The sequence below is a fragment of the Zingiber officinale genome, chromosome 8A (genome assembly GCF_018446385.1).
Source record: "Zingiber officinale cultivar Zhangliang chromosome 8A, Zo_v1.1, whole genome shotgun sequence".
NCBI classification, from domain to species: domain Eukaryota; kingdom Viridiplantae; phylum Streptophyta; class Magnoliopsida; order Zingiberales; family Zingiberaceae; genus Zingiber; species Zingiber officinale.
The window spans coordinates 20718159-20790247 of record NC_056000.1 but is presented as its reverse complement, the minus strand read 5'-3'; the positions used below and the strand labels follow the sequence as shown (position 1 = coordinate 20790247).

The 72089-nt window shown below is 38.0% G+C and overlaps 1 protein-coding gene across 1 annotated transcript; it reads left to right on the top strand.

Annotated features, from left to right (window-relative positions):
- The first annotated feature begins 28355 nt into the window (after positions 1-28355).
- On the top strand, positions 28356-69030 carry LOC122010593. Its single transcript, XM_042567111.1, has 21 exons — positions 28356-28595; positions 28678-28851; positions 30596-30691; positions 33001-33070; positions 39392-39525; positions 40066-40206; positions 40283-40440; positions 40534-40702; positions 40774-40866; positions 41092-41169; positions 41292-41351; positions 41449-41606; positions 47763-47964; positions 50863-50982; positions 53281-53366; positions 53447-53557; positions 65886-65957; positions 66905-66993; positions 68165-68313; positions 68649-68789; positions 68884-69030. The coding sequence occupies exons 1-21, from the start codon at positions 28476-28478 to the stop codon at positions 69028-69030; spliced, it is 2568 nt and encodes an 855-aa protein (XP_042423045.1). The 5' UTR covers positions 28356-28475.
- Positions 69031-72089: the final 3059 nt, after the last annotated feature.

Below are 72089 nucleotides of genomic sequence, written 5' to 3'. Positions count from 1 at the left end.
TACAAATAAGACTCTTCATAATAATACCAGTTGTAATAATTTGGCACAAAACCATTTCTACATATATGTACTTCTATAGTATCTTCATCACAGAAGACTCTATTGCTACATTTAAAATGATTACATGGACATCGCAACTTAATATTATTCATATATTCTGGATGACTCTTAGCAAAGTTAACAAACTGTTCAACTTCAACAATAAAATTATATCTAATAAATATATTTTCTAATTGATTGTACATCAAAACTTTATTCATATACATTGTTACCTAATGAAAATATAATTTCATACAATTTGTTATAAAGTATATGAGTTGTTAAAACTATTAAATTGAGAATTAAAAGTATAATTTATTTTCCTATATATTGAACTTGCAATATGTATCCATCTAAATCACAAAATAATAAACTATACTATCTTTTATATTTCAACCAAAGATAATGAGGTAAAAAATTATCTTAAATGTAAATATATCAACACTAAAAATAACAAAATGGATATACAATGTTATCGATCAAAATACTAACTTAACATACATCCAAATTCATTCATGTTAAAAACATGCAGGTACCGTTTAATAAATTGTACCTAAAAATGTGTTGTTCAGCCAGAAAAGAATGACAAATGCAGCATACTATAAAAAAATAACTAAAATTAATTACAAATAATGATAAGCTAGGACAAAATTAGGGCAGGACCAAGCTAGCAACTATAAGCTCACGGCCAGCTAAGACGCGACCAGCTAAGCAACCGATCGAAAGCTGGCGATCAGCCAAATTGCTACCCGTGAGCTGGCAGCCGACCAAGCCACCGCCCGCATTCTAGCAGCCGACCACGCTGCCAGCCATGACCAACAGTTGTCGACCGACAACCTGCAGTCAGCCAAGTTGCCAGAACGTGATAGGAAAATCTGACAGCCGCATTCTGACGGCTAGCAAAGCCGCCAACAACGTGTTGGCAACCGACATAGCCGTTGTCGATGTCGGGAAAAGGGAGACTGTTGGTGCAATATCCCTATGTCAAGGATGACCTGGTTGACTAAGCTTGAGTTGGCTCAAGCTTGAGTTTTGATGTTTGGATTCCGATTTTTGACAATACATGGAGATTGTAAATGCAATTGTCCGATTGGGAAGATTATTAATACAATTCCCCTCTAGTCAATGACTGACCAATCTGATGTGAAGAAGAGTCAAGTAATTCAATGTTGACCAGATACTTGACTGGGAAAGTCCTAACTGGACGTTAGACAAGGGAAAATCTCGGTGAGTGAAGTTAGGGGAAAGACCTAGTGAGTGAAGCCAGGTGAAAGACCTAGTGAGTAAAGGTAGGTAAGTGAAAGTCCTGGTGAGTGAAGTCGGGCAGTGGGAAAATCCTAGTGAGTGAAGCCAGGTGAAAACCCTAGGGAGTGAAGCTAGGTGAAAGTCCTGATGAGTGAAGCTAAGCAGATGAAAAGCCCCTAGTGAGTGGAGCTATGCAGAAGGAAAGACTTGATAAGTGAAGTCAGACACGTGAAAATTTAGGTGGGTCAAGGTTGATCGGACACATGGTATTGGGAGGCCCGAGTAGGTCAAAGAATTGACCGGATACATAGCATAAGGAAATCCAGATGGGTCAAGGTTGATCGGACATTTAGTGGAAGTCCAAGTGGGTCATGGAGGACTGGACACATCGCACGAGACGGTAAGTCCAAGTGGGTCAAGGTTGATCGGACACTTGGCACGAGAAGAAAAGTTCAAGTAGGTCAAAGGGTTGACCGGACACTTGGCGAAAAAGTCTCGACAGGTCAAGGTTGACCGGATGCTAAACTTAGAGTTCCAACAGGTCACGGTTGATCGGATGTTAGAATTGGGGATCCTAGACTTGAGTTAAGTAAGTCAAAGGGAAGTCAATCGATCAATTGAACTGTGGTTCAATCGATCAGTTGATCGATTGAAGGTGTACTGCGAAGAAGGTTGGCTCAATCGATTGACCGATCAATTGCGAAGTGAAATCGTGAGCACAGAATACTCCCCAATCGATCGACCGATTGATTGGGCTCCCCAATCGATCGAACGATTCATTGGGCTCCCCAATCGATCGGGGAAAGTTTTCTCGCGTAGACACGAGAACACAGAAGAAGGCTGAATCGATCAGCCGATTGATTCAGCCTCCCTAATCAATCAGCCGATTGATTGGGATATGACTGTTGCACAAGATATAGGTTTTTGGATGGCTGGGATCGTGCTAATCTGACGTGGCAAACGATTGAGAGTAAGCCTAATCGATTGGGAGCCCTAGAAGCGCAAGGTATAAAGTTGTGGCAAGACTTCGTCTTCGTAACTCTTCTTCCTGATCTTACTGCGATTATCTCCGACACTCACCGTCAGACTTTGAGCTTGGAAGAGAAGTGTTGTTACACTTTCCAAAGGGTCCAGAGGCGATCTACATCAACAAGATCAAGCAAGAGAAGGTTTTTATTTATATACTTATGTATTTTCTTCTTGTTTTAGTGTATCTTGTTGTGTGAGTCATGTACGAGGTTTTTCCACCTCCGGTGGTTACCGATAAGGAGTGTTTTCTTAGTGGAGAGTGCTCGCGTGTGTAGATCCTTGGATTAGTCACCTCATCTTGAGGTGGATACCAAGTAAATTCTAGTGTTAGCATTGCTTCAGTTACATTCCACTGCATATCATCATCAAGGAGCAAGTAACGAAGCGCAACGAGGTATTCCCCCCCCCCCCCCCCCTCTAGCTATAAATTGACCCTAACAAGTGGTATCAGAGCTAGGTCGCTCTTCACCAGAATCATCGCCAGAAGGGCCAACGAGCTAGAGGGAGAAGAAGTTGAAGCAAATTCAAAAGTCGAAGACTTCATCAAAAGGGTCAACTTCAAATGGAATTCCAAAATGGACTTGGATTCGACACTAGGGTGCCTCCATCATTCATATCAATAAGCTTCGATTCTTTGAAATCAAGAATCAAAAATTTTCTCATGATGGAGATAGAGCAATGATTTGCTCTAATAGAGGGCTTCCAAGCTCCAATAAATTCGAAAGGTAAAATTCTCAAGAAGAGTAAATGGAGTCAAGAGCAAATCCAAAGATGTGAGACCAACGATAAAGTGATCAAACTATTGGTCAATCTATTGCCAAGCAACATCTTGGAGCAAGTTGGAGAATTTGAAGACGTCAAAGACTTATGGAGTAAGTTGGCTAAAATTCATGAGGTTTCCTCCACTGTACCAAATCAAGAGAAATCCAAAGAGGACAACTCATTGGATCAAGAAGGAGAGGAGTCTGAGGTTGAGAGATGCTCAACATCGGAAGAAGAAGAACAAGAAGCTTCATCCTCTACAAAATGCAAAGAAAAAGGCAAGAAAGAAGCGTACTCCTTATTTCATGTAAATGAGGATGATGATGATGAATCCTCCACCTCTAGGATTGTGGGGGAGTGTAGATCATTGACACTGGAGCAAGAAGAGGTCTCTACTTCCGGGTCAAGTGAAGAAGAAGAGGATGAGGCAATCTTCACAAGTCAAGTGAAATCAATTGGAGGACCGAGTGACATCCCTACACATGAAGGTACAATTAGTTCAATTAAAAATAAAATAATATTAGATGCTTTGAGTGTAGGGAACATGAACACTACAAGAGTAACTGAATTGGCCAAGAAGAAGGATCAAAAGACACCAAAGGCAAGGAGAAGCCCAAGAGGACCGACCTCATGACAAAGAAAAGCAAGGAACACATTATGTGTTTCTTGTGCCATAAAAAAGGACATTATCGGAGCCAATGTCCAAAGGGGAAGAAATCGGTCAAGCTCAAATTAAGGGGGAGCTCTCAAAAGCAAATCCAAGGTATCATTTGAGATAATTCCTTTAAATCAAGGTAAAAAATATGCTAGTTCTAATTTATATCATTTTAATGCTATTTACCATAGAAATAGGAGGCATGCTAGTGTTAAAGGAAAATATGTGGCCTATCATGCTAAGACTACCACACTTAAGGCTAGGAAGGTACACAAATTAGGCAATAACTCTAAAGATTTTAATTATAGGTCTAAAAATAGAAATGCTCATAGAAATCAAGAAAAAAAAATTCAAAATATAGGGATTTAAGGTTGCAAAACTAAGTCTTGAGGTCAATACTTGATAAATTAGAAAAGACCCTAAGGAAAATGAAAAATATTATTAAGGGTCAAAATGAGCATAACCTAGGGATAATTAGACAAAAATCATCTAATGGTAGGAGGGGTTTGGGATACAAACATAAAACCAAGAAGGATGAATCTGTTGGATCATGATGAATTGATAGAGGGGGGGTGAATATCGAAAAACGTTCGAAAAGAGTAAACGCAGCGGAAAGACTAAAGATAAGCCAAAGAAGACACAACGATTGACTTGGTTCGGAGCCTTTGGTGACTCCTACTCCAAGGCCCGCACACGAGGGTGCGTTCGGTGGGCAATTCACTAGCAATTCGAAAGTTTGAATATAGATTGAGTACAAGAATGTTAAGTAAATAATACCGACAATAAAAGAAAAACACCAAGAAGCAGCGCGTGGTCGGAGTATCTCAGCAGCGTCGCAAGAGCACAAGTGAGCAGATTGTTTGTTCTGAGTTGTGTTTTAAGCTCCAGCCTTGGCCCTTCTTTTATATGATGCTCGGGATGGCCCGGATCCCTTTCGGGCGCCCTGGTGTGACGTAGCAGGTCCAACCAATGAGCTCCACGTGTCGACGTCGCAATCAGGATGAAATTTACCTCCGGGCGCCCTGACCACCTTTCTCAAGGGAACATCTTTCCTACAAGACAAGGTTAGTCTGAGGTAAATAAATAATGTATATCCTGCAAAACAAAGTATTAGCACAGTTTATAAGTTCAATATAAAAAGTATGACTTAGATTCTGTCTTTCCGAGACCGGAATCTAGTCATGATCTCGACTTCGATATCCGAAATGGATCTAAGCCGGATCGACGCCTAATGTTCCCTTCCCGGGAACGCGTCCTCACAGTCACTCCCTTCCAGTGACTTACCTTGACTCACCTGCTAGACGTCCGGTCAGCCCTTCGACCCGTCTGGATTTCTCGCCAGCTATCCGGTCAGCCCATTGACCTAGTTGGACTTCATGCCAAATGTCTGGTCAGCCCTTCGACTCATTTGGACTTCTTGCCAAGCATCTAGTCAGCCTGTCGACCCGCTTGGACTTCGTGCCAGACATTCGGTCAGCCCGTCGACCTGTCTGGACTTAGCCTGTACACTCGATCAGAGTGTTAGATAGCGACAAACCTAACTTAACCTGATTTGTCATTCATCAAAACCTGAGTTAGATCGTTAGTGCTAACCGCACCAACAGAATCCTCTTACCATAGGGTTCCATATAATTATGGAACTAACCCTAGGTCTAGGGATCAAGTCAAAAGTAAAAGGGAAGTTATCCCTAGAAGTATTTTTACTAAGACCAATGTGATTAAGACTTCTAATGAGTCAAAGAAAGTCACTAAGAAGGTCACAAGGAAAGCTATCCCTAGAGTTGACCTAGAGGAAATGACCAAGGCTTCTAAGAAGCCTAGAAAGGTCATTAGGAAGGTATCTAGAGAAGTTATCCCTACTGAATACCTTGAACATCTAAGGAGCACCAACATGTGTTGGGTTCCTAGGAGCATATTCTCTACACCCTAGATGGGTTTAGAGAGTGTCAACTCTAAATTGGTAGGGTGGTTAACCCAACCTTGATAAAGTTGGCACTTGATGGTATTTTCAAGATTTTTGTTAACCTTTGAAAATAATATATATATATATATATATATATATATATATATATATATATATATATATATATATATAATTTACTTTTTGGAAGAGCAAAATATGCCAAAATTTGAGAAATTGGACTTAATTTTAATTGGCACAACTAAGGAAAGACAAAAGAAATGCTAAGTTGGATTTTGACATTTTCTTGAGAAAATATGGGAAATCTAGGATTAGATTTTGATTTAGCTAAGGTTTAAGGAAGCTTAGATAGATAATCTAGGTATATCATTTATGCTAAAAATTGTCATGTTTTGTTTGACCATCATATGCCATGACATCATATTTTACATTCATGTTATTTATGAAAAATGTAAAAATACCATGTAATGTCATACATCATGTAGCTATAGTATGTTTTCTTTTGAAAATAATTTATTTTGATATATGTCATAAATCATCATGTATTATTTTTTATTTCTTACAATAAAGGACAATGATATTTACTAACAAGTGACATCGTAGGTGGATATTCATAGTTCAAAATGTATAGATAGATATGCATGATCCCTAGTTTAGGGCAAAACCAAAGTCTACATCTCACAAAAACTATAAGGCGACTTTTATGTGTTTTAGTACACATTAGATACAAGTGAGATATTAGGATGATGAACAAGACTCAAGATGTTGATTTAGTGCATTTATTTAAGTTTTGGTTTCATCAAAACACATAATTATGTGTACTCCAATCATTGAGAAAGCTAATGTACAAGTCAAGTGCATTAAGCTAAAAAAATATAGTTGGAAATTGATTTTGAAAATTATTTTAAATATACTTTGAAAAACCTTGGTGAAGACTATCTTTTGATAGTAATCATTATTGAAAAATTAAACACAAACTTTGAAGAAACATTGAAGTTTTTACAAGTTTCCAATTTTGTATCAATCTTTGAAAATAAGATGTATTTTCTTAGAAAACTATTTTTTTCATAATAGTATATACCCTAAATAATGTCTATAATATTTTTCATGTTTTTTATAATTTTATAGAATTTTTACGGTATTTCTGAATTTCGCTAAAATTGAATTTCAGAAAATCAGAGTCCCAATTGATCAGTCGATCGATTGGAGAGCCTCAATCGATCAACCGATCGATTGAGATGTGTTTCCCGTGAACAATAGCTCACGGAATCGATCAGCCGATTAATCCATTCACGCCTAGATTGATCAAGCAATCGATTCAGAGGCAGTTTCTGCGAACAGAACATCTCTGAATCGATCAATGGATCGATTGAGCAAGTGTTAATCGATTGAGTCTCAACCCAATCGATTGAAAAGGCTGATTTTGGCTGGGAAAGTATGATTTCAGCACTTTAAGCTATTTTTAGCCCCTTTAACCATTCTTAACCCCTTAAAATACATTTGTATACATTTAGGCGGAGTTTTCATAATATAAAACAATGATGGATTGGTTAAGAAAGACTAAGTTGAAGTTTAGGATGAGGTTTAATTTCAATATTGGATTTTTAAACCTCAAAACTTCTAATTTTAGGTTTCCTAAAGGTTTAGGGATTCCAAGTCATTGTTCGTGTAATGATAGAAGTTTGAAGCATACTTTTAGGGGAGCTACTCTTTAAAAATATGGAAATATTTTTCCGACACCATTGAAGGTGGTAAATCCTTCGTTTAGAAAAATGCTCACCCTTTGGATAATGAAGACATAATTTAGATCCTACATTCTCCCCCAAACTTTTCTTGAGGGACAAAGGCCTAACTTAAACCTTACATTTCTCCCCTATTGGCACACATTAAAAACTCTCCCCCTGAAGAGTTATTCAACGTTGTTCACAACCTCACATGTTGTTCACAACACCACAATGAAGGTCCCATATCCTTCATTGTCTTCAATGCTCACTCTTGAGCATTAACCAACTTCACACTTACAATGAAGGTCTCATACTCTTCATTATATTCAATTGTCATCCTTGAGTATACTCTTTTTCTATAAGGAAGATATCCAATCTTCCATTGTTCCCCAATGGTAAGATTAGCCTAACTTAAAGATATTGTCAAACATTAAAAAGGGGAGATTGTTGGTGCAATATCCATATGTCAAGGTTAACCTGGTTAACTAAGCTTGAGTCTTGATGTTTGGGTTTCGATGTTTGACAATACATGGAGATTACAGATGCAATCATCTAATTGGGGAGATTGTTGATACAATTCTCCTCTAGTCAAGGACTGACAAGTCTGATGTGAAGAAGAGTCAAGTAGTAGGTTAAGGTTGACCGAATACTTGATTGGGAAAGTCCTAACGGGAGGTTAGGCAAGGAAAAATCCTAGTGAGTGAAGTCAGGCGAAAGACTTAGTGAGTGAAGCTAGACAGTTGGAAAATTTTGGTGAGTGAAGTCAAGTGAAAGACCTAGTGAGTGAAGCTAGGCAGGTGAAAGTCCCGGTAAGTGAAGCGGGGCAGTGGGATAATCCTGGTGAGTGAAGCCAGGTGAAAATCCTAGTAAGTGAAGGTAGGTGGAAGTCTTGGTGAGTGAAGTCAGGCAGATGGAAAGTCCTGGTGAGTGAAGCCAGACAGATAGAAAGCCCCAGTGAGTGAAGCTAGGCAGAAGGAAAGACCTGGTGAGTAAAGTCAGACACGTGGAGATTCAGGTGGGTCAAGGTTAACCGGACACCTGGTATTACGAAACCCAAGTAGGTAAAAGAATTACAGGATACTTCGCATAAGGAAATCTAGTGGGTCATGGAGGACCGGACACTTGACACGAGACTATAAGTCCAAGTGGGTGAAGATTAATCGGACACTTGACACGAGGAGAAAAAGTCCAAGTGGGTTAAAGGGTTGACCGGACACTTGGCGAACAAGTCCCGACAGGTCAAGGTTGATCGGATGTTAGGCATGAGGAGTTCCAATTACAGGTAACGGTTGACTGATGTTGGAATTGGAGATCCTAGACTTGAGTTAAACAAGTCAAAGGGAAGTCAATTGATCAACCGATCGATTGAACTATGGTTCAATCGATCAACCAATTGATTGAATGTGTGCTACGAAGAAAGCTGGCCCAATCGATCGACCGATCGATTGGGCTCCCCAATCGATTGGGGCAAGTTTTCTCGCGTAGACGCGAGAGCACAGAAGAAGGCTGAATTGATCAGCCGATCGATTCAGCCTCCCCAATCGATCAGTCAGTCGATTAGGACATGATTGTTGCACAGGATGCAGATTTTGGGTGGCTGGGATCATGCTAATATGACGTGGCAATCGATTGGGAGTAAGTCCAATCGATTGGGTGCTCTAGAAGCGCATGGTATAAAGTTGTGGCGAGCCTTCGTCTTCGCAACTCTTCTTCCCGATCTTACTGTGATTCTCTATGACACTCACCGCCGGACTTCGAGCTTGGAAGAAAAGTGGTGTTGCACTTTCCAATGGATCCAGAGGTGATCTACATCAACAAGAGCAAGCAAGAGAAGGTTTTTATTTATACACTTGTGTATTTTCTTCTTGTTTGAGTGTTTCTTGTTGTGTGAGTCTTGTACGAGGTTTCTCCACCTCCTGTAGTTACTGAGAATGAGTGTTTTCTTAATGGAGAGTCCTCGCGTGTGTGGATTCTTGGATTAGTCACCTCAACTTGAGGTGGATACTCAGTAAATCCTAGTGTTAGCATTGCTTCAGTTACATTCCGCTGCATATCATTATCAAGGAGCAAGTAACGAAGCACGATGAGCTATTCACCCCCTCCCCCCCCTTTTGCTACAAATCGACCCTATCAGAGACATGGCAAGGCAAAGAGAATTTATAAGAGAATCGTTAGAGTAGCTGGAGATTGGGGAAGAAGAGAAGCAGCGTGTGTAAAAAAAATTGGAACTGTGTCCTAGGTTTTCACTCAGACTTACCCACAAAATGTGTTTCTGTCTGTATTTCGATGGAGGTTATCAATAGAATTGAGTTCCGTCGGTACTCACGTTTTATAGTTATCGATGAAATCACATTATGTCGATAAACGTATTTGATATTCCTGATGGAATAGGGTTCCGTCAGGAATTACCGATGTATTTGTGATTTTGTCGTTAACCCTTTCGAAACTAGGGTTTTCAGGGGCTACAATCCTTGGCTTCCCGGTGGAAACTATAATCCATTGGTGATCCCTGACGGAAATTTATTCTGTCAGGGATTTCCGTTAGTAATCATTGACGAAAATCAAATTCTGTCAGCAATTTCATCACTAATCTGGAATATTTTTCTAGTGGAAACTGATGAGCTAGGAGTTGAACTTTGGATTAGTCATGTAAAAAAATGGATATCAAATAAAATCTAAGTGTAGTATATATGATGTCCGAATTTATTTAAGTTTCCGCTATGAATTTAATGATGAGGACAACAAATTTTCTCATAGTGCATAGCTTTTAATGAGGGTTTTCTTGAGTTGATTCTATATTCATGGATTTGATGACGATGATCATTATAGAGACTTTTCCTATATTTTGAGTATTTTCACACTAAGTAGGGATTGTGAGTCATATATTATATAGGATGCATTTTTATCAAATGGATATATTGAGGTTTATTAATGGTACTTAGTATTTGATAAATCACATGTCATTCATTTTATGTATGATAAATTTTTTATTAGACAAATTATGAGTTGTTTACCCTTATAATTATAATGTGTATAACTTATTCTCTGATAAATAGGAAAGAGAATATTTATAAGAGTATAAAGGAGGAAACACGAAAATGATAAAAGAGATTTTTTTAAAAAAAAATATATGATAAAAAATTAATGAGATTAAATGCAAAAAATGATAACTTTGACAATTTATTGCTCTTTTAATTTTTGTTATTATATATACTACATTATGAACTTCTATTTTATATATACTTTGAATTTTTTTTGTTCATATTTTATATTTTTAATCTATAACTTATTTGTTTAGATTTATATATAGTAGTGGTAGAGTGTCTTCGGAAATATACATTTACTTAGTTCAATTAGTTGTCGTGTATATTTTTACTCTAATAATATGGTAGTGCACACGCGATGAGTGAAATTAATTTCATATATAGTGGGCTAGCTCGATCGTGTAAGGCGTGATATTATGTTTGTCCATTTTCATGTTGAAATATATTGTTTGTGGTTGCATGCCCATCGCCACAAGCCATATTGATTCATGCATAGTGATCTCGCTTCCGCAATTCTTCTTCAGTGATCAACGTGACATTGAGTGCGAAGAAGAGAGATAAGTACCCATGCTGCAATCAAGTTGGTATTTTCGGTCTCATAATAAAAGATTGATAGAAAAATTACGGGAGATATTTTGTACTAACACCGTGGTAATTCCAATCAATTATCCATATAGACAGTAAAGATGAAATCATCATCTCGCACTTAAAAAAAATAGTCATTTAGGGATGAAACTTTGAGACAACAAATTTTCATCCTAAATTTATGATGAATTTTGTAACAAAAATATGAATTATCACTACTTAGTAACAAAATTATGAACGAAAAAAATTCATTGCAAAACAGTCACAAAGATTTTTTCGTTGCCAAGTTTGTTGTAATTTTACAAACAAAATAAATATTTATTATAAAATCAATGATGAAATAATTATTTGTCATAGATTTTACAAACAATATTGAATTCATTGCAGAGTATTAGTCCCAATATTCTAACATACTTTTCTAATATTAAATATTTGTATTTTTGTATATTTTATATGAGGTGATTTTTAATGCAAAACCAAATTCATTTAGGGATCTATACTTTTACTACTCACCAATTGATTGGTGGCTCAATCAATTAAATCAATCAATTGGTACAATATAACACTGAACATAATCGATTGACTTGATTGATTGAAAGTAACTAATCAATTTGTTAGTCGTATCAATCAATTGGTAAAGTAAAAATAGCCATTGAATTCAATGATAATCAATTTGTGAAGTTTACCAATTGATTGGTAGGTGAAAATCAGCCCGAACAATAGCCCTATAAAGAGGATTTCGAGAAGGATTCTCGGCGCTACTTCTTAAGGCTTTGGGAGATAAGTGTTGTTGTATTTCTTACCGCCAAGAGACAATTCAAATTAAGTAAGCAAAGTAAGGTTCATTATTTGTAAAGTCATTTTCAATTATTTTGTAATATTATTTGCATTTTATTGTTGTGTTCTTATAAGAATAACTTCTACAAAGCTTCTTTACCTCCAAAAAGATTTTGAGAAGGAGATTTTCATAGTGAAGCTGCGAGTGGGGAGTGAATATTTGGATTAGTCACCTAAAGGAGGTGGATACAAAGTAAAATCTAAGTGTAGTGCATGTGACGTCCAAGTTTGAATCAAGATCTTCCGCTGCGAGTTTATACAATGACGACAATGGGCACACGAGAAGCGATCAAAGCTATTCACCCCCTCTAGTTCATACCGATTCTAACAATTTTGACCCTCGTGTTTAGAGCAAAAGGCGAAGAGTGAGAAGAAATGATAAGAGTCTTATTGATCTCAATTTAAACTCATTCTCAAATTTTAACTACATTGGTCAACCAAATATATTATATAAGCAGAGATACTTAATTGGTCAATAATAACAAACAACCTATGCATATATTTTATTGAATTGTCTAAAAGTAATGTAATGTTTCGAGTAAGTATATATATATATATAATTTTTTTTCATAGGATTTTTCCAAACATAAATTCTGAAATGTCGACAAAAGAAATTGATTGTTTTTGTGATGGAGAATTTGCACCATGGTTAAAAACATACGTAAGCAGATAATCAAAATTTGATTTACACATATATTGATTTTTAAACATATTATTTATTATATTTGACATTTGGTTTATGATAATCAAGCTTATGTTGAGCAAGAAATGCTAATCTTTCAATCATGAGGTCTAAAATTAATGATATGCACTTGACCAACATATTTTATAAACGAATATAATTTTCATATTCAATACTATATAATAAGAAAGACTACAATAAAATAGTGAGATTTGTATTTAATCATCTAATGATGAAGATACAATCAATGATTTTTATGGTTTGTTGGATAAAATTATAGAGGTAGATGTCTTAGATAAGAAATACAAGTTATTTTATTTATGTGTCACTGGTTTGCCCCTATCAAAGGGATGAAGGTACATTCATAATATAATTTGATTAAAATAAATTATAAGAAATTGTATAAGAGATATTAATCATTTGTATTGACACAATAAGTGATTCAGGTATTCTATGCTTCATATCCTAGCTTGAAACGTGAAAACAATTGATTGGTAGATTGTTTGTAAAATGAAATACAGAAAAATAATTGAAGAACGTAGAGAAGACATTGTATACCAATAAGAAAAAGTTGCAAATATATTTATGACCAAGAAATATAATATTCCAATATTACGAGATCCCAGCAGAATAATGATAAATATAGATACAAGTGAAATTCAAGAAATTTTAACTATGATAATGTTTCATACAATTTTAAGGTCATCCTTTTCGTCCCCAGGGCGTAGCACAGATGAGGAGTGCATAGTTTTGTGGCTGAAAGGTCCAGGGGTCGATCCTCGGGGTGTCACTGTCTGGGGTTAACGTCTCCGCTATGCACTTTCCACCTGTGTACCTATATTTACTTCCCTCCATATCCGTGGGACCAACTCTAGGGGGGGTCGTTGATGTGACGGTTCCATATTTTTTTAAGGTCATCCTTTTCTACTTATAACTTCTATATACTAGGTGTAACAATTAATACATGCTTTTTTCTTACTTATACTGGATTATAAAGAGAGGCCAGAGGGAGTTTAATATACTTTAATGTAATAACACTCTCTCTAGAATTGATATAAAAATTTTCCTTCGAAATTCCTTCATAGATTTTTTTTGTTTATTCTAAAATTCATCGTACAATCAACTAATAAACAAGGATATATTCAATATTTTAAATCAGTATAAAAAATTCGGATATAAGATATTAAAATAATAATACTCCTAAAGTATATAAGCCAAATATAAAGTCATCGATATGTCAATAGAATTAAAAAAATATCATATTATAACACTTTGAAACATAATAATACAAAGTTGATAGTTTATTTTACTAAACGAGATTAATAATTTTTTATCTCTTTCAAATATTTGTTATTGAATTATATTCAATATGTTCTATTTTTTAAATGAAAAAAAATCTCAGCTAACATTTTTTTTTCATAAAAAGCACTTTATTCTATATATATATATATATATATTGTATTTCTTTAAAATTTTGTATTAATATATATTAAATATGCTTTTAAAATAAAAATTTCGTCTTAGAATTTTGAATTCCATTGAAAATAATTATACAGAATTTTGGATTTTCAAACATAGCCCAAGGCTCAATTTTTAATTCCACATGCATTCATGAAAATCTCTTTTGGCATTAATGTTTTTGACAAACATATTCCTTTCTCACAATCCAAGAATTTACCACCATGGCAATCCATGATTCTGCTGTAAGAAGCTTAGTGTGAAGTCATTAGTAACTGACAAAGTCGATCAGAGATATACACAATGATGTTCAATTGTGGCTACGATATTGGAGGAGCACGGTGATGAAGTTAATTGGATCTCACAACGATGCTAAATCACATTGAGATCAAAGGAACACACATGACACATTGAATCTGACAAGGATGAAATGAAGTGTACCTCTATAGTACCAACTCAACTACACCGCTAGACTTGATCCAGATCAAAGGTCACCATGTGCTGTTGTGATTGTGCTATAGTGATTAGAAATTGAGATTGAAGATTACGATTACACCATTTAACTGTTAGCTAGAGCCCTAGATTCAATTATTTGATGATTATTGATCCGGTTGTAAGAACAGGGACCCCCCGTCCGGTGGGATCAACGTCACGTGAAAGTCAAAATGATAGGTGGCCGGCCGGAGAAGGATGGGTTCGACCGGCCGGGCGGCCGGGTGGTGTCCAGTTGATGGTTAAAAGCGCCCTGTCGAAAGTCAGGGTTCCGGCGCTCAGCGGACAAGATCGTAGGACCGATTGGGTTGCACGCTCGGCCAAAGCCATCAGGTAGCATACTGCTAATAGTCTCCACATAGCAAGTGATTGAGAATCTCCCTAAGTAAACCACCGTATACGTCCGGCCGGATGTTGCGTAAGCTGGCCGGCCGGACGCTCACCAGGGAGTAAGGGCAAAAGGACAAGTGACATCTTTTTCTGACAATGGGTATATTCACATGTAAGCCATACTCCAAATCTTATGACAGGGGGTTCCGCTGTCCCGTCGAGGGCATGCTTGGACTGTAGCAGTATGGGTCAGGTAAGCTCACTGACAAGCCCTTACTAGGGTATGGGCCGCGGACACGTGTACACCTCGGTATGTGTACACTCGCTTCTCCGCTGCCTTATATAAAGGCCCTCATCCTTCGCCAGAGGTACGCGTTCTAATATTTCGAGAGCCACTTTTTCACTGCTTGCTTGCCTGACTTGAGCGTCGGAGGGTCGTCGCCGGGAACCCCTTCCCGGCCCGACTTTTGTCCAGGCTCGCCGGCGATTCGTGCGACCAGACGGAGACCTACGTCATCGACTAGGAGAGCGCCACGTGCCCAGCGTCCGTTGGTTCAACGATTCGGACAGGATCAATTTGGCGCCGTCTGTGGGAAACGCTCCTACATCCGAGCGGAAGCAATGGACGAAGCTGGACGACAACACACGGTGACGCTTTCCACGGAAGAACTCGACGCTCTGATCGAGTTGAGGGCCGCCAAGCTCGTGGAGCAAAAACAGAAAGCACCAGCCGAGCGGCCTGAGCAGCAAGCAACGTCAGCATCTGGTGGCCGAGCGGAGGCGCCACAGGCCACCGTTGCTTTCCATCGGGCCTTATTCCGCACCCCCGAAGCCACATCCATTAATCGAGATCGAGGATCATCTTCGGATAAAATGCCGAGACGAGATGACAGAAAAGGGAAAGCCCCCCGAGGGGACACATCGCCCGAGCGGATTAATCGCCAATTTTCAGAGACTATTCTAAGGGACCCTTTGCCCAAGCACTATGTGCCTCCGACGATCGGCGAGTACAATGGAACCACTGACCCAGATGATCATTTAGGTAAATTCGATAACACCGCAACTCAGCATCAATACACAGATGGGGTGAAGTGTCGAGTTTTCCTCACCACCCTTTCCGGATCGGCTCAACGATGGTTTCGGAGGCTGCCGGACGGATCCATCACAAGCTTCAAGGACTTCCGAACGGCCTTCCTCCATCATTTTGCAAGCAGTCGGAGCTACCAAAAAACCAGCGTTAGTCTATTTGCCATCAAACAGGAAGCCCGCGAATCGCTCCGAGCTTACATCCAGCGGTTCAACAAAGTGGCCATGGACATTCCAACGGCCACCTCGGAGACCATGATGAATGCCTTCACACAAGGCCTCGTGGATGGGGATTTCTTCCAGTCACTCATTCGAAAGCCGGCCCGAGACTACGACCACATGCTGCACCGGGCCAACGAATACATCAACGTGGAAGAAGCACAAGCGGCCCGGAAAAAAGAAGCTCCAGTCGAGCGGGCTCCTCATGCTGAACGGAAGCCGCACGCTGCTCGTCAGCCACCCAGAGGACCAAGGGCCGAAGTAATCCGCTCCCCCCATGCTAGGTCCCACGTGCAAGAGGTAGCTGCCGCGCGACCCAGGCCAAAGAAGAGATAGACCCCGATGTTCTGCTCCTTCCACCGGACGGACACACATAACACCAGGGATTGCCGTAGTCTTCCACTAATCGCCCACCCCGTTCCCAGAGGTGGCGGTCGTCGGTCGCCATCAGCCGACAGACGACAGAAGCCTAGTGAAGCCGATCGGACGGTAGCCGACAGACGACAACAACAGAATCCCGAGCGGCATCGCTCTCCGAGGCGGGAGAATCTTCGGATGTCTAGGGAACGTCCCCGACCGTCCGCTCGGGAAGAAGAAAATAGAAGCAATACTTCCCGAGGCGAGATCAACATCATAGCTGGTGGGCCGACCGGAGGAGATTCCAATCGAGCAAGAAAGGCGAGCGTCCGACAGCTCCAGATCCATGCAGTCGGATGCAGCCAAGAGCGGGCGAGTGGACCCGAAATCAGTTTTGGGCCCGGGGACTTGGAAGGAGTTGAAGTGCCCCACGACGACGCTCTGCTCATCAAAGCGGTAATAGCCAACTATACTATTCACGGCATTTTTATTGACACAGGAAGTTCGGTCAACATCATATTCAAAAAGGCGTTCGATCAACTACAAATTGACCGAGCCGAGCTGTTGCCCATGACAACCCCCCTCTACGGGTTCACGGGCAATGAAGTCCTGCCGGTCGGACAAATACGGCTGGCTATCTCACTGGGAGAAGAGCCGCTCAGGAGGACGCGAACAGCAAACTTCGTGGTGGTGGACTCTCCCTCATCATACAACGTCATTTTGGGACGACCGACACTCAGCGAGTTTCGGGCAGCCGTTTCCACTTTCCACCAGAAGATCAAGTTCCCCGTCGAAGACAAAGTGGGAGAAGTATGGGGAGATCAACTGGCAGCTCGGCGATGCTACGTCGAGATGGTCCGAGCAGAAGCAAATTCCGCTCGGAAGTCGCCACGGATCGAGGTGAATGCTATAACTGAAAAGCCTCTCTCTTTAGTTTATGAAGAAAAAGAGGAAGTGCAGATACACCCGACCCGATCGGAGGCCACGACATTCATCGCGTCCGATTTGGAAGCGACTCAGAAGGAGGAAGTGATCCAATGCCTCCGAAGGAACCATGATGTCTTCGTCTGGTCAACCCATGAGCTGTCCGGAATTTCACCAAGTATAGCGCAACATGAGCTCCACGTCCGACCGGGCGCTCGGCCAGTAAAGCAAAGAAAAAGGGACTTCAGCGCCGAGCAGAATTCCATCATCCGAGCGGAGGTGGAGAAACTCTTGGAGGCCGGCCATATACACGAGGTCCAGTTCCCGAGCTGGCTGGCGAATGTGGTGCTAGTTTCCAAGCCCGGCAACAAGTGGAGAGTGTGCATCGATTTCCGGGACCTTAACAAGGCGTGCCCAAAGGACTTTTACCCCTTGCCCCGAATCGATCAACTGGTGGATTCTACGGCCGGCTGCGAGTTGATATGCATACTCGACGCCTATCAGGGATATCATCAAGTACCGCTCGCCCGGGAAGATCAAGAAAAAGTTAGCTTCGTGACGGCCGACGACACCTACTGCTATAATGTGATGTCGTTCGGATTAAAGAACGCGGGAGCCACTTATCAACGCTTGATGAACAAAGTGTTCAAGGAGCAGATCGGGCGGAATCTGGAAGTTTATGTGGACGACATTCTTATCAAGTCCGTCCGAGCGGCCGATCTCTTCAAAGACATGGAGGAAACCTTCCGAACGCTGCGGAAATATGGAGTCAAGCTAAATCCCCAGAAGTGCCTATTCGGAGCAAAAGTAGGGCGTTTCTTAGGTTACATAGTGACCGAGCGGGGTATCGAAGCAAATCCCAGCAAGGTGAAAGCTCTACAAGACATGTCGCCTTCAAGAAATACGAGAGAAGTGCAGTGTTTGACCAGTCGGATAACTGCTTTGTCCAGGTTCATCTCCAAAACTGTCGACTGGAGCCTTCCTTTTTTTAAGATCTTGCGTAAAGCCACTAAGTTCCACTGGGACGAAGAATGCGATCGGGCGTTCGAAGATTTGAAGACATATCTTAACTCTCTCCCGGTATTAGCCAAGCCGACTGCGGGTGAGCCACTTTGTATCTACTTGTCTTCAACCGAGCAAGCAATCGGCTCGGCACTGGTGAGGGTGAGCGGAGAAGAGCCTGTGTATTTTCTTAGTCATATTTTAAAAGATGCTGAATCTTGCTACACTGGGCTCGAGAAGCTGGCCTTCGCTCTGGTCCTCGCCGCTCGGTGCCTTCGTCCATACTTCCTGGCGCACACCATCATTGTCAAAACCAATAGCCCGCTCGGGCGTGTATTAATGAATCCAGAAGCATCCGGGCGGCTCATCAAATGGACGACGGAGTTAAGTGAATTTGACATCCAATACCAGCCCCGCTCGGCAATCAAAGCGCAATCCTTGGCAGACTTTGTGACTGAGGTGCAGAATTCAGAGCCGGAAGCTATGTGGAAAATATTTGTGGACGGATCGTCCACTCGGCTCGGAAGCGAGATTGGAATACTGTTGCTCTCCCCTCAGGAAGAAAAGATGCACTTATCCGTCCGGCTGGATTATAAAGCTACAAACAACGAAGCCGAGTATGAGGCCCTCATAGCCGGATTGCAGGCAGTACGACATGTGGGAGCCGGTCGGGTAACACTCCATTCAGATTCGTAGTTGGCCGCTCAGCAGCTCTCTGGCACCTTTAAAATCAACGACGCTCGGTTCAAGCTTTATGCTGAAGCCTTTGAGAAGCTCAAAGCCAATTTTAGAGAAGTTATTGTTCGGAAGATACCCCGATCGGAGAACCAAGCGGCCGATGAGTTGGCCAAACTCGCAAGCTCAATAACGTCGGTCGCCATTCAGCAGCCGATTGAACAAGTATTGTTGGTGGCGCACGTCGACCGTATGGAGGGCCTCACGATTCCGAGCGACTGGAGGACACCCATCATGGAGTTTCTCTGCTCGGGTGCTACGTCGCCCGATCGGGATGAGTCCCAGCTACTAAAGAGGAGAGCCGGTCGGTTCACACTCATTGGAGATCAACTATACAAGAAGGCATTCTCCCGCCCGCTTCTGAAATGCGTGAGTTCAGAAGATGCAGCATACATCCTCCAAGAAGTGCATCAAGGGTCGTGCGGGGGACATTCGGGCGGACGATCACTAGCTAAAAAGATACTGCTGGCCGGATACTTCTGGCCAACTTTACAAGCAGACGCCGCTCGGACTGTCGCGACATGCCTTTCTTGTCAAAGGTATCATAATTTCTCCCACCGACCGGCAGAAGAAATGAAGGCCGCTACTGTGTCTTGTCCGTTCGACCAATGGGGAATGGATTTTGTGGGTCCGTTTCCTATGGCGACCGGACAGCGAAAATTTTTACTGGTGGCGGTTGATTATTTTTCTAAGTGGGTGGAGGCCGAGCCGCTAGCCAAGATCACCGAGCAGATGGTCAAGAAATTTATTTGGCAGAACATCATCTATCGGTTCGGCATTCCCCGTCGACTTATCTCCGATAATGGGCGGCAATTCACAGGGAAGTTGCTCGAAGATTGGTGCAAAAGCTATGACATCGAACAACATTTCACGTCAGTGGCATATCCCCAAAGCAATGGTCAAGCCGAAGTAGCCAATCGAGAAATTCTTCGTATTTTGCGCGCTCGGCTCGACCATATAGGAGGAAGTTGGGTGGATGAGGTGTCCGGCGTCTTATGGGTCATCCGAACGACCCTTAAGGAAGGAACTGGTGTCACGCCCTTCCATTTGGTGTATGGCGGCGAAGCAGTTATCCCTGTCAAAGTTGGAGTTGAGTCCGCTCGGATCCAAAATTATGATGAGGACAACGCCGAGCGGAGGAACATAGAGCTGGATTTGGTTGAAGAAGAAAGAGCCAAGGCGTCCGTCCGGCTGATGGCATATCGTCAAAGAATGAGGCAGAACTACAACCGGCGCGTAATTCCTAGATCGTTCCAGGTTGGCGATCTTATCTGGAAGAAAGTGAAGTCGGTCGGCGACGTCGGCAAGCTAGACGCTCCTTGGGCGGGCCCCTTCAAAATCATCGAAAAGCTCCGCTCGGGTGCTTATTATTTGGAGGATGAAGGCGGGCACCAGCTGGATCGACCATGGAGCGCGAATCATCTCCATCCTTATTGGACTGGGTGAAAGGTGCACTGATGTAACTCATCTTTGTATATATTCTGGTCGCCCATGCCCTTGTAATGCAGGAAGCAAAATTAATTCAAAGGATGACTAATGGGTTTGCCTTTAAGGCCTTTAAAGATCCGACGTTAAAGTTAGCCTTAGTGGGCTGTTTTAAAGTTAGCCTTTAAGGCCGTCGAGCTCCGACGTTAAATATCGAGAGACGAGCCGGCGTCTATAAACGTCCGAGCGGAAGACCGTCGAGCTCCGACGTTAAATATCGAGAGACGAGCCGGCGTCTATAAACGTCCGAGCGTAAGACCGTCGAGCTCCGACGTTAAATATCGAGAGACGAGCCGGCGTCTATAAATCATCCGAGCGGAAGACCGTCGAGCTCCGACGTTAAATATCGAGAGACGAGCCGGCGTCTATAAACTTCCGAGCGGAAGACCGTCGAGCTCCGACGTTAAATATCGAGAGACGAGCCGGCGTCTATAAACGTCCGAGCGGAAGACCGTCGAGCTCCGACGTTAAATATCGAGAGACGAGCCGGCGTCTATAAACTTCCGAGCGGAAGACCGTCGAGCTCCGACGTTAAATATCGAGAGACGAGCCGACGTCTATAAACGTCCGAGCGGAAGACCGTCGAGCTCCGACGTTAAATATCGAGAGACGAGGGCATCGTCAGCCGAAGCGGAAGACCGTCGAGCTCCGGCGTTAAATATCGAGACGAGCGGCGTCTATAAACGCCCGAGCGGAAGACCGTTGAGCTCCGACGTTAAATATCGAGAGACGAGCCGTCGTATAAACGCTCCGAGCGGAAGACCGCCGAGCTCCAACGTTAAATATGAGAGGCGAGCGGTGTCTATAAACGCGTCCGAAGCGGAAGACCGCCGAGCTCGACGCGTTAAATATCGAGACGAGCCGGCGTCTCTATACGCGTCCGAGCGGAAGACCGTCGAGCTCCGGCGTTAAAGATCGAGGCGAGCCGGCGTCTATAAACGCCCGAAGCGGAAGACCGCCGAGCTCCGACGTTAAAGATCGAGACGAGCCGACGTCTATCGTCGCCGAAGCGGAAGACCGTCGAGCTCCGACGTTAAATATCGAGAGACGAGCCGGCATCTATAAACGTCCGAGCGGAAGACCGTCGAGCTCCGACGTTAAAGATCGAGAGACGAGTCGGCGTCTATAAACGTCCGAGCGGAAGACCGTCGAGCTCCGACGTTAAATATCGAGAGACGAACCGGCGTCTAAAACGTCCAAGCAGAAGACCGTCGAGCTCCGACGTTAAATATCGAGAGACGAGCCGGCGTCTATAAACCCTCCGAGCAGAAGATGCTAATAAAAAGGATGCAATTGCCCCAGAAACTCACCTTCAATATCGTTAGATCGTCTCTACGCTCCGCTCGACCCAACACCCAAAAGTCCTACATCGGTATTTAGCGAACGATCTCTGCTATCCAAGCGGAATATTAAGTAGTCGAAATATTACATATTAAGCCGAGCGGAAGATCAAGGCCAAATACTTATTAACCTTTCGAATACCAGAGGGGTGATAATAGGCGAGCGGGCAACACACATATTCACCAGCGAAAGGACAGAGTACATAAAAGAAAAACATTGCATTAAAATTAAAACTTTAGGCCGAGCGACCTAATTATAGAAAAGATCATTTTTTGCCTAGCGGCCCAACTACATCTACCGACGTCTACTCAATGTAGTCATAAAGGGTCTTGGGGATGTTATCCAGAAGCGCCACTTGATCGCCGGCCGGAATAGTAGTGGACTCTGGAATAAGGCCCTTAGACTTCAGATATGTCATGGTGGCGGTCATAGCCAAGTCGAAGGCTATGTACATCCGCTCACAAATTTTCTCCGAGAATTCGGGCGAGCGGATGTAGCCCTGTCTCAAGGCAGCAACTCGACTCGGCTCGGCATCTTGATATTCTTTAAAAGCCGCCTGGGAGCCAGTAAGGGCCTCATTCAAATTCTGAAGCTTTTCCGCGTCGGCCGAGCAGCCCGCCTTCTCTCTGTCGAGCTGCTCCATCAGCTCTTTTACCTTCAGCTCCAGGCCCCGAGCCTCCACGTTCTTCTTCTCCAGATCGGAGATGATCGTATTTTTTCGAGTGGTGGCCAGGGTTAATTTTGTGTCGAGCGACTTGACTTGTCGCTCGGACTCGGCCAGGGCATGGGCCTGATCGGTCGTCTTCTTCTGCTCGGCCGCCAGCAGATTTTGAGCTTTCTTCAGCTCCTTTTGCAGCTCGGAATATGAAGGGCCCTGAGGGCCGGACGGACCAACTGCTGCCTTCAGTTGTCGCAGCTCTTTATCCACCAAGGCCAAGCGGTTGGAAATCACAATTTCTTCCACCCATCTCTGACGAGAGAAATTAGAGGCTGTTAGTGGCCGATCAGAAGGAATGAATACAAAACTTGGTAGATTACAAACTTACCCCCGTGACCTGCTGCATATGGCTGTTAGCCAAATTCCGGATGGGAATCATGGCGACGCGTACCCGAGCGTCGGGCCACATCTCAGCGAGAGGTCCCTTCAAGGTGATAGTATGCTCGGGCGCAGTCGGTTGGTCGACCTCTGGCAGCAGCTCTTCAGTCGGGAGATGAAGAGTGACCCGAATCGTGCGGTCATGACCGGGGGTCGTCCAACCGGCGGTCGGAAGAGGATCATAAGCCGGCGCAGAAAACTGAGAATGAATGGTTGAGCGCTGGACTGAGTGACGAGCGGGTGGAAGGGTGTGGACCGGAGTAGCCTCAATAGGGGTCGTTGGCTCGTCCCATTCAGAGGGAGTCCGATAGGACGAAACGGTTTCGACCTCTGGCGCCTTGCCCCGAGCAGTCGCAGTAACCCGCTCGGATGGTTGGACCGCGGAGGTAGCTGACCGCAGGGGACTCTCCACTCGGCGCCTCTTTTGTAGAGGTTGCTCCTCTTCCCGAGCGGAACCTTCCTCGGGGGCAGTTTGTTCTCCAGTGGGGGTGGCTTCGCTGGCCACGTTTTGTTGAGAAGCCGGAGCGGTTGACTCAGCCTGAGTCCCGCTCTCTCCTTCATGGGATCCGACCGGATGGATACCCAGCGCTTCCATTTCTTTGGCCGTCACGGCTTCTAGCGCTGCCGCCTTTCTCTTCAAAACGCCGGCCATCACCGAATCCATGACGATGTTCGCTGAAAAGGAAAGAAAAGAAATCAGTAAGCAATCAAAGCAAATGCCCAAGTAAAATTCTTACCGAAACCGGTCGGAAGAGGAGTCCGTATGGGACTCAGGCCGAAGATGTACATCACTCCTTCGTGAAGAAGCTTATTGATGTCAAGGCGCAGACCGGCCAGCATATTCGCAGCATAGAGGTAGTCCGGTCGGGTCTTGAATTTCTTCAGCTCGGGAGTAGGGGGTAGGTTGACCTGCCACTTGGTCGGAAAGTTGGCCTGATCGGGCATACGGATGTAGAAAAAATAATCCTTCCAATGTTTATTGGAAGAAGGTAGTTTGTTGAAGAAGACTAAGCCGGGCCTAGCTTGGAACATGAAGGTGCCCAGCTCGGCTTGCTTGGGATAATAGAAATAAAAAAAGACTTCCGGTCGGAGGGGGATGTTGTGAATCTTGAACAAAACAACAACACCACAGAGGAGACGAAAGGTGTTGGGTACCAGACTGTCGAGCGGAACACCGAAAAAATTGCAAACATCTATGATGAAGTCGCGAAAGACACAGAAAGCTCCGCGCAGCGGCCTGTGCGGCCGGGCGGAAGGACCAGCTAAAAGAAGTTCAAAATCTTCGGGGATTTCAAAATTATCGGTTAGAGTGTCAAAGTCACGCTGATCGAATCGTGACTGCATGGTAGTGTACCAAGGGCCAAGGGACTAGTCTTCGGGATGAGAAGAGCTAGCCATGGGCCGATCGGAAGGAATCGAAGAGGCAAAAACGCGGGAGAAAAACAACAGCAAGCGAAAAGAGGTTTCAAGGATGGAAACTGGGGAGAGAAATATGGATTAAACACCGGAAGCAAGAAAGAAAAGAGATAGAACCTTACTGCAAGGAAAAAGGATCAAGGGAGAGGCGCCGGAGAGCGTCGGAAAGCAGGAATGGAATCGCCGGAGCGCCGAAACACCAGAGACAGAGGTAGAAATCGTGAAAGCAAGTGAGGGGAATAAGAGAGAGCGAAGATTTTATATGGCGGGGGTCGGGCGGCCTCCGCCGTTGGATCCAGGTCACAGGAATCAAAGTGCACATCGCGCCGTCCATTTTGAACCGCCTCGATCCCATCAAAGCACCACACCGCCGCCGCCGTACGATAACGACAGTTCGCCACGTGGCGTTAGGTCATTCGAGGCATTTAATGAGCGCATGCTCAGCCTTAATGTCGAAGATTGGCACGGGGTACGAGGAGATCCGAGGAAGGTTGCTGTTGACTAACCTTAAAGGCCATCCCTGTGAAAAGCCGAGCGGATTAGGTGTGTCTGAAGGCGCCGCCCGGCTAGGCTAACAGTCCAGTCAGTCGGACTAATCACCTCCTTCGACTAGACTTGAAGGGGAGGCAAGTGATTCGGTTGTAAGAACAGAGGCCCCCCGTCCGGTGGGGTCAACGCCACGTGGAAGTCAAAATGGCAGGTGGCCGGCCGGAGAAGGGTGGGTTCGACCGGCCGAGCGGCCGGTCGGTGTCCAGTTGATGGTTAAAGGTGCCCTGTCGAAAGTCAGGGTTCCGGCGCTCAGCGAACAAGATCGTAGGGCCGATCGGGCTGCACGCTCGGCCAAAGCCATCAGGTAGCATACTGCTAATAGTCTCCCATAGCAAGTGATTGAGAATCTCCCTAAGTAAACCACCGTATACGTCCGACCGGATGTTGCGTAAGCTGGCCGGCCGGACGCTCACCAGGGAGTAAGGGCAAAAGGACAAGTGACATTTTTTTCTGACAACGAGTATGTTCCACATGTAAGCCATACTCCAAATCTTATGACAGGGGGTTCCGCTGTCCCGTCGAGGACATGCTTGGACTGTAGCGGTATGGGTCAGGTAAGCTCACTCACAAGCCCTTACTAGGGTATGGGCCGCGGACACGTGTACACCTCGGTATGTGTACAATCGCTTCTCCGCTGCCCTATATAAAGGCCCTCATCCTTCGTCGGAGGTACGCGTTCTAATATTTCGAGAGCCACTTTTTCACTGCTTGCTTGCCTGACTTGAGCGTCGGAGGGTCATCGCCGGGAACCCCTTCCCGCCCCGACTTTTGTGCAGGCTCGCCGGCGATTCGTGCGACCAGACGGAGGCCTACGTCATCGACTAGGAGAGCGCCACGTGCCCAGCGTCCGTTGGTTCAGCGATTCGGACAAGATCAATTATATTATAGACTTGTTGTATCATATTCTAGATAAATAAAGACATTTGGTTTTTGGTTATTATACTTACTTGTATTTGTGCCAAATAAACTAAGTATAATAACGTCCTTGAGTAGAAGGTTCTTACCTATATTAATCGGTTATCTGAACCGATAGTGAGATGATATAGAGAACACTACTCTTAATCATTTCTAGTCAAGTATTAACATTCAGGGACAATGTTAATGCAATAAGACTAGCATGTAGGTCAACTCGATGACTTGATCTCACAAGTCATGGATATAGAGATATCAAGTTGACACATGAGTATGCATTAGAGAATGTATACTGAATGACCCGCTATGAGAAAGTATCATGGATCGTTATATGAGTGTCATATACTTTCTCATGTGGCTATTAGTATGATTACTAGTCCTTACACCTGAAGTCACCATGGTTTCCTACATAAGGAGTTATGTACTTTGGTTTCGTCAAACGTCACCCGTAACTGGATTGACTATAAAGGCGATTACTGGGTATGTAACAAATTATGCGGAGGGATGTGAGTGATGTAGATGAGATCTATCCCTCCTATATGACAGGACAAACATCGGTTTTCTTGATAAAGTGAGACCACGAAGTGCATGGCCATGCCTAAATGAGTCAATATGAGATATTGAGCTCATTTGATTGAGTGAGTCTACTTGGAGCTCAAGATTTAGATTGATTAGATGATGACACAGTCTATGCCTCACATTAATCAATCTAGATGTCTAGGATAGAAGGACGCTTGTCATATATTGTGAGGAGTCACAATTAGTAGTCACAAGGTGATGTTGGATCTCAACATTCTTGTAACTTGGGTAGTAATGATGTATTGCTAGATACCGCTCATTACTTATGATCCTAAATGAGTTTAGGGGCATTGCCAACGTTACAAGAACATATTGGGTCACACTCAAAGAACAAGTGGATGGAGATTAGGTTCATATGATGAACCAAGAGGATTAGATTTATGTGATGAATCAAATTGGATTAAGAGTAATCCTAATTGGGCTAATTGAGTTGGACTCAAGTTGATTCATGTGTTCAATGAGTCTAATTTAGATTATGACTTATTGAATCAATTTAATTAAATGAATTAGATTCATTATATTAAATTGGCTTAAATTAAATGGTTGGATTAGATCAACCATGAGAGAGATTAAGTCAAGTTTGACTTGACTTGAGAGGAAGAGGAAGAGTCAAGTTTGACTTGACTATTTGCCACATCATTAGTGATTTGGCATTAGGAGGACTAATGATGATGTGCCACATCATCAAAGTGTGCCACCTCATGGGGGTTACAAATCTATTCTCTTTAATGGTCACATTTAATGAGAATGGGGGTTACCTTTTTGGTTTTGAATGAGAATGAATTTTTTATTCACTCACATTCACATCATCTTCTTCCTCAAGCTATCTTTTTGCTCCTTCTCTTCTCTTGGTCATGGGTTTCAAGCAAGGGAGAAGAAAGGAGAGCAAGAAGAAAGGTTAGTGAAAGTCACATAGAGATTTTTTTAGAGGAGTGTGTTCTCTCCTTTTCCTTTCTTCTTCTTCCAATCCCATCCGAGAGCATCAAGAAGTGCTAGCACACTTGTGGTGTTCTCTTTTCCATCCTTGTGTGTTAGAGAACACATCTTGTTCGTGTGGATACTTCTAGAGGATTGTCTACGTTGACAATCTTGAGATCCGACGTACCTTGGACTAGCGAGATTGCGAAGGGCTTCGCTTCAAAGGTATAACTTTTTCCCTTGTAGATCTAGGTAAATTCGTACTCATAGTTTTTTGAAAATTTTTCTTTGCACGGATCCGTTGGCTAGGGAGTTTCGGGGTTTTCGCGATGCGAAAAAGTAGTTTTCGCGGCCCGAAAAACCCAACATTAACTTCTTCTCACATGCATTAGCCGTGTTCATGAAATATTCATCGCCTAATTGTATGCAATTTTGATAAAAATTCCATGTGACAAAAAGACGATTCGCTCGCCCTCAGCGCCCCCGCCAATCCGTCCCTAGGCCAACACGGAGGAGGTAAATCACGTGTGACTACTAGCCATTAGTGCAAATGCCCAAGACATGGGGGAGCTTATGCTCGGTTACGATGAATTTCGACCCCAAAACCTCATGTGATAATACCCCATGTTTTAGTCATTACACTACCCCGAAGGGACGTTGATGACAATTCCATGATATTTCTAAAGGTAATTTGATAACTTATGGTTTATTATTATTATTATTATTATTATTATTATTTTATTCGTCCTCTTTTTATTTGCTGAATAAGGAGAGAGGATTCATTATTCACAATGTTTGGGAATAATCTGAAATGCCGCGGGGTAAAGTGAAAGTTTGGGATAAAAAATGAGATTTTCTCAATTTCTGAGGTTGCACTGCTTTAATGTTTTTGTTTTTGTTTTTTTTTGCATAAAGAGCCAGCACAGCGGAGAAGCCCGCGTTCGTCTTTCCGCCCTTTCCAGGAGGCGAAGTGGAGAAGAGGCCTTTATTTGCTGCGCTAGGGTTTAACGAAGGGATTCAACCAGGAAAGCAGACCGCCTTGCCGGCAAAGCAATGGCGAGCGCCGTTGCTTCCCCGAAGCTCGTGGACGAGTCTCTTTGGTGGGACTCCTTCGTTGGACTCTTCGGCGAGCTCGACAAGGTCCCTCCTTCCAATGACCCTCCTGATCACCTGGTGTCAACTACATCCCTCCCGCCTTTTTTTTTTCGCTCAGATTTCGAATTAGAGGACTGATCCTGATCTTGGCTTCTTTCAGGTGGAGAATCTCAAGCGGCACCGCGCCTGGTTTTTGAATTCCATTGCGTATTTCAAACCCCCGGATCAAACATCCAGACTCGCTCTAGACTCTCCGGAACTAGCTGTGGGTTCACATCGGCTCCTTGTGAAGCCTGAACTGAAAAAAGACGCTCTTCGAGTTAGTGAATATATGGTATTTTGCTTGCCTCCTCCACCCTCCTTCCGTTCTCATCCTAAAACTGTCACAATCACTTGAGGTAGCACCATATGTTTAGTTAATCAGACGCTGTATCCATCGTTTGAAAATTACTAACCAAGTAAAAATTGAAGTCAAACTTGGGGTGATTCGCAGAGGGCTGATTCTAGATATGTTTATCCCGTGCTTTTGATTTGTTTCACAATTTTTTCGTTGGTTTTTTTTCGTGTTGTATATTACATCACGTGTCTCATAAGAAACTTGTTTTTCCCCCTAAAGAATAGTGTAATACATCTTTGGTGGTTGTTTAAATCATAGGCTTCACAAACATGTTGTACTATTAAGTTGCATTTGTAACAATTCTGTTATGTAAGTTTATTGTGTCATATGAGGTGTTTAAAACTGATATATGATATTAGTACAAACATTCCACATTTAATAAGAAATTCTTGCTTATTTAATTAAGTTGGCTTGCCAAAGAGTACTCCAAAAGTACATTCCTAGCACTTCACCATTATGCCATTGTTGGGTCTTTTTGGGTGAAAAATTGTTTCTGGTAATTAGTTGAAAATTTAATAGGTCTATTTGACTAAAATATTACTTCTGAGTTTCTTCTGTTTTCTCCCTTCTAGTTCTTGAGTTGGTGAATATTATGGATAGCCAGGAGTCAATTTGACTAGTTTTATCTCTCCAGCAGTCAATGTTGGACATTAGCTCCTTTCTTTGGAAGCCACATGTTATGGATTGCCAGCAAAACTTACTCAATCTTGCAGTACTGTTGTAGCTGTCAATATTTGGTTCTTAACGAAGCCTATGATTGAAGAGGTTGTTAAATCTAGACACTCATTAGATAACTACCCATAAGACATTCATCCCATAGTTTTTTTTGGATATTCATGAGGTTCTTAATGAAGTCTATTTATTAGACATATTATGACCCCATAGTTGTTTTTTTTTGGATAGATGACTATTCATTAGACATTCATCCCTCAACAAGACAATGTATCAATGGTTGTCCAATTAAATGGTGATTAGTTCTTCTGAAGTTTTGGATGTCTTTCCGTGTCTTCTATTCTTGCATGTCAAAAATCTGAGGTTAGTTTCTGTGATTCAGTTGAGTTGGTCCATCAACATGATGTCTTCATCCATTGAACGATTTCTATCTACACAGATAGACACAACCGATTTTTGTTGTTGAATGCATTCACTGAATTCATGATTAATACAATATTTTTGTTGGCCTTTGCGAAACTAATCACTCATCCTCAATGTTGACAATGTAACTTGAATCTGAAAAGATTCTCAGTGTTGTATCATCCTCTTAAAGTGCTTTTAAATAAGGATATATAAATAATGCTTATCTTGTAGGCACATTTTTTTTATTTTTATTTTCATTTTGATCATACTGGGAAGGTTTCCATTAATATTATATGGCCTACCGCATTACCTAGTCTCTTTCTAAGTTGTGTGCATGTCTTCTTATCAAGCCATTTGTATTTTGAACTCCGGTGACACTGAATTCTTTGCTTTTGGAAATAGTTAATTTAGTATGAAAATTTACTATTTCTGTTCCATAAATCTATCTCTGTATTACCCATTAAAATTACAAAATTTTGTGGAGGAATGAAAAATTTAACTGAACATTTGTAAATAATCGTATTATAACTTACTATCCTTTTTAGATTTCTGAAAATTTCCTAATTAGCATACACATTCTGAAGCAATTTCATGTGGTATTTAGTGTTTAAATGAAGTGCAGTCATACATCCTTGTTCACCGACACCCCAGGATTAGTGATTCAACTGTTGATGGTGATGATAAAGAATTTTTACATTCTGTAAGTTATATTCTTCTTTCCATTTGTTTGTGTTGTGTTTTGATTTTGTCTTTTCTAGATTAGCACTCTTCACCTAATTTGTTCACTAGCTGAACAATGTCAGGCATGATGCATCATGAGTAACTCCACTCATATTTGTTGCAATCAAGCCACTCTTTGTTTGATATCTTATTTCAATATATTATTTTATTAGCTTTAACTCATTCTTAGCTTAATCCTACATATTAGCATTTTCTTGCTAGCTGTGATTAGGCTTCAATGTTTTTGATCCACCACTGATGTTATTCTGATACTTGGTTTGATTGATTTAGCTATCATTATCAACATACAAGGTGGGTTTTAAGTTTGGCGTTGACTGGTTTGATAGTGGCTTTCTTATCATAAAAGTCCTGCTCCATCTATCAAAATAAGGACAAAGTTACAAGTCTAGATGACGTAGAATAGTAATGCAATAAGACAATACTCTTCTTGATTTCTCTCTCCTTTATCCTGTAGCAACCAATTTGTCGTAGGAATATATTAAACTGATCCTATGCTGCAATGGTTTATTTGGAATCTCAAATAATTAAAGACTATTGTATACAGACTATGATGATTATTTTTCTCGTGATCCACATGACAACAAGCAATCATGTCAAATAATTAAATGCAAACACAACCAATTTGTATGCAGTTGACACAAATCTAAACGGGTAACTTGATTATTATGCTAGTTGTGGTGTCTCAGAATTTGATCGATCTTAATCAATGCATTTTAACATGATTATTGATGCTAAACTCCAATAGAAATATGAAAAAATTAAAACAACAATATAATCTAATGGTCATACCATGTCTTAAGAAGTGTATGCATACAATACGTAATCAACCCATTCCATAATGCATATGAAAGTATGTGGGGGCATATTAGTTAATTTTCCATCTAATTCATAATTGCACAAGGGTTTGCCATCAATGTAAAACACACAATTTGTAGAGTTGGCCATTTTTGTAAGTAACAATATGGCTAATATCTATAGTGTCTTATCATTTGTAAAATTGTTCAACATTTTATAAGTTACATGCTCATATCAAAACTTAATCTAGTGTTTCTTAATCACTCAAATTAATCATTTCTAGGAGGAGAAAGATCATCAAAAAGTTCTCATAAATTCCTCATCATCAAATGAACCAGATCTTTTTTCCCCAACTATGTAGATGGTCCACTATTTTGTATAACTAAAAGTACTGCATGTTGCCTATTTGAGGCAGTCTCTTGTCGAAAACACTTAAGTGTTCACATAGGCCACTTCTTAATTGTGACTAAACAAAAAATCCTATACATGTTTGTTCTGGTGATGTAAATATCGACCATGCATCATAGTTTAAAAAACTGTAGATTCTGATACAAATAAACTGTGGCTGACCTGGTTTTGCTTGATTTTAATATCAAATCTGTAAAATGTAATGTAAAAAATATTGTGGCTGGTTAGGATTGTAAATACCTTATTAAATTGAAAATCCTTTAATTTCAACAAGCTCAACTAAATCTTTTTATGCTGCACTAGTTTTACTATGAATTCTCTAGTAACTTGGTTTGTGATGCCTATGCAACTCAGCAATTAACCTTTCTCAATGAGCCTATTTTCATCCATAAAAGTCATGTTTATTGCAAAAAGTAGTAACCTTGAAAAATGAAACTTACATAGGAAAAATGAGGCAATTTCTTTCTACATTATAACATTTATTGGCTTCCACTTTCAGAATATTTTGAAATGGCGTTGAACTTGTAGTTTATCCCATAACCAATTGACTAAGGAGAACAACAACCTAGTTGCATTGATATCTTTTGATGTATTGTGGAGCTCAACAATAGTTCTAAATAATTTGTTTTTGCATGAATGTGAATATTGGTTCCTCGTTCCCTCACCTATGTGCCTGTGTAAATTGTAGAATCATGGAAAAAACCTTTCTGCTGTAAGTTTGTGATTGTATTCTATGCAAATTCACCCTTATAAAAGTTCTATGCCAAATGTAATTTTCTGTTTTCACTCACATGTAGATGCTAGGAAGGAAATGATCATTCAATTTGTCCTCTACAAAATCATACACTATGTCTGATATTATGTGATTAACTACTATTTCATTGATGGTCAAATAATGCCAGTTGGCAATACAGACACTTGAATATTCTGAATATTGCATTTAGTCAATTAATGCCAATACTTTCCTGTTATTTAGCAGTTATTGCTGGTAGAGTTTATTCCACGATTAATTTGCTTTTTATTTTTTTGTTTAATGCTGACATTGAGATGGTTTTGCTCTTGAAGATTTTGTTTCAATATTTTCTTGAGCGACAGTGTTTGTTACAATGCGTCAGAAGAATCTTTTTCAATGCCTGTAAGTTGATTCCTGATTTACTCCATTGAACTCTTTTTTTTCCTTTCCATATTTGAATACTATTTCATCTCTATTTTCGTCATTTAATAGTAGACTTTGGCTGGATAACTTTATTTTCTGATCATGCACATCATGTCCTTATGTAAAAAGGTTGTAGGAACTCCTCATGTCCCAATAGTTCAGTCATAGGGGAATTACATCTTCATTAGTTATCATTGTTATGGTCCTACATTTATTGATATAATTAGCCATAGTTTGATTTGTCCTTATGTATGAAAGTATAATTTCTTAAAGGCTGTCGGTAGTTTTTTATGGTTTTGATGGTAATTGTTGCATAGGCATTACTGTCGGAGGCGATTCTTAAGCTTCACCTGTGTTGAAAATTAAAATACATAGATGGGTCTCAGATGATTGATGTCTTGATTAGTTATCATTGTCATGGTCTCGTATATATATTTATAAAAGTAGTCCTATTTTGACTGAATAACCATTACTTTTAACTTGGTATTAGAGCAGCTGATTTCTAGAGTTTATTTTCTAGGTTTCCTATTTGAGGGGCAGGGAGGCTGTGACCTTGATGCACTAGTGTGGTCAAAATTCTGGTTCAGGCTTAGATCTGTGATAATCTGAATACCAAAACCAAGGATCTTAAGAAAAAGGAAATAGGGAGCAAAAATAATGGCAGGTTTAAAAGGACATCATTGAGGAAACATTGCAGATTCTTTATGAGAAAAATGGCTTCAAATTTTAAAAAGATTGTTTTGAAAAAGGTAAACGAAGGAAATTACCAATTCTCCTTGACTTTAGCAAAGGATCGTTGCATTTATTTTTTAGAGAGTATTTCTCTTGTCATCCATGATTTTTATTGCTTGTAGGATTTAAAAGGAGGTAATCAGTTATCTCTTTTTCCATTTTTTTTTTCTGAATTGGTGTCACTTTTACTGTCTTCTGTGACATTCTCTCCCAGCATTTCTCCTCTTAGTTGATATTGGAACCCTAGTCCCACCTGTTTGAATGCAACACTTTTATATATTCTCACTGCTAACATTAGAAGTACTGTAATTACTCTTGCTGTTACTGTCTCTCATAATATCACTTCTTTTCTCTTCTAACATCATTGCCTCTGGAGTATCATTTTTATTTCAATACTTCATCTTTATCGCACTAACCTTGATATTGATATATATAATTTTCAAAATAAAATTTAATTTAACCCAAAAAATCCACTAAACCCTAAATTCAGGTCAACACGGGTCAACCTGAATCCGACCCGATCCTAACACAACCCGAAAACTCCCTAGCCTGAATCAGACCCTAATCCCCAAACTTGAACTCGATATTTTTTTGGGTCGACTTGGGTTGGCAGGTTCATTTTTGACATCCTTTGCTGGGTGTTGATTAAAATTATTAACCTAAAGTTTAATAAAGCCGTACTCTGTTTCGGCTGAGCGACGAGTCCGTCGCGTCGTCGTGATCGCGCGACACGTCGCCAAGCTTGGGCAACGTTTCCGTGCCCGTCGCCGGGCTCAGGCGACACTATTAGGCCCGTCGTTGAGATCGGTCAACGTGTCTGGGCTTGAGCGACGCTTCCGGGTCTGTCACCGGTTCGGGCCCGTCATCGGGCTTGAGCGATGTTTTCGAGCCTGTCGCCGAGCTAGAGCCAATCGTCGCCGGGCCCGTGACACGTTCGGATGTGTAGCGGTGGTGAAACGGCGGCAACAACTCTAGGTACGACAGTGTGGAAGGAGGTGAGTTACTGCTTAAAGCATGACCTTTGCTTGAGGCGGTGCGGTTGATGCTCGCCTCCTATCTAGGCGGTTGCCTCGGCCGCCATTTAGAACATTTAGCCTTACCTTGAGGTTGTTTCCGCGACTTGAACTCGTGACCACAAGGTCATACGATAGTAATTTTACCATTGTGCCAAGGCTGCCCTTAAGAAGACGAGATGTGTATGAAATTATAATCTAATTCAAAGATCAATAAATTCACATTTTAGCTTGCAATTTCAAGTGAGCACATAACTTTCAATCTTTATATCACTAGTTAATAATCACATTTATATTCACATTTATTCATCTTCATATTGTATTATTGTTTACAATAGATAAGTGTACTAAAAAAGTGAATCACTGAATCCATATCCATAGAGTATAAGTAGTATTATATGATACATGGTCTGATGTCTTCGCTGGTGATAAATAGCAATATAGCATACCATGTAATGATAATCACTTGCAACACATGCAATATAGGCCGTACTTGTGCGGACAGAAACTCTATGGTTGAAGGTCACACATTTTAGCATTTGTTTCATTTTTATATGAACCACTTAATCACTTTAGGGATTTCATTCAAGTGTTATCTTATTTCACTTTTAAGGGTACACAATTGAAGCAATTTCACATTTTGTAGCTTTATTATATTTAAGGGGCTAACCTAAGCCACCGTTTGTTAATTTTATTCTAGAATTAACAATGCTTTATTTTATAAATTCCATGTTCAAATTGTCCCACAAGAATGCATGTTTCATTTTATATTGCACCAAACTTTAGTTAGAGGTAGCAGTATGCAACGATAAACATCAACTAGAAAATTAAAATGAGCATAAAGACATTCCCTCAAATATGATCTCACATGATATTCCATTTTAAAGCATCTATACAAATGAAGAAAAGAAAAGAGAAATTTAACCTTTTATAGATGCTCAATATTTTGTATATTATCAGTTAACTTTAAGTATGCAACGATAAACATCAACTAGAAAATTAAAATGAGCATAAAGACATTACCTCAAATATGATCCCACATGATATTCCATTTTAAAGCATCTATACAAATGAAGAAAAGAAAAGAGAACTTTAACCTTTTATAGATGCCCAATATTGTATATTATCAGTTAACTTTAAGTACCAACCATTTCAGCATTTATATACCATTTAAACCCATTTGAAAATCATGAATAAGTACAATTATAATCACAATTTAAATGATTCAACTTTCAGTTTCATACATGGGGGAAAGTTTAACAGGAAACCAAAGAGAGGAGTTACCCACCTCAAATATACATCGAGGAAATACACCAAAATAGACCAATGTGCTCTTGTTAGATGAATCTTTGAAAAATCAACTCTAAACACAATTTAGAAAGAGCTCAAGATGCTACTAAATGTTGGTACCCCAAGGTAGTTTTGATGTGATCAAACAAGTTAAGTTAGGTCATATTGTGTTTAACCCTGTGCCTAAGTGTGCAGGAATTTAGGAGCACAAGACGTCGAGCAAAAGACACAACTAGCGAGAAGGACGACACAGGAGAGAGCCGACAGGCTCGGTGCGTCTGAGGGTTGAGGTGCCGTGGAAGAGTACGCAGGCGGACAAGAAGGAGGCGCACGACGTTTCTGAGTGGCGAGAAGTCGGAGCGGAAGTTTGCTCGAGAAGGCCAGAAGTTGGGTTTGGGCGAGCCTTATTCCGGATGATCGAAATCACCCAAGCGAGCAGAGTCGGAGCGGAAGACCCGGACTGTTGCGAGTGGAACCAAAGCAGGAGGCCATGACCAAAAGTCAGCAAAAGGTTGACTTCTGGGCCCGAGCACTTGGACCAGACCAGGGCGCCCGGACCTGGTCGGGGCGCTAGGACCAGTTCGGGGCGCTCGGAACCTGATTCTTAGCCATTTCAATGTGGCGTTTGAACGTTGCGTTGGGGATAGAATTCTATCCTATTCCAGGCGCCTGGAAGGAAATTCTATCCTATTCCAGGCGCCTGGAATCCTTCCAGACGTCCCGAGCAGGGCCATATAAGCAGCTCTGCTCCCAAAAGCTAACAACAACAAGAAAAAGAGAAACACCATTTGTACTCGTTCAGTTTTTTGTTTAGCTTCTGTTTCTGTACGTTCATTGCTGTAAAAAGGCTTCTCCGCCTGAAGGGGAAATTAGTGCGACTTCATCTGTCTTGGATTAACAACCTCTCTAGTTGTAATCAAGTAAACCTGTTGTGCCTCTTTCCTTTTAGTCTCTTTTGTTATTCTTATGCAAGTGTTATTTTAATTAAGTTATAAGTCGAGAAAGATTCATTTACTTAATTTGTGCATGGGCTATTCACCCCCCTCTAGCCGGCCGTCAAGGGTCCTAACACTAAACACATTACCAACGCAATCTAGAGGTCTACTAATATTGAAGGCTATTAGATCCAATCTTAATCTGTCAGCATAAATTAAATAAAAATACACCCTACACCAACAAACAATCCCCAAAACTCTTTAAATTAACTAAACTAAATGCCAACATGCATCAAATGGAGCAATTAGAATCAAAAGATCTAATATAAAAAAACATTAAGCAAAGGATCTATTCCCACAAAAGTATACCAATTTTAGCAATCCAATTCAAGGTTTAAAATCTCTTCGAGGTTTTGGTCCCAGACTGGAACGATACGGTTTCGATATCGTATCGTGCAATGTTGATATAATTTCGGTATTTTTTTATTTATATATAGTAATTATTAGATAAATATATTTATGGTGTATAATTTAAAAATAAGTTGTATATTGATTTTATATAAGTTCTCCATTATTGAAGAACTTATTATTATTAGAAAAAATAATTAAATATAATTTTCTTTAAAGGAAATTGATCTATCAATAACTCGAATTAAAATTGATACATTTATAATATGTTACCTTACTAATACTAAAAGAAGTGACGTGAATCAGCTGAAAGTATTGGTTCTTATAATATTTTACTTAAGTCAACTCTATAGTTTTCCAATGTTTAAATTAAATAATCATAATTATATAATTAATACAAAGATAACTATTTTATATATAATAATTATATAAATTAACTATTTATTCATTTAATTAATTATTAATTTAAATAATATATATTTATAATAGTAAAAAAATATTAGAATATCAATTAAACATTAAAATAGTAAAAAAAATACAGAAAATTAAAAAAATATCAGAATATAAATTTGATTTATTATATATTTTTTAATTTTTTATATATTTTTTAAATTTTTTTATATTTTTTAAATTTTTTAGAATTTAAAACAATAAAAACAATTTCAGAATATCAATTAATAAAATTTATTAATTCTTTAAAATTTTAAATATATTTTTATATTTTATTGAGATAATTTAATTAGGGTTTACGAAAGTCTCTTTAAAATATCATACTTAAGTGGGAATTGTTTGAATTATTTAAATCATAATATTAATTTTGAACAGTAAGTTTGACGATTCCTTTGCAGGCAAGGCATTCGGCGGCGCCGGAGGCATTCGGCGATGCCTTTGGCGGCACTGGAAGCGTTCGACACCTGAAGCGTTCCTTGACGCATCCAGACTCACTTGCTGCTTGCGACGCGCGCGCATGATGTGATGACGTGCTTGAAATGGCCGTGCATATAGTGCCAGTTTCATTTCCCCGACGGAACGGTAAAAATCGTTCATGCCCCCCCGACACGGAATGACATTTCAATCGCGGATCCAATTAATACGAAGAGAATAATTAAAGCAACATACAACTCTTGACCCCTCTCTAGAGCCCAAAGTAAGCATCCAGGATTTCCAAGCTCAAATAAATTTAAATCTGAGAAAGAAGGATCACTTCTGAAATTTAAGCATGAACTTTAATTTTCAAGCCAAAAGAAAGAAGGATTTGGGAAGGATTCTCACCAGCTTGAGTGTTGGATGACTGTAACAAGGACTGGCTCCACACAAGAACAATTAGTAGTTTTGACAGACAGAAACGAGAATCAAGGAGATGTCAAGATTCATCCAAAATGCAACTAAGAAGCCTAAGGACTACTCACCCAAGCTGATGGAATTTGGTTGCCCACTGATCAAGAGTAGGCATGAAAGAGAGGGGAAAAGGAAAGGATTTCCCCGTTATTTGTCAGAGGATTGGATGCTGTGGAAATCATCTATCCTGTTTGGCACTTTTTTTGGCTAGTTAGTCCAGTTTCCATTCAAAAAACTGTTTCTCTGTTGCTAGTGAGTTACCATTGTTGTTTCAATTTACCAATGTGTTTGCTAAGTGTCAGAATGTTCTGAAGAATATTAGCCACCATACCAACAGAAATTATATGTTTCTACAATTCATTTTTACTTGACTAAAATTAGGAAACTTCGTATATTTCATGGTTGGAATTTTCTTAGATTTTTTGCATTTCCCTTCATCGTGAACAAATTGCTTTGTGCTACATTTGTTAAAAACTTTTTTGTCATCTACTGTTTATCTGTATACTACTGCCGCTAATTTAATGTTGTTCTTTGATGGATAGTGTTCTCTATTCTTATTATTTGGATGAATTATTCCTCTGCAGTATACACAAGCAATGGATTCCTTTTGCCTCAAGCTTTCAAGGAAATATGTTTACGATTAGTTCAGGATGGTTTTGATCAAAAGCTAGTATCCATCTTCAAAGATCTCTTTTTGTCTGTACTTTGTGACTCAACTGTATGTTAGCCTCAATTTTCATGTTTTCTTTTTTGAAGTTGCAAGTCGATCTTTATTATTAGTTGTGTGAATTCACATTTCAGACAGTAATTGAGACAAGTCTTAATTTTGCTTTCTCAATCTCAATTTTCCTTGTTAACATTTAAAAGTTGTCTTAAGTCTTTTTTCTTCCACCTTAGCTAGGAACAAATGAAGTCATATTTTAAAAAGTACACTCTTGTATTCTTTTGGGCATATTTTACTTGGAATTGTTGTCCTACATGCTTTAACCATATTTTAGGAAGAAGAAGAGCTGTTATCTGTTCAGATTTATTTTCCTTTTATGTAGTCAAATTTTTGGCCATTGGACTATACAAGTATATCTCACGAAAGGGGGATAATTTTTTTTTTTTTTTTGACTATAAGCCAATAAGAATAATAGCCACCGCATTTTTTAATTGTTTGTTTAACTTTTGGCCATCATTCAATGGTTATACTGCATCTATGTTGTCTGTGCCTTGATGGAATGACACACGCTCATTCCTGTTATTTGCTTTGCAGGAAATTGACTACAAGATTCTCTGGGTAGATGAGAGTTTGATTGAAGGAAATTTACTAATGGACATTTTGTTTCTTGCATACTATGATAACTCTTCCAGTTGTAACATTGAACAATGGAAAACTATCTGTTCACTTTTCAAGGTTTACTATCCGCCCTCCTCTCAATATTTAATTTGTTTTACTAGATTAATAATCAAAATTTCAACAACTATTGTAGGATGTGTTATGTGGCCCACTAAATATTGGGAAAATTGCAGTCTCAGTTGAAGCTAAGGAATCATTTGATGTTTTGAAAGCTAAAATACTGCTGATTGTTATAGAAACCTTGAACCTAGAAAGTGTACTTTGTATGGTTCATGATGAAATTTCATTGAGGTATTTTTTCTGGGCTTAAGATTTCCCTTCTCATCTAATGTAACTTTTTTTTTCCGGTTGAACCATATTTAAAGATTCTACCACTTGCATCAGAGAGGGTGGTTCTATATTTTCAGTAACTGAGATTAAAGAGCTGGATGCCCAAGTGTCAAGCTTTGCTGATTCATATGCAGTAGAAGCAGGGCCTCTGCTTCTTGCATGGGCAGTTTTTCAATGTCTAGTATTATCTCTCCCTGAGAGAAATAACAGTACTACTCTTATGGTAAATTCATCAAATTACTTAAGGTGTTTCTCGTAGTTCCATTTAATGTTTGGGTTTGTTTTCCATTTTAGGAAATTGATCATATCAGTTTTGTTCGCCAAGCATTTGAGGTTGGCACATTTGACTATTTACTAGGGATTCTTCACATATTCAAGGATTCTGATGTAAGTTTTAATAGCCTGCATGATGTAGACGTATCTAATTATCAATTCTGTCTTGCGCTTTTTTGTTTTATGGGGTTATTATTTTCTATCAGCAGAATTTTGGATTCTGGATACACTTTCCATCTTATTAATTTACATTTGTTTGCAATTCAGAAAAAGTAATATCTTCATTGCATTATATGACATATTTGATATCATAAGTAATCCATGTAGTTCTCTTTGCAGGGTCCTACTTCTGGTTTCTTATGTGTTGTGAGAACCTTGATGTCTGCTTTTGTTGCCTCTTATGAGCTATCCCTTGAGGTATCTTGCAGCCTTATATTAAAAATATGGCAATGCATTATATGAAAGTCTTTTTCATTCCAAATTAGAAATGAATATATTTTCCAGTAAGTTACAGTTTCATAACTCTGCTTTCTGTCCAGAAAGAAGATGAAACTCTGATAAAAATTTTGGATATCTTGTCCCTTATTTACCATGGTCAGGTGTGAGTTTATAAAAATTTTCTGAATGTTTTAGTGTTTTCACTCTTTGAGTAGTATTATTTTAATTCTGTGAATTATCTTGTCATATACCTTCCAGGAATCACTTGCCATGCAATTTTGGGACAAGGATAGTTTTATTGATGGTCCAATTAGATCTATTCTTTATATGTTGGAGAAAGAGTACCCTATTCGTATCTCTGAATTTGTTCTCCTTTTATCAGCTCTCTGCGAAGGATCATGGCCTGCTGAGTGTGTGTATGTCTTTCACTTTCATTTATTGTTTATCTTTGCCACCTATATGAGCTTTTGTTTACCATGTTTGTTTTATTGAAATTTAAGAAAGTTGGATAACACTAAGTTAACATCTTATGAATATTCGTCAAACAAGCAATCAATATTTTGTAGAAGGACAACCAGTGCACGAAGCTCCCGCTATGCGGGATTTCGGGGAAGGATCCATTGTACGCAGCCTTACCCTGCTTTTTGCAAGAGGTTATTTCTAGGATTCGAATCCGTGACCTTTTGGTCACTATTTTTTGCAAGAGGTTATTTCTAGGATTCGAACCCGTGACCTTTTGGTCACTATTTTTTGCAAGAGGTTATTTCTAGGATTCGAACCCGTGACCTTTTGGTCACTGCTTTTTGCAAGAGGCTGTTTTCAGGATTCGAACCCGTTACTTTTGGTCACAAAGCAACAACTTTACCGTTGCGCCAAGCTCCCCTTCAATCAATATTTTGTAGAAGGCATTATAAAAATTAAAAGCAATATATAAATAAAAGGATATCATTGGATAAGCCTATTTAGAAGATTGTTAGCACTGCATTTGAAAAATTAATTACATGAATCCTGTGAGTTTCACCAAATTTATTGTGCATTGCCCAAATCCAACGAATGTTTATTACCAAGGTGTTGCCTCATGGTATTTTGATTTAACATGTTCAACTTTATTGTAAACTTTGTCGAAAATCTATATAAGTGAATTCGTGCCCTTAGTGGTTGGGATCCATCTTGGATTTTGATGTTTATACAAAGGGTTTATGTTGGATCTTGCATTTGTATTGGATATGTGTGTTAAGTTGTGATAGGAACTTGGCAACACATATATGAAATTTAGAGAGCTTGTGACTTGACAAGGTCAAGTGTTGATATGACTTGGTGCGACCAAGACAAACACACTTAATGGCTTGGAGGTTCGTTGGAGTTTGAAGAAGGTTGCATGTGCCATCCAAGGGATTGTAGGACGAGAGACATTGAGATGGTGTCATGGTAGATCGTGGACTATGATTTGGCGTGACCAAGTTGGTTGACTCATTGGCTCGAGGTTCGCTATAGATTGGAAAAGGATGATATGAGATTTCCAAGGGACTGCAAGACGAGGAGCATTGAGGGACAATATTGATGACAAATGGAAAGAAGGCGAACCACGCAGGTGAAGTGTGAAGGATGAATTCGTGAAGCGAGTCTAGTGCTCGGTCCATCTGGGGGAATGAGTAATTTGACAGAGACAACTTTGGTGGTGAAGGCAACTTGTAGAAGGGGAGCTTTGGTATGAAATTTGTGGGAGTTGAAAGGCATGTATCCTTGGGAGAGGATAAATTTCAACTTAGGCGAGAATCAATCATTACGATGATTATAGTTAGAGTTTCAGTCGACTGGAGCTGAGCCCGGCTGACTGGCGAGCTGTGTCAACTAAGGAGTTGACTCACATTTTTGTTTGTGGTCACATTTTTTGTTTATGACAGTGACAACTAATGTTATAGCAAGAGAGCGAGCTGTTGTGCAATTGTTGGATGACCTAAGGGCGACAATGGACTAGGTGATTGATGGTGGGATCTTGTCGACTGAAGGTTGATCCAGTCGATGGACGATGGGTCAATGGACGATGGGTCAATGACACATCAATAGAACAACACGTGAAGTTTTGAAGTCTATATAAAAGGGAGCAATGTGGATATTTGAAGGTTGGCGAAATAGAGATATTGTAGATCTTTTTGAGCCATTCCTTGTACTCTTTAGCCTTCTTTTCCCAAGCTTTATCGTATGTTCTTGCTGTAAATGGTTTCTCCACTTCCATGAAGTTTCGCACGAAGGAGAAGGATAGTGGGCTTAGGGAGTCATAGCCTCATAGGTTGTGGAGCTGGAACAAAGCTTTTGATCCATGCTACTCGACGACTCAGCTTTTGACCCATGTTTCTTGACGACTCAGCTGCCAAACTGGTTCAACTTCAGCCAGAACTCAATCAAATTTGAGCTCGATTCAAACCTACAACACACGTAAATCAAAATCCACCTAGCAAACCTTCAGTTGGCCAATCAAATCCTAAATTGAACCAAAATCCAATCCAGATGCCACTAATCTGTCTTAAAATAGACTAGTTCGGCACTAAATATTTTAACAAACTCTATAATCTAATAATTACTCCCAAACAAAACTTAAATATATAACATGCTTTGTTCAACACTTCTAATTAAAAAAGTTTTTCCTTGGCATATAGGTGGTTTCTTCAATGGGATATTTATATCATCTAATAGAAATATGTGCTTTATATGTTTAAGGAGTCTGACATACTAGGACCTAAGATTGTTATCACATCATGGATCTTTGAGTCTATCTGATGCAAGGTTGATGCAAGGTTATCATGTTATCCATGTAAGTATGTAAGAAACTTAATGACACCGGGCCTAATAGCAATTATCATACGGGTTGTATTGATTTTGTTGATTCAATGGCAAATGCGTGAAATAATCTTCTAAAACCTATTGATTTGGAAGAATATGAGGAAATAGGGAAATAAACGACTCCTTCGAAAAATATTATTAATCCCAAAAAACTTATTTTAACATCAACTAACAAGACGCTTATATATACTCAAAACCCTAACTTACAAAGGATGAAAATTACCAAAATACCCTAAATACCAAAAAACTCAAAATTTACTAAAAATAATAAAAAAGGATTCAACGAATTCTCTTGCATCTTGCCTTGGTTAAAATACTTGTCCTCAAGTTTAGAAGAGTATGAGGTGGTAGTCTAAGAGGAAGATCATTTGACATCAAATTGGCAAAAACCATCTCAACCATGTCTATTGTGACCTTAAAGAAGGGCCCCTCCTCGTACTTCTCCTTGAGCATCTGAAGGTCTCTACCCTTATGTAGTACATGCTTGAAAGCTGCACCAAAGCCAAACCATAAACGGAGGTGAAAGTCCATGCAAAAATCTATGGAATTGCACGAAGAGATTCTATTCCCCCACTAGGCTTCTGCTACCTATGTTCATTCTACCACACTGTTTCAGGTGTAGCTAGTCAAAAATATTCCACAAAACATGGTTCCTTGAAAACTATTAAACAATACTCTTTTGTGGCCACTATATCCATCTCATCCATCAGTGCACGCCATTGTGGCTTAAGGTGAAACAGGAGGGTGCATACCATGCTCAAGAGTAGCCGCTGTCAAACGTTGAAGTGTTCTGAAGCATAAATTCTCCTTGCCAAACGACTGTTCAATTACTTCCCCTTGGATCGTCACGCAAAATGATCCTTGAATTGTTTCCGGCGGCTGAGACAAGATAGCAAGATGAGTCAGGCCACCTCCTCTCCCAACAGTCCCACCTCAACATTGTTAATTTCACATCGTATTGCTTGGCAACCTTCATGAGCTCCTCTTGTGCTTTATATAACTGCCAAGCCGTCGTGAGTCGATCGACATCCTTCCCTGAATCAGAATAACCGATCGTGACTTCTTGCTTGCCATTATTCATTGTTCATGTACCAATCTATTGAGAACATGCACGCTACAGCAGCAGGAGCTGCATCATGATCTTGAAGGTTTTCAAACAGTGGCACAACTCTTAGTGGTTCCTTCACATGGCACTCCTGCTGCAAGAGTTCCACTGCAAACACATGTGACGGAGCAATTGCCATTGAAATGATATAGGCACCAAAACTATCAGAAGGAAGTTCTGCTAGGACATGGAATGTCTGTAAAACATCAGCAGTCTCCTTGGTCTGTGGGAGGTCAGGACCAAACAGAAGACGCTTGCCTCTAAGTTCATGTGACAACCACTCTTGTCGCTTTTCTTTTGACCAATCCTGGGACCATCCAATTCTAAGATGGTTGGTGATGGAATCAAGAACGTCTGTATGCCTATCAGATTCTTGCCTGATATCAAGTCTCACAAGAGAAAGGCCAAAGGTAGACACTTGGCGCAGGAAGTCAAGCAGGCTTGCATCTGTGATTGGTCTATCACGTAACCTATAACATAGCTCAAGGGGTTTCAGAAGCTGTTCAACATCAGTGAAAATCAGTTCCTCAGATATATCTGAGGTTCCATTTGCCAGCAATTGACTCGAATGTTCCCGTGTATTATACAACTTGTCTCTCACATCGCCAAGTATAACATGATATAACTGATTTGGAGGAATTTGTTTCCAGAACTCACTTTCAAATTTGGATTCTTCATATCATCATCATCTTCTTCGAAGACAACATCAAAATCAAATTCGTTACCATCCATCTCATAGTTGTTATGATATGTGTCAAGATAAGAGGTTTGATGAACTTCCTCCTCCTCCAAGTCACTATTGTCTTCATTATCCTCATCAATTTCTTCTCCCTCATCCTTTGGCATTTTTATTAATGGATTCATCGTCATGCCACTACCTTTGGTGTCCTCCTTGTAGTCATTGATCGATCTCACACCCCGCCTCAACCTCTGACGTCATTGAAACAAAGTTTGAGTTCTTCATCTTCTCCCAATCAATAATCTTGGTCTTGCCTTGTTTCTCTCGTGAATGCTGCAATTGCCCCCATCATATGGATCCTTGACTTCTAAGTTTGACGACAACCAATTTTACTTTCACCCGATCGAGTACTTTCTCATAATAAAAAATTCTCTCTACTTCGTTAATCCAATCAAAAAAATCTGGGTTCGTAGCGTACTAGAAAACTCGGGAAGATCAACTGGAAATCTGATATCTCCATAGCGCTCCTTTCGACCATGGCTTTCGCGATTCTGATAGCAGTTTTCAAAAGTTGAAGCAAAATTAAGATAAGAGAACTTACAATCTTAAGATTTTGCGCTGCTAGATGCTTGGATAATTTTGTGACTTGTCTTTGTAGATCTTCAAGTATCTTGTCTTAGGGTGCTACTATCACGGTGCGAGGCTTTCTCAGCCGGAACATGCTTGTTATGACCACGATCACGACTAAGATGAACATCCATGGGATCTAGAGCTCTGATAACAATCGGATGGAATAGCGATTATCCCGCGGGCTGTATTTGATTCTGTTAATTTGATTGTGAATGACGGAAACAATCTTCTAAAACTTATTGATTTGGAAGAATACCAAGAAATTGGGAAATAAATGACACTGTCAAAAAATATTATTAATCCCAAAAAGCTTCCTCTAACATCAACTAATAAGACACTTATATGGACTCAAAACCCTAACTTACAAAAGATTGAAATTACCAAAATACCCTAAATACAAAAAAAATCCAAAAATTACTAAAAATAATAATTTACTAAAAATAATAAAAAAGGATCCAACGAATCTGCCCGCGTCACTTAGTTACAAAATGGAGTTACCTTAATGTCACCAAACATGTTATCTTATTTGTTGCAACTGTCATTAGTGGTTTTTGAAGCTTCATTATAATCATTAGAAAGAAACTGAAACCATTATGCAATACCTTAATAATGCTCCAGTATAGGGTGCCCTATATCATTATCATGACCTTCAAATTATAAGGTATGTAAATGCTAATTAGGTAGGTTTTTTATGGATAGGCAATCTATATTGGCTTATTGTATCCTTTGGATGATAATCTCTTATCTTGGAAGAGCAAATATCTTTAAAATATCAAGTAGCAAACTTCCGTGATCAAATCATCAGAGTGGCGAAAAAAAAAAGGGTTTATTGCTTCTGTCGCATACCAAAATATCTTTTCCAAATAATTGATGATGGAGTTGGGTTGTCATTCCCTAAGTTGGTCTCCTCGGCCATAGCCTTCACATGACACCCACAAGTTACAACTATTTTGAGTGCTCCTTATCTCTTTATTAGATTGTTCTTTTGTTTTAAATAGACTCTAATGCTAATATTTACTGAAGTTGCTAGGCTATTGACATTGGCCATATTATATGCACACCAATTGTAAAATCAATTGTCATTAATTGCCACAGGATATCTTCTTCTCATGCTTATTTTCTGTTGATTGTGGGGAGGTGTTTGGTATCTTGTACTAGATATTACTAACTTCTTATCTACAAATCAAGTTACTATTCAATCACATTTCTTTTGTCAAATTATTTTTTTTGTATATTTGTTTACTATGTTTCTGACATATTACTAGGAGGCCATGTATGCTCAATTATGGCTTGCTTAGCTGTTGGTTTTCTTAACAGGTTCAATTATCTAGATAAGATGAGTGGCATAACTACACTAATTGAGTTCCCTAGTGGCTATGTTGGAAAGAACATTTTTGATACCGTTGAAACTCATCATCCCATTGTAATTCCTGGTGTTGAAGGCCTTATGATACCTAGTGGAACCTGTGGTCATATATTGAAAGTTCTCACTCCAAATATAGGACTCATACGTTGGGAGGCAAGTTGCATTTTTCTTCTTGGATTAAATGAGTTTATTTCTTTACTTCACTGGATTATTTATCCCCATGCAATTTATACATTGACTGTGAGGGATATGCTTTTCTTTGACAAACTATTAACAATGTCGTCATTTCAGAAATTTCCACTGGTTATTGCTCACTTGTTTGCTTTTTCAAATTTGCAACTAGGTGAAAGAGAAGTCCTTCGCTATCATCCTATTAGCATCATCATCTTATTTTGCCCACCAATGGAAATGTGTGCCTATTGTGAATTATTCAACACTAGCGTCCATAAATTTAGTTAGAATATTTTTCCTAGAAAATGCTAATATAAATTAGTGCAAGTCCACTGTTAGGTTCTTGGCCTTGACATTGAATCCAATGTTTGTTGTGTCATACGATGAGAACCTATGTTTGGGGTGGGGGGTGGGGGTGGAGGGGACCATATGCTGATTGAGAAGATTGGTTGGCTCCACCTTGCTTATCCTTTATTAACCTTTTTGTTCTTGGACGAAGAGGAAGATGAAGGGTAGTGGATTTGAGGCAGTAAGGTAACTCAAATTTGACACAAATGATTGTGATACCAAGGGGATTTTAGCTGTGAAGTAACTCAAATCTGACACAAAAATGGTTTAATTGCTTACTAATATGATAATCCCATCTCTATTGGTGACATGCATGTAGCGTCACATCTTAGCAAAGTTAAATGTAAACATATTGAAAAAAATGCCAAACATACACTAATATCCATAATTATTCAATTTTATAAAAAAGAATTTTAATAGTAGTCATTAGCACAACATGTAAGAATTTACTTACTATTTTGTGCCCATTGTCTTACCCTACAATTCTTTCATGGGAATATAGACCTTTGATACAGAAGCTATCTCCATCAGCATTAACCATTCTATGATCAATGACACAAATGCCATCTTCTTTACCAGTGGCTTCTATGTGATTGTTTCTTACGGTTGGTTTTTGGGAAGTAGTGGTGGTGTAACTCATTTTCTGATTGTTCTACATAGTGTGATATTTCCATCTTAAATCAAATTTAAAATCTCTATCTAACACTATTAATAGCGATCCATGCAATTTTACAACCAACAACTTGGCAATATGAGACGTATCATTATTTTGTTATTTGGACTGAATTGGTTAATTTTGGAGTATCTGTCTATGCTCAATAAGATGCAATTATGACTCCAATTAGTACAAAGTGTTTCTAAAATAATGTCCATGTCCTTTTAAGCTTCACAATTTGTGACAAAATCTAGGCACTAGAATTTTCCTTTGTGGCTTTGCTATTTGGCATGTGCGATATTGAGGCACAATTCTAGTTTACAGGAATTAATATCAAGAATAGACTGTCACCAAAACATTCTGTGCATAGACACACATATGACATTCTAGTTATGACATCTAAATGAGTTGTCATCTGGTCACTGACCATGTGCATGATAAGTTTTAGCATGCATGTGGCAAGCTTCACTTGTATTGGTTTACATTATAGTGGCAATCTTCTTCAGCACTTGTTTCCAGGAATTAATATCATGAGTAGACCATTGCCAAAAACATTCTGTGCATAGGCACACATATAGCCTGCTAGTTATGACATGTAAATGGGTTGATATCTGGCTGCTGTCTCTGTGCTATGATAAGTTTTGGCACGCATGTGGCAGTGTTCAATCGTCATCCACAATCTTAATTTGAATCAGTATTTAGACTATCTTCAAAGAGATGGTGTATATGGATTCTCTTTTGTGTCAAATGGGTTGCCACCTGTCAGCAATTGGATTTAATACATTCTAGAGTAGTTAAGCAAATCTTCCTCAACATTTGTTTATATAAACCAAAGTTCAGACTAAATTCACTTAAGGATCATCAAAGAGATAAAAGAATTGGTTGCATATAAGTTATGTTAGCAACCAATTTTTTTTTTTTTTTTTTGGATAGTTGTTTTTAAGAACTCATAACATCACTTTCTTGTTTAGCACATTTAGCTGATCGAATGGATCGTCAGCATGGCTACATCTTTTTTTGTGATGTCTCTGGGCATTATGAATTTTTGCAAGCTGTTGTCGAGACAATAATTTACTGTGTCTTTTGAAACTTTCAATAAGTTATGGTTAAATAAGTCTACTTACTAATGGATATCATGTTCAAGTTTGGAGTGTCTATTTTAAAATAATTTTTTACCGATGTATAAATAATATCTATAAGTAAATACTATATTTTAAAGGCTTTTTACTGGAATGGACTTTTGGATGGAAATACGGAATGATGTGTGTATATGCCTTTTGCTTGATTGCCTTCCTATTTGCACAAAAAGAAAAACTCTCTATTGCAGAATATATTATCACTTATCTTAAAATCGACTCATAAATATTTATGTTGCCTTACAGACGAATTAAAAAGGGAAGGGAAGTGTACCAGTTATTTGTCTAGAAGAAAACATCAGGCTAATGGTTCAGCCATTAAGTTTATATTTCTCAGGTGCAAAACTAAAGAACACCAAATATACAATTGTAATAATGAATGCATGGCATATAATTGATGTAGCAACGAATTAATAGTTTGGGTTGTACTATGCATAACACCAGAAAATTTTTTCTTCATCAATACAGTGTAGACAATGTTTATAATATGACAGAACATATTGTTTTGTATTACATAATTAGTGACTGTAAAATGCTGCTGTTTCATATAATCTTACATGATGTATATTTTATTAATATTCCATTTTTGGGCTGAGACTCAGATGCCACTGTTTTAAATCTAGTTGTCTTGAGTCCAAGTTGCTGTTCTGTTCCTCCTATTTGTTGCTGAGCATTGCCTCCATTATCAGTATATTATAGTATCTTTAATCTACTGGCTCATGAAGTGAATGCATGTTGCAGTGTGCACATTCAGGAATTTTGCTGCTTCTCTTACGTATGCTGCAGGACATTCATTCAGTTAATACAGATGACATATTGCACACTCTTACACTTCTTTATAAAATGGTTTCATTTAATAAGGTATTGACTTTAAATTTCTTTTTTAGTTCCCCTTGTGTTTCTTCTATCTTTATTTCCTTACTAGGTAATACATTGATCCATTATTGATACTTGGATAAACAAACACTTGTAACCTCTGATCTCTTTGATTCATATGGGAAGCTTGTTTGATAGCACATAAATTCTTCTCAAACATTAAGTATCAACTATTCAGCTTCATGTTCCTATTTTTGTTCAGATCTATGGAAGGCTCTTGTTGTACTCATATGTAATCTTGTCTAAATTAATATTTTTTTGTGAATTATGTAAATTGTATTGGGGTAAGGCAGTCAAATATCTTCAGTGTTATGGGCCTAAATTGAATAATATGGTCTAATTTGTAAATATCGTGTATTTTATGGATCAAAGTGTAATATTGCATTGATGAATATTTCTTTTTCATTCTAGAGCGACCAATTGGTCCCACTAGGGCATATATTTATATGGGATATTGCCGCCCTCTATTGTCCTTGCATGTTGTTGAGGAATTCCACCCCTTCTCGATTTCTTGCATCTGTTGCCTTAACTATGCTGGCCCTATATCCAAAGTAACCTTGCTGAATTTTTTACCCACCATTTTTGCTTCCTTTCATGGTTTCTTCACACAACAACCTTGCTTTACTTACTAGATAATTGCTGCCTATCCACAGTCAGAATTATATCATTATCATCTTCCTCTTTCACCATCTCTTGTGTTTGGTACAACCATCGTGGGCTGCCTTCAATCCTAAAATGTTAGATGCCTCCTCTTCACCATTAGCTTCCAATATTGTTCTTCTGTGCCTTTCTAGTTCCATGACAAATACCATTAAGAAACTAAACAAGATGAACTATGCTTCTTAAGTTTAGCTTTGGTTCATGAGCTAATGCTAGTTGGATCACCTTACTATTGGGTCATACCTCCACTAGTCTATAGAGTTCCAAGGAGTGAAATTTAATAAGCTACTTGTTTTTTTTTTTTTGATAGTCTTGCGGTCTTTGGTCTTATGAAGTATGAACATTTCCCAATACATCTTCTTTTGCTATTTAGCTTAAGATATGATTTGGTAGTTTCCTGTTGAGGTAATTTTACATTAATGACCACACACATCAACTTATTCTGGGCTTTTGCTACTACTATCAGGAAAATCTTCTTGAATACTTCAAATGTTAAGGGTATGCTGAGTTACATTGACTCCTTGCTATTATGTTTCTTCACACAATTTGCCCCAAGTTCAAGCCAGCAAACTCGTAGATCTTGAGAAGTGTCTCTGTTACACCCTATTAGATAGACATATGCAATTTTGGACTTTTATTATATTTATATCATTGTTTGTTCCACAATAGACATATTTACCTCCATTGCTTAATTATCTTTTGGAGGATCTCATAGTAGTTGAGGTTGCTAGAGGGACCTAGGGGTTTGTAACGTAGACAAAATATGCCAAAGTGCTCCTTCTATGAGATGTTTGGGCATGCTTGGGATGTCTGCTTATCTCTTTGTTGTTATATACCCAGCCATAACCTACACATTGCCTATGCAACATAGATAGCCAAAGCCATGCAAGATGACTCATTTTCTTCTGATTCCTTTTGTCTTTAGCTTCATTTGTGCCGGTCAACACAAATACAATTTGATGTTCTGCTTGCCAACCAATACCAAAATGCTTCGGCACTATATCTGCTTGCGATGTAACAAAGAGTGAGAGAAGATCAGCGAAATAATTTATAACATCAACCTTATAGATACTAGTAAACATATTTATATTTTTATACATATTTTAGTTAAATTTATACTTCTAAAAAAATCAATAAAATCCTCATGATAAAAATTGCAAGAGTTTTTTTATGCTCACATCAATGATAATGATTTGGTTGAAATGTTTTGTGAGTGTTAAAAGTGAAGTTGTCAACATGAAAGTAAATTAGTGGGAATAATTTTATAGCCTCATGAGTGTGCTTTTTGGTGAGGGTTAATTTAAATTCTCACCTTAGTAGAGAATTAGTGGAGCTTACTTAATATGAAAAATGTTGGTGAAGGTAAAAATACTACTAGACAACTTCACATTAAAGGAGATCTTTAGTGAGGGTTGTACATGCGTCAACTAGAAATGGGCACCATATCTTACTTGTAATGTTGGATCCCTAAGCATCCTTGTGGTGTAATGTATCAGAATAGTTTGATGGGGCGATTTCTATTATTGGTGTAGCAACTTCTTGGAAATATGTCTGTATTTTTATACGGCCTCCATGACATCATTGTGACCATCATTTGTAATCCTTCTATGTATTCTCTTTCAGGGTGTGGCTTTTGCTTTGATGTCCACGGATAAGTTTCTACCTGCCCGACCCTCAAGAATAAATATGCAACTGGACATTGACATGAGGTTGGCTATGGATTTAAGAATTCATATGGAACAATATCTATTATCCTTTTCATGATCACTAATTGTGTTGTATTTTATAGGGTTGATGTGGTTAAAATTATATGCACTTTGATCTTGAAGTCCATCCAAGATATCAGAAATGCACAGATGCTATCAATCTCATTAGATATTCTGTCTGAGATGCTTAAGTGGTAGGCAAAACTGTAATGAGCATAGATTTCTCATCTTATTTTCAGAGTTTTAAAAATGAATTTTCCAAAACTATTAATGTTAATCATATGCCAATGACTTCCATTAAGAAAATTTGCCTCAGGTGGGTGTCCATGTCCACTAACTCAGAATATTCCCCATGCTTACTTAATAATCTCTTTGACACGGCTTAGGCCGGAACAAACCTTGGATATCTCGATAACTATATACAGAGACCATGCCATTTATTTACATAGCTCAAGAAACCTACAATGAAATAAGACCAATATTAACCATATCTACATGTGAAAATAGACATGCTAAATAACCAATGTATTGTAAACAGAACTTTGGATATCCACACAGTTGTTATGTGTCCCAATACAAAAAATAATGAGGTAATGTAGATTACAACATCCAGGTAAAATCAAAAAAATATAATAACGCATAAACAATAGGTATACATTAAACTTAAGCATCTTAAAATCATGTATATCTATGATATGTATCCTTAGAGTAGGCCTTTGCAAACCAATCAGACCTCAATCGGTCATAGACTCAACACTTTCTTTGTGTGACTTTGGGAGCCAAAAAAACGAAGTCAATAAAGTTAATTGAGTGAAAATGCAAAAATTATGATTGTAAAAGTACAAATCACGCAAGCAAAAACACTGCAACACCATACCAGAGTATCATATTAGATAACCGTATGCACAATGGAGAAAACCAAAATGCAACTGCTATTTGCCTTGTGAATATTCAGATGGAAAATGCAAATCATAAGGATATCCACATCTGTATGATTGCAATGTAACATCCAAGCACATTGCAAACAATGCTTTAACACATCAATGCGGTCAATGGACAATTGAAGGTGACAAGATTGATCGAGAAAATTTATTGTTGTAGGCTTATGCTATCATCAATGCAATGATCTATGAGGTATAATTTGCAATTTGAATAATAGGAAGTCTATCTACTTAATTGATATGCATGGATTACCCATCATTTTATAGTTAATCCTATGAATAGGGTGATGCAACTCTTAACAACACGATAATCCTCATAGTTAGTAGTAGATATTACAAACTAACATGGATTTTGAGAATTGTGTAAAGGTATAATCCTACATGATTATAGTATAATTTGTGAAAAACAAGCAGAAGAATCAAAAAGGGTACTCATATATATGTATATTTTTTTGCATAAGATTCAATACATTGAGATCAATCTAATACAATATTGGTCCTAAATTTGAATTGTGGATCTCTTGCTGCCAAGGTTCAAAATCTCAAATTGTGCCGAGGTTTCATTCTTTGATTGATTGGAATATATTATTTCAGTATCGATATTTTGACGCAAGATGCCGATAATGGATTGAAGTTGAAGAAAGAGAGACATTTTCGGTGCTAAACATAGTTTTAAATCTTGTACCATGTTGGGCGAAGCGGGCGAATCATATCATTTCGGTAAATTATTGAAACTCGATACTACTCAATGCAATGTCTCCTTTCAGCTTTTTCCTCTTGCAACTATCACCGACACCCTGCATCGGAGTGTCGACACAAAGAGTATCTTTCTGGTCAATGATTTAAGCTATGACACGATTCAAGATTTTGAATCTTAGTGCCCAGTGGTATCGAGTTTCAGTGTTTCGTTGGAATGATTCGCTCAGCGCGGCATAAGATTTTTAACCATGCTTGCTGCAACTTAAATTGCGGATCACTTGTTACATTTTAAATTTGAAGAAATCTGCCAAGTGAAAGAGAAAGCAAAAGAACTGGAATGAAGAATTTCTCTAATTCTTACTATTGAATCTGTACATGAGGATCATTGCTTATTTATACACTTCTTCCCTACTTATTTATGGAATGAAATACAATAAAATCAAATCAAATAAACAATCAAATCAAATAAACAATCAAATTAAATAAATAATCAAATCAAATCAAATCTAATTTGCCTAAATAAATAAAATCTGATCTATCTAAATTAAACTATCCATATTTACAATATATTCTACACTCCTCAAGTTGGGTTGAACATATTATATATACCCAACTTGTCACATAGTCCTTCAAAGTTGATCCTTGGGAGAGCTTTTGTAAGTACGTGTGCGATTTGATGTCGTGAAGGAATACACGAGAGTTCCACATATCCTTTCGCCACGTTTTCTGAAATGCAGTGTCGGTCAATTTCTGTGTTTCGTTTTGTCATGCTTCTTTGCAATGTTGATGGCTCTTAAATTGTTACATTGTAGATTGACAGCTTTATCTTGATTATTCTGAGTTTTTTAAGGATTCTGCTAATTCATATTCCTTCACAAATTCCCAGTACAAGAGCTCTAAATTCAGCTTCTTCTTGCAACCATAGACTGCTTTTTTACTTCTCTATGTTATTAGATTACCCTAGACATACATACAATAGCCCGAGGTCGATCATCTATTTGTAAGATCCCAGCCTAGTCATCTGAGTACACATGTATACCTCGATCTTTGTTCTTTCAAAATAGTAACCCTTTGCCTGGGATACTCTAGAGGTATCTTAAGATTCGGTAAACAACGTTATGTGTTCTTCTATAGGACTATTCATAAATTGACTTACTAGAAAATCTGATATCAGGTTGTGTGTGGGATAGATAGATGAGGCGTCCTACAAGTCTAGATAGATGAGGTGTCCTACAAGTCGTTGATATCTCCCGCTATCTACTGGTGCATGGTCCTTTCAAGAGCCAAGTTTGGTGGAAGCATCCATCGGAGTATCCACAGGCTTGCACCCAAGCATGCCTATTTCTTTTAGCATTCAACGTGAATTTTCGCTTTGATAGAAATATTCCATGTTTAGATCGAGGCAGTTCCGTGCCAAGGAAGAATTTTGGATTCCCGAGATCTTTTATATCAAATTCTTGAGTGAGGACCCCTTTGGATTTGCAATTTCTTTCTCATTATGATGATGATATCATCGACATAGAAAATAAGAATGGTGATCTGCCTTTAGAGATTTTTACAAATAAGATGTGATCCGCTTGACACTGAGTGTATCCATGCTTTGTCACAGAAGTAGCTAGCTTGTCAAACTATGCCCGGGAGATTGCTTAAGACCATATAATGACTTGTGAAGCTTGCATACCTTGTTGTTATGGGTGACCGGCTGGGGGAATTTCTATGTAAACTTCTTCCAAGTTACCATTTGGAAAGACATTTTTGACGTCTAGTTGATGTAAATGCAGTTCCTAAGAGAGTAAGATTTTGATAGTGTTGAGCTTGACCACTGGAGCAAAGGTTTATGGGTAATCGATGCCATAGGATTGTGAGAATCCTTTGGCTACAAGATGCACCTTCAGTCTTTTAACCATACCATCAGCTTTGAGTTTGATTTTAAAAATTCATTTGCACCTAATTGCTTTCTTTCACTTTGGTAGTTCACAAACAGACCATGTAGCATTCTTTTGTAGGGCTTTTACTTATCAACAACTTTTCTCCATGTATGGTGATTGAGAGCTTCATCAATGGTGGTTGGAACCTTAATATTATCAAAGGTGACGACACACATCCGATAATTTGGAGACAGTCCTTCATAAGAAATAAAGTTGAAGATGTGATACATCATGCATGATCTAACTCCCTTCCTCAAATCGATTGGAATGTCAAGGTTATTATCCAGTGAAGTATATTTACGATTGAGTATCGTACCTGAGTGAATGAATGTGGGAGTTGGATCCTGTTTTGACTCTTGAACGGGTGTTGAATGTGCCTTTCGTCTTGTATATACACGAAATCGTTTCACTGCGGGAGGAGGAGATGCAAGAATGGGATGTGATACAAGGGGATTGGATAGAGGGTGAATGATGTAGGTGTCTGGTCCAGAATAGTGTAATGGATGATGATATTCATTCAAATTTTCCTCTTGAATATCAGAACTGGAGCAGTATGATTGTTGTTCAAAGAAAGTAACATTCATGGTGTTGTAGGTTTTCTTGGTGACATGCGAGTAGCATTTGTAGCCTTTTTTGAATGGTGAGTAGTAGAGGACAATGCATTTGGTGGATCTTGGATCAAGTTTACTACGTTTCTGATGGTGGATGTGAACAAATGATGTACAACTAAATACTTTTGAAGGAATGTTTTGAGAGATTATCTTGTGTAGGGGTATGATTTAGGAGAAGTTGAACCGGACTATGAAAATTGAGAACTTGAGTGGTCATTCTCTCATTCAATTGACGAGATAGGTGGTTATGGAGATGACATCATCTAAATTTTTTTTAGTACGTTAGAAGAGAACATGAGTGAGCAAGCTACCTCGAGAAGATGCCTGGGATTGCATTCGGCAATCCCATTTTGTTGAGTGTCAATGTAATAACTGAGATGGATGATGTCTTTTGAGGATAGAAAAATGCCAAGATTCGAGACAAAGTATTCTTTGGCATTGTCGGGTTTGAGTGTCTGAATAGATGTCTGAATCTGGGTTTGATTCATAGTATAGAATTGTTCAAATATTTGTTACTATAGATTTATCTTTCATAAGAAACAACCAAGTAGTATGATTGTGAAAAAATGTGGATAGAATGGATATAATTGATATTATTCAAAATTTTGTTACATTCAGAATGGGAATACTCATTATATACAACATTATAATAGAAGAGAATAGGAAACTAATTATTCTGTATATAAAAAATTAATATCTTTCTAACTAAATCCCTTGATTTCCTACTTTATGCTCACAGTTGTTTTATTTCTGGATAAGATGTGAAATCTATTTACAGCTGTTTAACACAACTATACAAGCCGTCTGTTCACAACTTGTCAAATTTGTACAGGCTTGACACTTCCCAAATGTTGAGGAATAGATGTTTTCCATTCCCAGCTTGACTATGAGATCGTGAAATCTAGAACTGTTTAGTCCTTTTGTTAACACATCAGCCAATTGTAATTCTAACGGGATATATGACATGCACACTAATTCTTCTTCCAATTTTTCCTTGATGAAATGTCTATCAATTTCAATATGCTTAGTCTTATCATGTTGAATAGGATTATGAGCAATATTTATAGCAGGCTTATTGTCACAATAGAGTTTCATGGGGTATTCCCATTTGATTTTCAAATCATCCAGAATAATCTTCAATCAGAGTAGTTCACATAATTCTTGAGCAATGATTCTAAATTCTAATTCTGTAGATGATCTTGCCACCATATTTTGCTTCTTGCTCCTCCATGTCACTATATTGCTACTAAGGAAAATATAATATATTGTAGTTGATCTTCTATCCACTAGAGAACCTGTATAGTCTGCATCTGCGTAAGCTTCTAAAGCTAGTGTCTCATTTTTCTTAAATAAAATTCCCTTTCTCGGGGTGCTTTTCAAGTAATATAATACTCTAAGCAGCTTGAAGGTGAGATTTTTGGGATCATGCATGAATTGGCTGATTACACTCATAGCATATGCAATGTCTGAACGAGTGTGAGCAAGGTATATGAGCCTACCAATCAACCTTTGATACATTCTTTTGTTAACAGTTGGTTCTTCCTTAGCTTCTCCTATCTTGTGATTTGGATTTATTGGATTAGAAATCGGTTTATGCCCAATCTTCCCTATTTCAGCTAACAAATCAGTCACATACTTTTGTTGAGAAATAAAAATTCCTTTGGTAGAGTATGCTACCTCAATACCAAGGAAGTACTTCAGTTTGCCCAGTTCCTTTATTTCAAATGTCTTTATTAGTTACTACTTTAGATCATGTTTTTTGTTTTCATCATTTCCCGTCACAATGATATTATCTACATAGGCTATGAAAGCGGTCACCTTCCCTATTGTTGAGTGCTTAACAAAGAGAGTATGGCCCCCTTGATTTTGGTTATACCCAAATTTCTTCATGACTTTTGTAAATCTTCCAAACCATGCCCTAGGAGATTGTTTTAGACAATAAAGAACCTTTCTCAGTTTACATACTCTGTTACCAGTATCCCCTTCAAATCCTAGTGGGGGATTCATATAAATTTCATCTAAATCTCCATGAAGAAATGCATTCTTCACATTATACTGTAGGAGTTGTCAGTTGATAGTAGAACTCAACTAGAACTCTGGCAATATTCATTTTTGCAACTGGAGCAAAGGTCTCCATAATCTACCCCATAAGTCTGAATATAACCTTTGCCACTAACCTAGTTTTATATCTCTCAAGAGATCCATCTGTTTTGTATTTTAATGGGAAAACCTACTTACAATCAACAATGTTCGTCCCCTTTGGCTTCTCGACAACCTCTCATGTCTTATTCTTTTCTAATGTATCCATTTCCTCCCTCATGACATCATTTCATTCCCTTTTTGACAATGTCTCAGAAACAATATTGGGAATAGTCATGGTATTTATACTCACAATGAATCTTTTGTGGGCTTGTGATAGATGTTTAGGAGAAACATAGTGAGATAGAGGATAGAGAGAGTGTTTGGTGCATTCTCTAGTATCTTTTCTAACAATAATGGGAAGGTCAAGGCTATTTGTTAGGTTAGTGCATGATTCAGTAGATTGTAAAGTGGGTCAGAACTTATCATGATCCCAACATCATGGTCGGAGGTTTGTGGTTGAGGTTCTTAGACTTGTATCGCTTTTGGAGCGACCTTTCTCCTTGAATACACTTGAGGGATACTTAGAGTATCACTAGGAGGAGACTCACTAGATGGAATAGAAGGTGATTCAATACGAACTTGAGTAGGAGGAATATCAAGAGCGTTAATGAGTTCAAATGACTCACAAGTGCTATCTTTTATCATTCAAATCTCCCCTTGAGGATAGGACTTGAGAAGAACGGGGTGTGCTCAAAGAAGGTAAAGTCGAGATGTAAAACTTTTGAGATAAAGGGTGGTAACACTTATACCCTTTTTGAGTGGATGAATTTCCAAGGAAGACACATTTGATGGCACGAGGATCTAGTTTACCTCGAAGTGGATATGAACAAAAGCAGTGTACCCAAAAATCCTAGGAGTAAGGTTATTTGTGGTTTGGAAATGAGGATAAAACTCATTGAGGAGTTGCATGAGACTCTTGTTATCTAGGAAATGTGAAGGAAGTCTGTTTATCATGTATGTGGCATTAAGGGTAGCCTCTGCCCAATAGGATTTAGGGACATTGTTGTGGAAAGGAATAGCACGAGTAGTGTTGAGTAAGTGTCCATTTTTTCCTTTCTGTTATTCCATTTTGTTGGGGTGTATAAACACATGATGAATCATGAATAGTCCCTTGGGATTGGAAATAAGACAAAGTTTGGTTGAAGTAATCTCTAGCGTTATCGGTTCTAACGCTTTTGATTTTCACTCCAAATTGATTTTGAATCATTGAGTGAAAATTAGGATAATAATATTGACATCAGATTTTTGTTCAAGGAGAAACACCCATGTAACTCAAGTGCAATCATCAATTAAGGAGATAAACCATCGAGCCCTGGACACAATGGGAATATTAGAAGGACCCATATGTCACTATGAATTAAATGAAAGGGAGTAAAACTTCTTTTATTACTAGTAGGAAAGGGTAGACGAGAATGTTTTGCCAATTTGCAAACATTATACTAAAATTAAAAAATATCCAATCCTTGAAAAAGATGAGGAAACATGACCTTTAAAACTCTAAAAGAGGGATGACAAGATGTTTGTGATGCAACTAAATATTGTCCTTATTAGAAGAACTGTGAAAGGATAAAAACAAATTATTCTTCTTAGTAGATTCAAGGTAGTAAAGACGACTATGTTCCTTTGCAAGTCCAATTCTCCTCCCTGAGTCCTGATCTTGGAAAACACAATAAGAAGGGGAAAAAATGACATGACAATGAAGTTTGGTAGTTAATTTTTGAACGGAAACAAGATTGGCAGACAGTGGTACATAGAGGATGTTTTTGAGGATAAGGTTAGGAGTATGATGAACATTGCCAAAACCAGCAACAATTGCTAAAGATCCATTTGCTACTATAATTTTTCTATTACTTGGGCTGAGGTTATAAGTGTGAAAAATTTGAGAATTGGGGGTCATGTGGTCTGTGACACCGGAGTCTATTATCCATGAGTTATCAAACAAACTGTTTGAGGTATTCATACAAGAAGAGAGTCAGGGGTACATGAGAGAGTTAAAGACATGCACCAAACGGTTTATCAAGAGAACCTAACAATCCTCGAAGTTTCTCAATTTCTACACTGTTGAATCTGCCAAGGATTAGGTTGCTTTCAATATGGGATTGCTCGATCAGGTGTACTTGAGATTTGTGTTGCCCCCTACAATTTCCCCATTCTCGACTTGGTGGTTTACCATGTAGTTTCCAACTTGTCTTTTTGGTGTGGCGAGGTTTCTTACCGTAGTTGCACCAAAGATGAATTTTATTGTCTTTAATCGGAGTCACACCATACTTATCTTTCTTCTGCGAGTCAGTTTTAGCAGCAAGGGCTGATTCAGTCATGGATTGGGGCTCAAGCATCACACTTCATAGACTTTCCTCAGCCCGAGTAGAGAGATCACCTCTGCTAGGGACGATATGCAGTCTTTGCCAATGGTTTGGATCCGGACCTGATCAAATTCAGGATTTAAGCCGGCCAAAAAATCATATACATGCTCCTTTTCAATAAAATTCTTCAAAATAGCAGCATCTGAAGCACATTGCATCTCAATTACTTGGTAGTAATCGAGTTCTTGCCACAAATTTTGCAAAATCGTGGAATATTTAGTGATTGATTTATCTCCCTGCTTAGTAGCACCTACTTTAACTTTGAGTTTATAAACTTAAGCAGCATTACAGGCTTTTGAGTAAGTGCGGGTAATGCAATCCCAAATTTCATGAGCAGTAGAGAGAAACATACATGTATCACTGATGGATGGTTCCATGGAATCCCAAACCAAGACATAATCACAAAGTCTTCTTCATCCCATGCCTCAAAAAATAGATCTGTGGCAGGTCCTGTCCCATGGATATGGCTAAGTTTCCCTTTGCCTTTGAGGTATGTACGAACAACCTAAGATCATTTTAAGTAGTTCTTCCCGTTGAGTCGATTGGAAGCCCTAATATTCTGCAGATCACCAATTTTCTAGATTGAACTACCATCATCAAACACAATAGATTAGCTAGGGTTGTTGGAAATGGTTGTTTGAGAATTGGCCATGATGAAGACATGTAGAAAAGAGAATTAGCAATGAAGGCTAAAACTCTGATACCATGTGAAAAAAATGTGGGTAAAATGGATAGAATTGATATTATTCAAAATTCTATTACATTCAGAATGAGAATACTCATTATATACAACATTACAATAGATGAAAGAATAAGAAACTAATTATTCTGTATATAAGAAATTAATATCTTTCTAACTAAATCCTTTGATTTCCTACTTTGTGCTCGTAGCTGTTTTATTTCTGTACAAGTTGTGAAATCTATTTACTATTTGACACAGCTATACAAGCTGTGAAATCTGTTCACAGGTTGTCAAATCTGTACAGGCTGTAACAGTTGTTTGACAATGATCATCAACAAATAAAATGAACCAACGATTTCATGTAAGAGTTTTAATACGGGACAATCCCCAAACATCTCTATGAATGAGTGAAAGGGTTTAGATAGTTTGTAATTTAAGCTTGGAAAGGATACTCGTGTATGTTTAGCAAGTTGACAGAACTCACACCAAAAGGAACTCACATCTTCATTAAGAAATAAGTTTGGAAATAATTTTCCAAGATAAGTAAAGTTTGGATGACCAAGACGATAGTGCCATAACATGTTTTGACATATTTATTTTTGGAAGAGGTAGAGTGGTAGCTAGCTAAATTTTTGCAGTGGGGCAAAGTTCCGTGAATAACGTAGAGTCCGGAGCACGATTCAGCATTGCCAATCGCCTTCTCCGTTTCCGTATCCTAAAATTCACATAGTTTAGCAGAAAATTTAGAAAGACACTTTAAATCATGAGTCATCTTTCCTATGGATAATAAACTACATTTCAATATAGGAACTTTTTCAAGTATATATTTGGCGTTATCATTACGGAACCAACATTGATGATTTTTGCGACAGACCCATTTGCAACACGAATAGTGGAATTGTCTCGGTATGGAACATGATTATTGAGGGATATATCGCTCATCATGTGATCTGATGCGCCCGAGGCAATAATCCATTATCCTAGAGACCTGTTTATATTTAAGGTATTATGGAAATTACCTTCATTGTGAGTTGAGTAACCAGTGGGCTCTAGATGGGCTGAGGCAGTAGTAGTTCACGCAACATCTTCATCAACAAGTCAATCTGTTTAGTGCTAAAGGGGTAGATATATGAGCCTTCGACTCCGACGGGAGCATTAGGGGTTGACATGGCTTTTTGTTTTGTGTTGCAACTAATGGGCAAGAACAAGATTGTGGTTGCCAAGAGTTTGCTGCACTTTGAAGAAAGAGATGGTTGATGGCTAACTGTGCCGGAAGTAACCTTTGTGATATAATAGATTCAATGACAAATTAATGCTCTAATACTATGAAGAAATCTGCCAAGAGAAAGAGAAAAAACGGGAATGAAGAATTTTTTGAATTCTTGATATTAAATTTGTACATGAGGATCATTGCTTATTTATACACTTCTTCCCTACTTATTTATGGAATGAAATACAATAAAATCAAATCAAATAAACAATCAAATCAAATAAAATCTGATTCACCTAAATTAAACTATTGATATTTACAATATATTCTACAAAATTTCTTATTTCTTGTCATAATTAAATTAATGGTTTTGTCATTGTAAATTGATTGCAAATTTTGTTTTACTTTTCTGCTGTAATTTATTTATCCTTAGGCACATTGTCTCACATTTGGTTAAAGCTGGTCCTTTTGTTAGACTTTGGTTAAGTGTCTTTTCACCCTCCCCTCTAGCCATTTTTCCCAATCCTTCAAAGAATTCTTTTGTAACCTTTTACTTTCCACCATATTAAGTTTTATTGGGTTTATATGAGTGGTACCACTATGAATGAAATTGTATTAGATTTTCCTCTTGCATTAATAAGCTCAAATTGTTTTATGAAAATTTATATCAGATTCTTCACTGAATAATACTGTAAGAATATTTGATTCTAATTATGCTTATTTATTTGATTTGTTAACTTATTTAAATGTTAGTCAAATTTTCAATTTAAACCACTTATTGCTTTACTGGGCGACATTTGAGCCTTCACCATTGCACATTGACTTATTCACATATTTCACTCCTTTTATTTTACTGTTAGCACTTATCCTCCGCACTAACATCTTAGACTATAGTGGAGGTGCAGATTCTGTAATTTCTTTATTCCTTAGAAGGGGTGGCCCAAACCAAGATGCTTATAGAGCCAATGCTTAATTCTTTAGGAATCAGAAGGAAAAAAGATGCCATTATTTTTTTCTGTTAAGAAAGGATGTCTAAAGAAGATGACGATAAAAAAACTTGATTTCCCAAGTATAAAAGTGAAGATACAATAGTTCCTCATTAGAAGGGACTACCAACTAACATTAATGAAGAAATTCTATTTATGGGAGGTTAGAACTAAATTGATGATGCATTTGTTCAGTTTTATTGGAAAAGATGAACAAAGAAAAGATGCTGATAATTTACTAGAACATGAGGTCGTCATGTATGTGAATGATGCTAGAAATAATTTTAAAGTTTCAGATTTTATTTTTTACAAGATTTTAGAGCTTATAAAACTTTATTTTTTAGTCATTATGAACAAAGGTAAAATTTGATCTTGTCCAGGAGAATAAGTTATTCCGGGGAATAGGTTATTCAGTCACTATGTTTTTAGGGAATATATTGTTCTATTCCTTAGTTTTTAAGGAATAAGATATTTTGTAGTTGGTAACAAGTTAGGTCATTGATCGGTCTTTTTTTCCTTGTTAGTTGCACTCAAATTGTTTTCCCTCTTGAGTAGCTTGCACCTTTTTATGGAAATTATCTATTGATGCTCCACTTTTGTTTGTTATCAATGATTGATATTTACAATCATTTCTCAGAATGCATTTCCTACTTTCCCCTTTATTAATATGGTGTCTATAGGGTCCTTGCAGTTTTGACGAGTTTGTACATGTTACTTATTACTTTATCTTGTAATTTAATAAAATGTTGTAGCCTAAAACTTTTCACAACCGCCTTATGATTCAATCTTAGTTTTAGTTAGTAGTTCCTTTATGTGATTTTTATTCCGTTGTTATAACTTATTCGTATACTGAACTATGGACCCTTTTTTAAAAATTGCCAGTGTCCCTTTTTGTTCTATTTTTCTTATTTTTATGTTGAAATTTTCATGTTAGTGATTTTTGTTCTCTTTATTTTGCAGTGCCCCATCTCATGTCATTGAAGCAGTGGTGAGATTAAACATCTTCCATATACATACGAGTGACACTTCAAGGTAAATTCTTTATATACTTGAGTTTTAAGATATTAAATGGTTGCTCAGAATTCTTATTGGTTCCTAATCATGAGTTAGTTTTTTGATAAAGTAGTTCATCACTATGTTTGTTCGTTAATACTATTCCTGTACCAAAATATCACTCATAGATTTTGAGTTCATTTTTTAATTATTACTAAATGTAGGGCTTCCAGAAGGCTTCCACAAGAAGCTTGTCCCTTCACCTAATTTAATTTTCATGGAATACATTATCCTGCTTCAATCTTCTTTTTGTACCTAGCAAATTGTTTAGTTTTCTTGTGCATTGGCCTGCAAAATTTCCATGGAGTTCTATTTATTTCTTTTGCTAATGCTTTCTGCATATGTTTTTATGTTCTTTTATCATTATGGAATTCTTGTAAATGTGTCATTCTAGGTTCTGTTTGTAAATAGAGCATACTGCATAGTGGAATTCTTGTATGTTTTGCACAAGAAGCATGTCCCTTGACCTAGTTTGATTTTCATGGAACACATTGTCCTACTTCATTCTTCATTCGTTTCTTGCAAATTGTTTAATTTTCTTGTCCTTAGGTCTGCAAAATATCAATGAATTTCTATTTAGTTCTTTTGCTAATTCTTTCTGCTTATGTTTTATCATACTGCAATTCTTGTAGAAGGTAACTTTCGAGGTTCTGCATGTAAACTGAGCAATACTACGCATTGGTCTGTGCGATTGATCCTTGATGATATAGTTTTTAATTCATTAACTATACATCTCGTGTATGTTGTATTTTTAACGAAAGTAATTGTCCACGAAGTTCCTAGAAATTAGCAAGAACTTTTAACAGTATGATTCTAGTTAAGAAGTAATGCAACTTTAGCAGCTATCAGTTAGAACTTTGTTCTTCTTTATTTGTAACAAGTCACTCATGCTTATGGAGTGTTACATTTCTTCCTTTTGTTTTCAGTGGTGCATGGATGCTTTCAGGAGGTCTTGCTAGAATGTTGATGGAAGAGTCTGAGGAAAATGATTATACTGATGCATTAGCTGTTTCAGGCTCGTCTATTTCACGAAACTTAAACATTTTGTCTACAATTTGATTGCTTCATAGATTAATTTATCCTTTCTGTATTTGTTAAAATATTTTTTCTAGACTTCATAGATTATCCTTTCTGTATTTTCTTCTTAAATAATATCTTTGTTTGCTTTGCATAAGTTTTAACTATGACAATGTGGTGATTGTGAGCCACAATGTTTGTTCCTTACTGCTTTGTGGTATTTGGAGAGCCTGCCTGAACATGAACTATGAACATGAATACATAAATAAAACTATTGCCTTATTAAAAATATTATTTTCATGTTTGATATTTTCATGATGGAATTGAGCCTTTTAAATTTCTATTTGTTGCTGACCTTCTGTAGACCAAAGGTAACTACACAGTGGGGATTGATACTAAACTCACCAGGTAGAAAACAATTGATTCCACTAGTTTAGGTCAGCTGAATTAGATAGTTTTGATATTATTATATTCAGACAGAGATAGATCTAGAACTTATACAAAATCTAAGAAGAAAATGTTAATCATAAATATGTATTCTTTTAGTCCTGCTTTCTAAAAACAAGGGGCCTTGATATACTTAAATACTAAAATGCCCCTCCTTGTCATAAAAAAACTTATATCTTTGATCCATGATGGATATCATAGGGTATCTTGAAGGTAGGAAACTCCTACCCATTTGTCCTATGTGCACAATAGCAGTGACCCATTATATAAAAATTAGTTGCTTTCCTAACAGTTCGAGCTTTGAGATATGTGGTTAGCCAATCATCTTTAACTTGTCACTCACCAGTGTAGGAGATTTAGGATTCGAATCTTGCATGACAATTCATGTGTTGGGGTTGGGTCAATCAAGGAAGTACACCCCACCTACACCACATACACATACAGAGGGACCATTAAGAATATGCACATATAAATATAAATTGGTCTCTTTCCTGCCGGCTCAAGATTGTGTTACATTGTTGGCTTATCAACTTTAACAAGCTTGATATCTCAAATGTTCTCTTCTTTGTTAATTTCATTTAATTTGAATAAACCACCAGATCTACTACTCAGATTATGGAATATATTCATATGTAGTATTTGCATTGTTTGATAAATTTAAAGTCAATTTCATGATGGACAAAGTAACATTCATGACTATGGATACTATCTTGTCATTGCAGTTCTTGATTTCACAGTTCAACTTGTGGAGAAAGGTGTCGAGGATAATTTGGTTTCATCTCTTGTTGTATTTTCGCTTCAATACATATTTGTCGATCATATGCAGTGGAAATACAAGTCAAAGTATTCTCATTGGAAAGTGACATTGAAGGTTTATTCTGCTATCAGTGCTCTCTTTTGAATAAAATATAATGTTATTTCTATGCTTTTGATTGACATTTTTGTTAAATCGTCTTTCAATTTTCTTGAGAAGTGCAGTATTTTCTTGTGTAATTTTTGTTTCAGTGGCTTCCTACATTTTTCAGTTCATTCTATGTGAGGATAAGTGTTTGTCTATGTGTTTATCCTTGATTTCTGAAGCATTTTTAAGGCTGTATCTCTTTTGCATTTTTAACAAGGCTTACATTTTATTATTATTATTAATTTATTTTTCTGTTTTATTATTTGGAGAAATTGAACATTTTCAATAATGATGATGTTCTTTAGGTTTTTGAATTAATGAAAAGCTGCATTAAAGCATCCGAAGTCTCACAAAAGCTTCACTGTATCTTCTGGGATATTTTAATTTGTGACTCCTCTATCCACAATATCCTTTATCGAATTTTGGGTATATCAATTGAGTACTTGGTATGCACTCCTGTTGTGTTTTCTTGCTATTTTCCTATTTTCATAGATTTTCTGCTTCTAACGGTTATTCTCTGTGAATGTTAAAAAATATTAGAGGTTGTATATCAGTTACCATTATGAACCAAAGGAGATTGAATGTGTTCAGCATTCTCTCTGTTCTGCATTGGAGGTGTTATGTTCTATTATGGCGAATATATCACAGGTAAAATATTCATATCTGGTGATTAGGATTTTGAGTTAATGGCAATTGTAACTTGATGCAAGTAATTCATTTTAAAAAAAATATCTTTTAGGAGATAATTAATTGTTTTTAAATCATCAATTCTTTTTCTTTCAATAGTGTATTGTATAATTTCTGAGATAGGTGAGCTATGCTTGTTACTGCAGTTACATGGCTAACCTACCGAGAGGCAGCGAATACCATTTTATTATAATATAGCATAGGAGCAGATGATATATGTAAGGTTAATTTACAGCAGTTGGTAGAAAGGAGGATCTGGACAGGTTATAAGGCTTGTTTCACACAACAAAAAGTTAGGAATGAGGTAGAAGCCACTCAAAAATTCTTATTTGATGCTGCCATAAGCTCAACCTTAAAGTTACCAACATCCCAGCTTTATTAGAGTCTAAATTTTGATTAAATTTGTCCTAATACATTGATTGATATCTCATAGTTATTCCTAAAATAATTTGTGACTAAATTTAACTAGATTGATGACCTGTTTATATGGCTGATAATTTGGTCCTACATTATTCCCAAACTCCTGATCACCATTTCCTTATTATCCAAGTATGTGAATTTAATTCTAGATTATGAATATGACTAAATTCTTGAAGGATGAGTCCTAACTAAATTCTCAGGATAATTAAATTCTTAGCAAGGTGAATTTAATCAACAAAGACCAACAACAACAACTAAGCCTTATTCCATTAGGTGGGGTCGGCTATATGGATCTTTTTATGCCATTGATCTCTATCTCCTACTATATCATCATCTATACTTAAATAAATTTTACTTTGTTTTATTGCTGCTAACCAAGTCTTTTTTTATCTTCCTCTTCCTCGTTTGATATGTGTATTTGTCATAGTTTCACATCGCCTAACTGGAGTCTTAAACGTGCCTTTCGAAATTTTTCCTCAATAGATGCAACTCCGACTTTCTCTTTAATGCTTTCATTTCTTATTTTGTCTATCCTCGGTCCACACATCCATTTTAACATCCTAATCTTTGCAACTTATCTTCTGCTCATATGCTCGAGTCATAACCTAACATTTAGCTCTATATAACATATCATGTCTAATTGCGGTTTTGTAGAACTTTCAATTTTCCTTTAAGTTTTAGAGGTACTTTTTGGTCACATAAAACATTCGACGCTTTCCTCCATTTCAACTATCCTGTTTGTATTTTCTATGTAAGATATCTTTCTCAATCCATCTATCGTTTTGCAAAAATGATCTTAAATATTTAAAGCTCTCGGTTCGAGGCAATTGATCATCTCCTATCTTAACAATTGTCGCATTATGTCTAATATTGCTACTTAAATTTCATATATTCTATCTTTATTTTACGAAGCTTAAAACCTTTCACTTCTAGTATTTTCTGCCAAGATTCTAGTTTAACATTTACTCATTCACGTGTTTCATCAACCAAAATAATTTCATCTGCAAACAACATGCACCACTACGTGTCTTGAATGTGTGTACTGATTCCGCCCATAATTAGTATAAAAAGATAGAGACTTATAGCTGATCCTTGATGTAACCTTATCTTTATTGGAAATGCTTCAGTTACTCCGCTTAAAGTCTTTACTCTAGTTATTACATCCTCGTGCATATCCTTAATTAGTTCAATATATATTACTCTAACACCTCTCTTTTTAGAATTTTTCATATAATTTTTGTTAGGACTATCATAACCTTTTTCTAAGTTAATTAATACCATGTGTAGATCTTGTTTTTGCTTCCGATATTTTTCAATTAGTCGTCTAAAAAGATGTATAGCTTCTATTGTCGATCTTCCAGGCATGAACTCAAATTAATTTTCGGTTGTCACCTTCCTTAATTTATTTTTATTACTTTTTCCTAAAGTTTCACGGTATGAATCATTAGTTTACTACCCTTAAAGTTTGCATAATTTTATATGTTTCCCTTATTCTTACATAAGGAACTGGAGTACTTACCCTTATCAGATATATTTTTTTTTTCAATATCATGTTAAATAATTTTGTAAGTCATTCAATACTTTGTTTTCCTAGGAACCTCTATATCTCTATCAGAATATCATCTAGTTCAACGACTTTTCCATTGTGCATCTCATTTAAAGCTTGTTCTACTTTTGAAGTTTGAATTTTATCATAAAAATTTAAATTTCTATGCGCATTTGATCTACTTAAATTATCTAACTTAAGTTGGTTACATAAGTCTTCATTAAAAAGTTGATGAAATACATCTTCCACCGCTTTTTTATTTCTCTATCGTTTACTAGTACTCTATTACATTCTTCTTTAATATATTTTATTTGGATAAGATCTCCTGTTTTCATTTCTTTCACTTTAGCTATTCTATAAATATCTATTTCCCCTTCTTTTATATACAATTTTTGATATAATCATTCAAAAATTTCATTTTTTACTTCATTCACTACTTTCTTAGACTCTTTCTTGACTATTATATATTTTTTTAAAATTTTCTTGTTCTTACAAATATATAATTCCTTATAAGCTGTTCGTTTTTTCTTTACTTTCTCGTAATTTTTCATTCCACCACTAAGATTCCTTATTATGTGGTGCATGCCATTTGACTCACCGAATACACTCTTAGCTACTATTTTCAACTTTGATATCATCTTATCTCATGTCGTATTAGAGTCACTATATATTTCATCTAATACTTGTACTTCTACCTTCTCCTTAAATATAATTTGTTTTCCATTTTTTTATTTCTACCACTTAATTCTAGAAGTCGTATATATTTTCTTTCTATTGATATTATGCTTGAGGCGTATATCCAACACTACTAACCTATGTCGGGTAGCTAAGTTTTCTTCAAGGATGACCTTGCAATCTTTACAAATCTTTTTATCATTTTTCTTAACTATAAGAAAGTTAATTTGTGATTTATTATTTCCACTTTTGAATGTGACTAAGTATTTTTCTCTTTTCTTAAAAAATATATTAGCTGATATAAGGTCATATGCTATCGCAAAATTTAATATAGTTTTTTTTTTTCATTTCTCTTTCCAAACCCATAACCCCCTGTACTTTCTCATATTCTTCATTTTTTTACTCCGATATACTCATT

What these genes read in the sequence shown, in the direction of transcription:
- LOC122010593 (XM_042567111.1), top strand. Translation starts at nt 28,476, where the DNA reads ATGGCGAGCGCCGTTGCTTCCCCGAAGCTCGTGGACGAGTCTCTTTGG. An exon ending in TTCGAGTTAGTGAATATATG is followed by an intron (nt 28,852 to 30,595) that starts GTATTTTGCTTG and finishes TGTGGTATTTAG; the next exon opens with TGTTTAAATGAAGTGCAGTC. An exon ending in CAACTGGACATTGACATGAG is followed by an intron (nt 53,367 to 53,446) that starts GTTGGCTATGGA and finishes TGTATTTTATAG; the next exon opens with GGTTGATGTGGTTAAAATTA.